This window comes from Pseudophryne corroboree, chromosome 7, assembly GCF_028390025.1.
Source record: "Pseudophryne corroboree isolate aPseCor3 chromosome 7, aPseCor3.hap2, whole genome shotgun sequence".
Classification (NCBI taxonomy): domain Eukaryota; kingdom Metazoa; phylum Chordata; class Amphibia; order Anura; family Myobatrachidae; genus Pseudophryne; species Pseudophryne corroboree.
Genome location: NC_086450.1, coordinates 232817928 through 232890016, shown reverse-complemented (window position 1 = coordinate 232890016; position 72089 = coordinate 232817928).

Sequence of the window (72089 nt, the reverse complement as noted above, 5' to 3'; positions counted from 1 at the left end):
ACGGCTGTAGCTACCTCTGTGTCGGCACTCGGCAGTCCATCCATAATTGTATACCACCTACCCGTGGTTTTTTTTTCTTTCTTCTTTATACATACTACATCTCATTATCATCCAGTCTATATTAGCAGCAGACACAGTACAGTACGGTAGTCCACGGCTGTAGCTACCTCTGTGTCAGCACTCGGCAGTCCGTCCATAATTGTATACCACCTACCCGTGGTTTTTTTTTCTTTCTTCTTTATACATACATACTACATCTCATTATCAACCAGTCTATATTAGCAGCAGACACAGTACAGTACGGTAGTCCACGGCTGTAGCTACCTCTGTGTCGGCACTCGGCAGTCCATCCATAATTGTTTACCACCTACCCGTGGTTTTTTTTTTTCTTTCTTCTTTATACATACTACATCTCATTATCATCCAGTCTATATTAGCAGCAGACACAGTACAGTACGGTAGTCCACGGCTGTAGCTACCTCTGTGTCGGCACTCGGCAGTCCGTCCATAATTGTATACCACCTACCCGTGGTTTTTTTTTCTTTCTTCTTTATACATACATACTACATCTCATTATCATCCAGTCTATATTAGCAGCAGACACAGTACAGTACGGTAGTCCACGGCTGTAGCTACCTCTGTGTCGGCACTCGGCAGTCCGTCCATAATTGTATACCACCTACCCGTGGTTTTTTTTTCTTTCTTCTTTATACATACATACTACATCTCATTATCAACCAGTCTATATTAGCAGCAGACACAGTACAGTACGGTAGTCCACGGCTGTAGCTACCTCTGTGTCAGCACTCGGCAGTCCATCCATAATTGTATACCACCTACCCGTGGTTTTTTTTTTTCTTTCTTCTTTATACATACTACATCTCAGTATCATCCAGTCTATATTAGCAGCAACAAGATAAAAGAACCAAAACGTGCGCAAAAGGAAGAGCCAAACTAAAAATATATTAATCTATTTTATTAAATAGTAATTGTAGTTATTAAAAAATATTCAATTCAAATATATATTCCTCGGAGTGACCACAGTAGGATATTACAAATAAATTTAAAATAAATAAAACAACATAATCATAAAATATATTACCAACTAGTTGTTCTCATATATGATTAATATTCTAAGGGATCAATAATGGATACAGATATATATAATCCTGAAGAACAATGGCTGGCCAGCCTTAATTAATACTTAATAAATTGTGCACAAATAGGATGTATCAAAAGATCGAATAGAAAAATGAAAGATTGTTGTCTAGAAGATATCATATAATTTGCATAGATGGTAAGAGCTCAGGATTCTTCCAACAACAGTCTAAAATAGTAATAGTTAGCCGTTATATATGTATCCAAAAGTCTCGTGAGGGAATTAACCTCATACGGCTGCTGATGTAATTGCTAAATGTTGGAGCTAATGAATAGACACCAGTCCCGTCTTTTAAACCAAAAACTAATGAAAGTCTCGGTAAAGCACCTAGCCTTAGGCAGCTGTTTAATGTGGGCAGCCAATGCCGTGATAATGCAGTCCCGCAACAAGATGATAAATGTGAACAAAAAATACTGGAACAAAGTCCCGAATGACTCAAATAGCACCTAGCCCAACGAGGCCATATATGTGGGTAGCTATAATGACGGGATAATGTATAAATGAATAAACCCCGTATCACTCGTAGCAGTCTCACCCGTGCCAGTGAATGCAATAGCCGTCCGTCCGGCCGGATGTTCACCGGACCTCCGCCGTTACCAATCCACAAGCCGTTCAGTGCTGCACTGCCTGGGTGCTCCTCCGACAGTGCAGCTGGGTAATCCTTTAGGCTGGGATGTTAAAGAGGAAAATAACTGTGGCGGTTATGGGCAGGTTAGGGCTGTTGGTGATGTCCGTTCGTCTCCCAATCGCAGAGAGATGGTGTATAACCGTGGATCACTCCAGAGCCGTTCAACCTAACGCGTTTCTCGACCGTAGGCACTGGTCGTTTCATCAGAGGAAGTATATTAGCAGCAGACACAGTACAGTACGGTAGTCCACGGCTGTAGCTCCTCTGTGTCGGCACTCGGCAGTCCATCCATAATTGTATACTAGTATCCATCCATCTCCATTGTTTACCTGAGGTGCCTTTTAGTTGTGCCTATTAAAATATGGAGAACAAAAATGTTGAGGTTCCAAAATTAGGGAAAGATCAAGATCCACTTCCACCTCGTGCTGAAGCTGCTGCCACTAGTCATGGCCGAGACGATGAAATGCCAGCAACGTCGTCTGCCAAGGCCGATGCCCAATGTCATAGTACAGAGCATGTCAAATCCAAAACACCAAATATCAGTAAAAAAAGGACTCCAAAACCTAAAATAAAATTGTCGGAGGAGAAGCGTAAACTTGCCAATATGCCATTTACCACACGGAGTGGCAAGGAACGGCTGAGGCCCTGGCCTATGTTCATGGCTAGTGGTTCAGCTTCACATGAGGATGGAAGCACTCAGCCTCTCGCTAGAAAAATGAAAAGACTCAAGCTGGAAAAAGCACAGCAAAGAACTGTGCGTTCTTCGAAATCCCAAATCCACAAGGAGAGTCCAATTGTGTCGGTTGCGATGCCTGACCTTCCCAACACTGGACGTGAAGAGCATGCGCCTTCCACCATTTGCACGCCCCCTGCAAGTGCTGGAAGGAGCACCCGCAGTCCAGTTCCTGATAGTCAGATTGAAGATGTCAGTGTTGAAGTACACCAGGATGAGGAGGATATGGGTGTTGCTGGCGCTGGGGAGGAAATTGACCAGGAGGATTCTGATGGTGAGGTGGTTTGTTTAAGTCAGGCACCCGGGGAGACACCTGTTGTCCGTGGGAGGAATATGGCCGTTGACATGCCTGGTGAAAATACCAAAAAAATCAGCTCTTCGGTGTGGAAGTATTTCACCAGAAATGCGGACAACATTTGTCAAGCCGTGTGTTCCCTTTGTCAAGCTGTAATAAGTAGGGGTAAGGACGTTAACCACCTCGGAACATCCTCCCTTATACGTCACCTGCAGCGCATTCATAATAAGTCAGTGACAAGTTCAAAAACTTTGGCCGACAGCGGAAGCAGTCCACTGACCAGTAAATCCCTTCCTCTTGTAACCAAGCTCACGCAAACCACCCCACCAACTCCCTCAGTGTCAATTTCCTCCTTCCCCAGGAATGCCAATAGTCCTGCAGGCCATGTCACTGGCAATTCTGATGATTCCTCTCCTGCCTGGGATTCCTCCGATGCATCCTTGCGTGTAACGCCTACTGCTGCTGGCGCTGCTGTTGTTGCTGCTGGGAGTCGATGGTCATCCCAGAGGGGAAGTCGTAAGCCCACTTGTACTACTTCCAGTAAGCAATTGACTGTTCAACAGTCCTTTGCGAGGAAGATGAAATATCACAGCAGTCATCCTGCTGCAAAGCGGATAACTGAGGCCTTGACAACTATGTTGGTGTTAGACGTGCGTCCGGTATCCGCCGTTAGTTCACAGGGAACTAGACAATTTATTGAGGCAGTGTGCCCCCGTTACCAAATACCATCTAGGTTCCACTTCTCTAGGCAGGTGATACCGAGAATGTACACGGACGTCAGAAAAAGACTCACCAGTGTCCTAAAAAATGCAGTTGTACCCAATGTCCACTTAACCACGGACATGTGGACAAGTGGAGCAGGGCAGGGTCAGGACTATATGACTGTGACAGCCCACTGGGTAGATGTATGGACTCCCGCCGCAAGAACAGCAGCGGCGGCACCAGTAGCAGCATCTCGCAAACGCCAACTCTTTCCTAGGCAGGCTACGCTTTGTATCACCGGTTTCCAGAATACGCACACAGCTGAAAACCTCTTACGGCAACTGAGGAAGATCATCGCGGAATGGCTTACCCCAATTGGACTCTCCTGTGGATTTGTGGCATCGGACAACGCCAGCAATATTGTGTGTGCATTAAATATGGGCAAATTCCAGCACGTCCCATGTTTTGCACATACCTTGAATTTGGTGGTGCAGAATTTTTTTAAAAACGACAGGGGCGTGCAAGAGATGCTGTCGGTGGCCAGAATAATTGCGGGACACTTTCGGCGTACAGGCACCACGTACAGAAGACTGGAGCACCACCAAAAACTACTGAACCTGCCCTGCCATCATCTGAAGCAAGAAGTGGTAACGAGGTGGAATTCAACCCTCTATATGCTTCAGAGGTTGGAGGAGCAGCAAAAGGCCATTCAAGCCTATACAATTGAGCACGATATAGGAGGTGGAATGCACCTGTCTCAAGCGCAGTGGAGAATGATTTCAACGTTGTGCAAGGTTCTGATGCCCTTTGAACTTGCCACACGTGAAGTCAGTTCAGACACTGCCAGCCTGAGTCAGGTCATTCCCCTCATCAGGCTTTTGCAGAAGAAGCTGGAGACATTGAAGGAGGAGCTAACACGGAGCGATTCCGCTAGGCATGTGGGACTTGTGGATGGAGCCCTTAATTCGCTTAACAAGGATTCACGGGTGGTCAATCTGTTGAAATCAGAGCACTACATTTTGGCCACCATGCTCGATCCTAGATTTAAAGCCTACCTTGGATCTCTCTTTCCGGCAGACACAAGTCTGCTGGGGTTGAAAGACCTGCTGGTGAGAAAATTGTCAAGTCAAGCGGAACGCGACCTGTCAACATCTCCTCCTTCACATTCTCCCGCAACTGGGGGTGTGAGGAAAAGGCTCAGAATTCCGAGCCCACCCGCTGGCGGTGATGCAGGGCAGTCTGGAGCGACTGCTGATGCTGACATCTGGTCCGGACTGAAGGACCTGACAATGATTACGGACATGTCGTCTACTGTCACTGCATATGATTCTCTCACCATTGAAAGAATGGTGGAGGATTATATGAGTGACCGCATCCAAGTAGGCACGTCACACAGTCCGTACTTATACTGGCAGGAAAAAGAGGCAATTTGGAGGCCCTTGCACAAACTGGCTTTATTCTACCTAAGTTGCCCTCCCACAAGTGTGTACTCCGAAAGAGTGTTTAGTGCCGCCGCTCACCTTGTCAGCAATCGGCGTACGAGGTTACATCCAGAAAATGTGGAGAAGATGATGTTCATTAAAATGAATTATAATCAATTCCTCCGCGGAGACATTGACCAGCAGCAATTGCCCCCACAAAGTACACAGGGAGCTGAGATGGTGGATTCCAGTGGGGACGAATTGATAATCTGTGAGGAGGGGGATGTACACGGTGATATATCGGAGGATGATGATGAGGTGGACATCTTGCCTCTGTAGAGCCAGTTTGTGCAAGGAGAGATTAATTGCTTCTTTTTTGGGGGGGGTCCAAACCAACCCGTCATATCAGTCACAGTCGTGTGGCAGACCCTGTCACTGAAATGATGGGTTGGTTAAAGTGTGCATGTCCTGTTTTGTTTATACAACATAAGGGTGGGTGGGAGGGCCCAAGGACAATTCCATCTTGCACCTCTTTTTTCTTTTATTTTTCTTTGCGTCATGTGCTGTTTGGGGAGGGTTTTTTGGAAGGGCCATCCTGCGTGACACTGCAGTGCCACTCCTAGATGGGCCCGGTGTTTGTGTCGGCCACTAGGGTCGCTTATCTTACTCACACAGTCAGCTACCTCATTGCGCCTCTTTTTTCTTTGCGTCATGTGCTGTTTGGGGAGGGTTTTTTGGAAGGGCCATCCTGCGTGACACTGCAGTGCCACTCCTAGATGGGCCCGGTGTTTGTGTCGGCCACTAGGGTCGCTTATCTTACTCACACAGTCAGCTACCTCATTGCGCCTCTTTTTTTCTTTGCGTCATGTGCTGTTTGGGGAGGGTTTTTTGGAAGGGCCATCCTGCGTGACACTGCAGTGCCACTCCTAGATGGGCCCGGTGTTTGTGTCGGCCACTAGGGTCGCTTATCTTACTCACACAGTCAGCTACCTCATTGCGCCTCTTTTTTTCTTTGCGTCATGTGCTGTTTGGGGAGGGTTTTTTGGAAGGGACATCCTGCGTGACACTGCAGTGCCACTCCTAGATGGGCCCGGTGTTTGTGTCGGCCACTAGGGTCGCTTATCTTACTCACACAGCTACCTCATTGCGCCTCTTTTTTTCTTTGCGTCATGTGCTGTTTGGGGAGGGTTTTTTGGAAGGGCCATCCTGCGTGACACTGCAGTGCCACTCCTAGATGGGCCCGGTGTTTGTGTCGGCCACTAGGGTCGCTTATCTTACTCACACAGTCAGCTACCTCATTGCGCCTCTTTTTTTCTTTGCGTCATGTGCTGTTTGGGGAGGGTTTTTTGGAAGGGACATCCTGCGTGACACTGCAGTGCCACTCCTAGATGGGCCCGGTGTTTGTGTTGGCCACTAGGGTCGCTAATCTTACTCACACAGCTACCTCATTGCGCCTCTTTTTTTCTTTGCGTCATGTGCTGTTTGGGGAGGGTTTTTTGGAAGGGACATCCTGCGTGACACTGCAGTGCCACTCCTAGATGGGCCCGGTGTTTGTGTCGGCCACTAGGGTCGCTTATCTTACTCACACAGCGACCTCGGTGCAAATTTTAGGACTAAAAATAATATTGTGAGGTGTGAGGTATTCAGAATAGACTGAAAATGAGTGGAAATTATGGGTTTTGAGGTTAATAATACTTTGGGATCAAAATGACCCCCAAATTCTATGATTTAAGCTGTTTTTTAGGGTTTTTTGAAAAAAACACCCGAATCCAAAACACACCCGAATCCGACAAAAAAAATTCGGTGGGGTTTTGCCAAAACGCGGTCGAACCCAAAACACGGCCGCGGAACCGAACCCAAAACCAAAACACAAAACCCGAAAAATTTCAGGCGCTCATCTCTAAAGCAGACATGATATAACTTGCAGTATCAGGTAACACAGTACAATTTGTCAGCAGCACAATACCTCTAGCCCAAACCCCTGCGCAGTGTAGTCGGCACCAGCAGAGATAAAGGAGAGATATGGTGACTAAATCACAGAGAAAAATACGTAATACAGTATATCTTTGTGAAAATCCTATATTAGATAAAACCTGACGCACCAAGCCCCCTCAGGTTATAGAATATAGGGATAGCAGATTGAGTGAAAGACACGAAATGGACACCACTCAGCTATCAAATGCACACACAAATAGTCACAGTCTATACAATACAGAGGTTATTACTAACAATAATACTGCACTGGACTAGCTTACACAGCTAAGTATATAACAATAGATATAACAGTACACAGTAAGAACTGGATGTATATCTCAGGGTAATTGTACCAGGAAACCCTGACTAAGGGGTATATTTACTAAGCTCCCGATTTTGACCGAGATGCCGTTTTTTCTTCAAAGTGTCATCTCGGTTAATCTCGGTCATTTACTAAACACTAATCACGGCAGTGATGAGGGCATTCGTAATTTTTTGCTAGTTCAGGTAAAAAATTACGAATGAATACACCATCGGTCAAATTACGCCTGTTTAGATATGAATCTCGGTCATTTACTAAGAAGTGCAAAGCAAAAAAACACAAAACACTGCCGTGAAAAATTACAACTCGTAAAAAAGTCCTAAAAAAAACAGACCTGCTTTTTTTTTCCGTGATTTGAGATGCATGCAGGGATCCATGAGATCCGTGCATGTATATCAGTGGGAAGGGGTGGGAAAGTGCTTATTTTTGCCAAAAAAATTGCGTGGGGTCCCCCCTCCTAAGCATAACCAGCCTCGGGCTCTTTGAGCCGATCCTGGTTGCAGAAATATGGGGGGAAAAATGACAGGGGTTCCCCCATATTTAAGCAACCAGCATCGGGCTCTGCGCCTGGTCCTGGTCCCAAAAATACGGGGGACAAAAAGAGTAGGGGTCCCCCGTATTTTTAAAACCAGCACCGGGCTCCACTAGCTGGACAGATAATGCCACAGCCGGGGGTCACTTTTATACAGTGCCCTGCGGCCGTGGCATCAAAAATCCAACTAGTCACCCCTGGCCGGGGTACCCTGGGGGAGTGGGGACCCCTTCAATCAAGGGGTCCCCCCCCCCCAGCCACCCAAGGGCCAGGGGTGAAGCCCGAGGCTGTCCCCCCCCATCCAATGGGCTGCGGATGGGGAGGCTGATAGCCATTTGTGATAATGAAAAGATATTGTTTTTAGTAGCAGTACTACAAGTCCCAGCAAGCCTCCCCCGCATGCTGGTACTTGGAGAACCACAAGTACCAGCATGCGGCGGAAAAACGGGCCCGCTGGTACCTGTAGTACTACCACTAAAAAAATACCCAAAAAAACACAAGACACACACACCGTGAAAGTATAATTTTATTACATACATACACACATACATACATACTTACCTTATGTTCTCACGCAGGTCGGTCCTCTTCTCCAGTAGAATCCAAGGGCTACCTGTTGAAGAAATTCTACTCACCAGATCCATGGGTCCAGGCTCCTCGGCAAATCCAGGGTTAATCCACGTACTTGAATAAATAAAAAAAAACGGTGTCCCGACCACGAACTGAAAGGGGACCCATGTTTGCACATGGGTCACCTTCCCACGAATGCCAGAAACCCACTTTGACTTCTGTCTAAGTGGGTTTCTTCAGCCAATCAGGGAGTGCCACGTTGTAGCACTCTCCTGATCAGCTGTGTGCTGCTGTCCTCACTGACAGGCGGCACACGGCAGTGTTACAATGTAGCGCCTATGCGCTCCATTGTAACCAATGCTGGGAACTTTCTGCTCAGCGGTGACGTCACTTCCAGCGCGCGTGGCCCGCCTCCCACTGACCGCGCCGGATCGCGATAAAGACCGGGTCCCGCAAGTGGGACCCACTTACCACCTCCCGAAGCACGGCCACGCGATCCCGGAGAGCCCCCGTCGTGTGTGCCTGACAAGAAGAAAACCGGAGCCTCCTGCTGTAGTTACCCGGCAACCAGGGCTCGGGAGTGTACAGCGCCGCTGGGGAGAGTCGGAGCTGCAGCCGTGAATGTCCACTGACATGTAACACTGCTGCTGCCCTTGAAGTCTTCACTTTTTTCCTCAGAAAAAAAGCTCTTCTTAGGGCTGCCTGGAGCAGCCCCTCTGTTAAGTGCCTGCTACTGCAGCACCAACTACAAAACTGAGATCCTGTGCAGGGAGGCGGGGTGATATACGAGGCGGCGCTATGCATTCTGGGAACAGTCAAAGCTTTGAGCCTGTTGGTGCCTCGGATCAAGATCCTACTCTACACCCCATTGTCCATTCCTTGTGGAGCCCAGTGTACCCCACAGCAGAAAGATAGTTTAACAGTAGGTAAAACACAAGAGGTGAGAGGTTACATTCTAAAGGGGAGGGGCATTCAGATAAGGGTGACACAGATGGGGTAGACAGTGAGTGTGGGACAGAGGGCTTAGGATGAGAGTTTTCTGGTTTGGTGGAGAAGTGGGTCTTGAGAGCCCGTTTGAAGTTTTGTGGAGATTCTGAGGGGAAAAGGTAGAGAATTCCAGAGAAAGAGAGCAACATGTGCAAATTCTTGGAGATAGAAGTGGGAGGAGGTAATCAGTAGGCAGGAGAGGCAGCACGCGTTAGCAGAGTGAAGAGGATGGGCAGGAGTGTAAAGGGAGATAAGGTCAGAGATGTAAATGGGAGAGGAGTGGGTGTGAGAAGCTTTAATTGGATTCTGAAGGGGGAGCTAGTGAACGGCTTGTAAGAGAGGGGAGGAGGAGTTTAGGGCCATAACTAGTGGTGTGCTAGTGGCAGGGGCGTTTCAACAATGGAGGGGGCCCGTGTGCACCTCCTTGTGTGCCCTCTTCTCTGTATGGCATGGAAGACTCCGGCATTGTGCCAGAGATCACTGCGCATACGCCGGTCTCTGGAAATATGGCGCCCGGCATGATCCGGAAACCAAGTGGGCAACCGCGCATGCGCGGTGGACATTTTGGCAGTGATATCCACCGCGATTGCAGTACCCGATGCTGGACTCTGGTAAGGTAAGCATTAAAATGAGTGCAGGGGCCCGTGTGCACCGCACACATTGCACCAATTGTAGAAATGCCAATGGCTAGTGGTGCCTGGCACACAGCGCATATGCACTGTGGGCACAGTACCACCAGCAGCACTTGCACGGCCACGCTCCCGCCGCTACCGTACTATCCCAAGATCCGGCTGCGGCTCACACAGGCAGCCAGCGCGCTGCAACATCCTGACCTGTACCTCCTACGTTCCTCCCAAGTCCCGACATCCTCTTGTCTGCCTGCTGCAGAAGAACAGAGCACGGGTGAAGGTTGGCAGGAGGAAGGAGCTTGGGGAGTATTTTTTGGAAGGGCCATCCTGCGTGACACTGCAGTGACACTCCTAGATGGGCCAGGTGTTTGTGTCGGCCACTAGGGTCGCTTAGCTTACTCACACAGCTACCTCATTGCGCCTCTTTTTTTTCTTCTTTGCGTCATGTGCTGTTTGGGGAGTATTTTTTGGAAGGGCCATCCTGCCTGACACTGCAGTGCCACTCCTAGATGGGCCAGGTGTTTGTGTCGGCCACTTGGGTCGCTTAGCTTAGCCATCCAGCGACCTCGGTGCAAATTTTAGCACTAAAAATAATATTGTGAGGTGTGAGGTGTTCAGAATAGACTGAAAATGAGTGGAAATTATGGTTATTGAGGTTAATAATACTATGGGATCAAAATGACCCCCAAATTCTATGATGTAAGCTGTTTTTTAGGGTTTTTTGAAAAAAACACCCGAATCCAAAACACACCCGAATCCGACAAAAAAAATTCGGTGAGGTTTTGCCAAAACGCGTTCGAACCCAAAACACGGCCACGGAACTGAACCCAAAACCAAAACACAAAACCCGAAAAATTTCAGGTGCACATCCCTAATATATACTGGTGGTCAGCAAAATTCTGCACTGTCCTCCTACTATACACTGTGCACAACTAAAATGCAGCACAGGTATGGATGGATAGTATACTTGACAACACAGAGGTAGAGCAATGGACTACTGTACCGTACTTCTATATATTATATACTGGTGGTCAGCAAACTGTGCAAAACTGAAATGCACCACAGTTATGGATGGATAGTATACTTGACGACACAGAGGTAGGTAGAGCAGTGGCCTACTGTACCGTACTGCTATATATTATATACTGGTGGTCAGCAAACTGTGCAAAACTGAAATGCACCACAGGTATGGATGGATAGTATACTTGACGACACAGAGGTAGGTAGAGCAGTGGCCTACTGTACCGTACTCCTATATATTATATACTTGTGGTCAGCAAAATTATGCACTGTACTCCTACTATATATACTACAATGCAGCACAGATATGGAGCGTTTTTCAGGCAGAGAACGTATAATACTGGTGGTCACTGGTCAGCAAAACTCTGCACTGTACTCCTCCTATATAATACTGCTGGTCCCCAGTCCCCACAATAAAGCAGTGTGAGCACAGATATATGCAGCGGAGCGTTTTTCAGGCAGAGAACGTATTATACTGGTGGTCACTGGTCAGCAAAACTCTGCACTGTACTCCTCCTATATAATACTGCTTGTCCCCAGTCCCCACAATAAAGCAGTGTGAGCACAGATATATGCAGCACACTGAGCACAGATATGGAGCGTTTTTCAGGCAGAGAACGTATAAAACTGGTGGTCACTGGTCAGCAAAACTCTGCACTGTACTCCTCCTATATAATACTGCTGGTCCCCAGTCCCCACAATAAAGCAGTGTGAGCACAGATATATGCAGCACACTGAGCACAGATATGGAGCGTTTTTCAGGCAGAGAACGTATAATACTGGTGATCACTGGTCAGCAAAACTCTGCACTGTACTCCTCCTATAATACTGCTGGTCCCCAGAATAAAGATATTTGCAGCCCTTTGAAAGTTCTGAAACAAAGTGAGAGGACGCCAGCCACGTCCTCTCACTATCATTTCCAATGCACAAGTGAAAAATGGCGGCGACGCGCGGCTCCTTATATAGAATCCGAATCTCGCGAGAATCCAACAGCGGGATGATGATGTTCGGGCGCGCTCGGGTTAACCGAGCAATACTGGAGTATCCGAGTATGCCTCAGACCCGTCTAAAATGGGTGAAGTTCGGGGGGGTTCGGATTCCGAGGAACCGAACCCGCTCATCACTAAGAAAAACTCCCTTCCCCTGCTGTTTTACCCCTCTCTTGGTCTCTGTGGCATATAGCTGTGATTTAGTAGCCTCACTGTAGATTCCCAGGGATCCCCGTATCACTTATAGCATGTCACATATGGGCTAAGGGTGGTATAGCATGTCACGTATGGGCTAAGGGTGTAGAAGCCAGTGACACCAACCCCAGTAATGCCACTGCTCACAATATATTGTGTTGTGGTGAGCAGGGCCTATACCAGATGGGACTGTGGAAAGGGGAGGAGTCAAGACTGGAAAGGGGAGGAGTCAGGACAAGATAGGGGGAGGGGAAAGGATTAATTGTTAAGCCACTCTCCTGAAAAAAAAAAGGGCTAGATCCACCTCTGGGTGCAATGTGTAAAAGGAAAGCGTGCTCTATCTGGTGCAGTGTGTAAAAGGGAACTCTACCTGGTGCAGTGTGTAAAAGGAAAGGGAGCTCTCCCTTGTGCAATGTGTAAAAAAGGGGCTATACCTGGTGCAGTGTGTAAAAGGGGGCTCTACCTGGTGCAATGTGTAAAAGGAAAGGGGGCTGTACCAGGTGCAATGTGTAAAAGGTGCTCTGCCTGGGGCAGAGTGTAAAAGGGGGCTCTACCTGGTGCAGTGTGTAAAAGGGGCTCCACCTGGTTTAGGGCTAGAGGAGATAGTAGTGTATATCTTCTTATGATTATATAAAGATATAACAGCACCTGATTATTTACAGCAGCAAACTATAGTGATTTTGTTCTTGTTGAAGCAAAACATTTAGGGGCCTATTTATTAAGCCCCTTCACCCCCCAAAACACGATACGGAAACAGCAGTTATTGCATGATTTTAGTATCACTGCTATTTAACAAAAGCTGAACACACTGGGAGCCGATGTATCACCATCTGCATCTGAGGATGCAGATGTGAGGTAATAAAATTGACCCACAGATGTATCAATAATCACATGCAGAGACTGAGCTTGCGAGCCTGCGATGACACTCCGCAGGCAGCACTATCGAGTGTGTGCTGCACATGTGCCGACGACGACATCACCGCCGCTACCACTGCTGCCAGCACCCACCGCCCCATCGCGATGACCCCCCCCCCCCTCGTGCCACGACCCCCACTGACCACTGATCATACTCACCAGCGGCGATCTGTGCGTGCTGCCGGTCCTTGGGGCTACCTGCTACTGTGACATCCGGTGCTGTAAAGTGAGCTGCCACTTTGCCGCCTCACTTTTCTGCACCGGGGGGCACAGCGGCAGCAGGAAGCCCCGATGACCGTACGCCCGCACAGGAGCACCGATCACCGGAGCCTGGGTAAGTATTTATTTATTTACTATTTTTTACATCACACAAACAGAGCTGATCACACTGACAGCGCCACAGTTGAAGCAGGTGTATTTATCACAGGGCTCACTGCAGTGTTTTTTGACAAATGTTGTTTTATTAAATTTGGACATATCGCATTTCCCATTATACACAGGGGAAATGAGATATGGTTACTAAAACGAAAACTGCTCCAAAACACCTTTAATACATTCAGGTCAAACAAAAATAATGTGAAAAGAATGTGAAAACTCTTTTTCACGTTATTTTAGTTTAAAAAAAAATGTTACTAAGTATGCCCCTAGAGATCAGAAATATCTTGCATTCAGTTAAGTAATGCAGGTTACTTTTTTTTTTATGGGAAGTGTGGTCTTCTCCAAGTTATTGCACTATAAAAAGCAAGATAAGACCATCAATAGATGGTGTTAACTATTATAACCTACAGGCTACTTTTAAAAAAAGATTTTGGCTAGTGACCGTCAGGTCCCCCCCAGCAGCCTAAACTTGCTGTACTCCGTTTATTGGATGGAGGTGGGCAGTTTGGGAGGTTGTCTATGTTGACTGTGAAAGAGTTACGTAGCTACACCTCCTTCTGCATCTAAACAGAAACCTAAGATTTATTTTTGTAGAACAAAATAATTTTAATTACACTGGGAGAGGCTCATTTAGAAATCATCCCATGGTTTGCCAATCGATGGTGGCTTTTTTTCTCGCTGGAAAATTAACTGTTTCAACCACCTCTGGTTTGAGGAAAATCCAGCTTCTTTACTTACTGTACTTTCAATTAGACCGATTTTACATATACCAAAGCTTTTCTGGGCCATTTTGATGAAAGTCGTTAGACTTCGTCAGGGGTGTGGACACCTTCGTCTAATAATGAAACCGGTTGGGCATGGCCTGTGGACTGAAGCTGACAGGCGTCATAGTCTGTGTCCATGGAGAGCGGCGATCTAAGGCCAGGAAACGCTTTAATGCACTGCAGACAAGCGTTCTGCTAGCGAGAGACCTGGAGCCTGAGCCCCTGCTGCTACCAGCCGTACAGCGTTTACACTCTGAGCCATATGGAGGTATCGCAGGAGGAGCGTGAGGCTGATGATTTCTTTCTTAGATGTATGTGAACCTTTTACTTTGTCATTAAATCATTGATAATTTTATACTCACCTGGTGCGCCCCTCACTTTCTGTCTTTTACATGTGTCCGATGAACCTGTGGTAAGGTTCAAACCAGAGGAGGCACTAAACATCTATATTAAGAACAAAGAACTTGCTTTGGAAGCTATAATAAGGACCTGAGTGGACTTTGCGCAACATATTTCTTTGTATATATATATATATATATATATATATACACACTGCTCAAAAAAATAAAGGGAACACTTAAACAACACAATGTAACTCCAAGTCAATCACACTTCTGTGAAATCACACTGTCCACTTAGGAAGCAACACTGATTGACAATCAATTTCACATGCTGTTGTGCAAATGGTATAGACAACAGGTGGAAATTATAGGCAATTAGCAAGACACCCCCAATAAAGGAATTGTTCTGCAGGTGGTGACCACAGACCACTTCTCAGCTCCTATGCTTTCTGGCTGATGTTTTGGTCACTTTTGAAAGCTGGCGGTGCTTTCACTCTAGTGGTAGCATGAGACGGAGTCTACAACCCACACAAGTGGCTCAGGTAGTGCAGCTCATCCAGGATGGCACATCAATGCGAGCTGTGGCAAGAAGGTTTGCTGTGTCTGTCAGCGTAGTGTCCAGAGCATGGAGGCGTTACCAGGAGACAGGCAGGTACATCAGGAGACGTGGAGGGGGCAGTAGGAGGGCAACAACCCAGCAGCAGGACCGTTACCTCCGCCTTTGTGCAAGGAGGAACAGGAGGAGCACTGCCAGAGCCCTGCAAAATGACCTCCAGCAAGCCACAAATGTGCATGTTTCTACTCAAACAATCAGAAACAGACTCCATGGCCAAAATTTACTAATATTCGTGTTTTAGCCGTTTTTAAGGGTGTTTGAACTCGAATTGTATCGGGTGCATTTTACTGCAACTTTTTGAATCCTGATACGGTCAGTTACTAAGCTGCCGAGTTTTCGACATTCGTTTTTTCCGATGTCGATGTGATTCGTAATGTCAGGCAGTGTTTTACGGGAGTGATGAGTAAAACACTGCCTGACAAAACACAAGGAATCCCGGCCGGATCCGTGAGATCCATGCAGGGCTTCATTGTGCACCTTTTTTAAAAAAAAAAAAGTGTTAAAAATCAAGAAAAAAATTGCGTGGGGTCCCCCCTCCTAAGCACAACCAGCCTCTGGCTCTTTCAGCCGGTCCTGGTTGCAAAAAATATGGGGGGGAAATTGACAGGGGTTCCCCCATATTTTAACAACCAGCACCGGGCTCTGCGCCTGGTCCTGGTGCCAAAAATACGGGGGACAAAAAGCGTAGGGGTCCCCTGTATTTCTGGAACCAGCACCGGGCTCCACTAGTCAGAGAGATAATGCCACAGCCGGGGGACACTTTTATATAGGTCCCTGCGGCCCTGGCATTAAATCACTAACTAGTCACCCCTGGCCGGGGTACCCTGGAGGAGAGGGAACCCCTTAAATCAAGGGGACCCCCCCCTCCAGCCACCCAAGGGCCAGGGGTGAAGCCCGAGGCTGTCCCTTCCATACAAGGGCTGCGGATGGGGGGCTGATAGCCTTGTGAAAAAAATAGAATATTGTTTTATGTAGCAGTACTACAAGTCCCAGCAAGCTTCCCCCGCAAACTGGTACTTGGAGAACCACAAGTACCAGCATGCGGTGGAAAAACGGTCCCGCTGGTACCTGTAGTACTACTACAAAAAAATACCCAAATAAAAACAGAACTCACACACCTTGAAAGTACAACTTTATTACATACATGCACACCTACATTCACACATACTTACCTATGTTCACACGAGGGTCGGTCCACTTCTCCAAGTAGAATCCATGAGCTCCTGAGCTGTCAGTCAGGCTGCGCACGGCAGAGATACAATGTTGCGCCTATGCGCTCCATTGTATCCAATGGTGGGAACTTTGCGGTCAGCGGTGAGGTTACTTTCGGTCAACCGCTGACCGCAAAGTTCCCACCATTGGATACAATGGAGCGCATAGGCGCAACATTGTATCTCTGCCGTGCGCAGCCTGACTGACAGCTCAGGAGCACACAGCCAATCAGGAGAGTGCCACGACGTGGCGCTCCCTGATTGGCTGAAGGGACTCTCTGTGACAGGAGTCACGGGGGGTCCCGGCAGTCGGGGAAAGGGGTCCCATGTGTAAACATGGGACCCCTTTCAGTGCGTGGTTTGGGTTTTTCGGTTTGTTTTTTTGCCAAGTACGTGGATTACAAGCTCAGAAGAGGACAGATCTACACTGGATTTTTGTGAGTATAATTTTAATTTCAGGTACCCCATGGATTCTACCTGGAGAAGTGGAACGACCCTCGTGTGAACATAGGTAAGTATGTGTGAATGTAGGTGTGCATGTATGTAATAAAGTTGTACTTTCAAGGTGTGTGAGTTCTGTTTTTATTTGGGTATTTTTTTGTAGTAGTACTACAGGTACCAGCGGGCCTGTTTTTCCACTGCATGCTGGTACTTGTGGTTCTCCAAGTACCAGCTTGCGGGGGAGGCTTGCTGGGACTTGTAGTACTGCTACAAAAACAATATTCTATTTTTTTCACAAGGCTATCAGCCCCCCATCCGCAGCCCTTGGATGTGCGGGACAGCCTCGGGCTTCACCCCTGGCCCTTGGGTGGCTGGAGGGGGGGGGGGCTTGATTTAAGGGGTTCCCACTCCTCCAGGGTACCCCGGCCAGGGGTGACTAGTTAGTGATTTAATGCCAGGGCCGCAGGGACCTATATAAAAGTGTCCCCCGGCTGTGGCATTATCTCTCTGACTAGTGGAGACCGGTGCTGGTTCCAAAAATACGGGGGACCCCTACGCTTTTTGTCCCCCATATTTTTGGCACCAGGACCAGGCGCAGAGCCCGGTGCTGGTTGTTAAAATATGGGGGAACCCCTGTCAATTTTTTCCCCATATTTTTGCAACCAGGACCGGCTCAAAGAGCCCGAGGCTGGTTATGCTTAGGAGGGGGGACCCCACGCAAAAAAAATTCCCAGTTTTTACATTAAACAGACCCTTTCCCATAGATAACCATGCACAGATCTCACTGATCCGTGCATGGTTATCCAAACTCGACTGGAAAAAGCAGGTCTATTTTTTTGCTGCTTTTTTTAACGATTCGCAAAAAAATACACCCGCACTTGAGCACTCAGAGACTAACACCCAAATACAAATGAATAGTGAATGAATACCCGTGTTGTAGGAAATAACAGCCGCGTTTAACCGATGGTCTATTCATTCGTATTTGTGTACTTTGCCGTTCAAACCATTACGAATGTCCCAAACACTGCCGAGATTTGTGCTTAGTGAATTCCCGTGTTGGGACTTAGAAAAAAAAAAAACACAAATCGGCCAAACTCGGATTTTTAGTAAAGACTGGCCCATGAGGGTGGTATGAGGGCCCGACATCCACAGGTGGGGGTTGTGCTTACAGTCCAACACAGTGCAGGACGTTTGGCATTTGCCAGAGAACACCAAGATTGGCAAATTCGCCACTGGCACCCTGTGCTCTTCACAGATTAATGCAGGTTCTCACTGAGCAGATGTGACAGAGTCTGGAGACGCCAAGGAGAACGTTCTGCTGCCTGCAACATCCTCCAGCATGACCGGTTTGGCAGTGGGTCAGTAATGGTGTGGGGTGGCATTTCTTTGGGGGGCCGCACAGCCCTCCATGTGCTCACCAGAGGTAGCCTGACTACCATTAGGTACTGAGATGAGATCCTCAGACCCCTTGTGAGACCATATGCTGGTGCGGTTGGCCCTGGGTTCCTCCTAATGCAAGACAATGCTAGACCTCATGTGGCTGGAGTGTGTCAGCAGTTCCTGCAAGACGAAGGCATTGATGCTATGGACTGGCCCGCCCGTTCCCCAGACCTGAATCCAATTGAGCACATCTGGGACATCATGTCTCGCTCCATCCACCAACGCCACATTGCACCACAGACTGTCCAGGAGTTGGCAGATGCTTTAGTCCAGGTCTGGGAGGAGATCCCTGAGGAGACCATCCGCCACCTCATCAGGAGCATGCCCAGGCATTGTAGGGAGGTCATACAGGCACGTGGAGGCCACAGACACTACTGAGCCTCATTTTGACTTGTTTTAAGGACATTATATCAAAGTTGGATCAGCCTGTAGTGTGTTTTTCCATTTTAATTTTGAGTGTGACTCCAAATCCAGACCTCCATGGGTTAATAAATTTGATTTCCATTGATCATTTTTGTGTGATTTTGTTGTCAGCACATTCAACTATGTAAAGAACAAAGTATTTAATAAGAATATTTCATTCATTCAGATATAGAATGTGTTATTTTAGTGTTCCCTTTATTTTTTTGAGCAGTGTGTATATATATATATATATATATAGTGACAAGGATCACAAACACGGGGACTCAGATGAACACTTTCGGTGTTTATTTTGAACAGCAAGTCACCACATAGCAAGTTAAATCCATATGCAGTTGGTATTACAGGCAGTAATACAGGCACTCTCAGCATGGCAGACTCTTGATAGGCTCCAGTGGTACCTAGTCTAACCCACACAACTCGACCTATCACTTGGGTAGCTATTCCACCGTCAAGAGCAAGGTGACTCTGCCCTGGAAACCCTTATATCAGGAAATCCCAGGTGCTGCTGATCACACACCTTGGATTCTGCTACTGCTTCCAAAACCTGGTCTGGATCCTCCACATTACTTTCACATAGAACAATGCTGTCTCTGTCACACTCCTCCCCCCTTAGCTTCAACCACCCTGGTGAAGCTACACTATTTTCAGGCGAGCTCTCTTCCTCGCCCACCCCTACCTGTGTCATCCGCCCAGGTACACAGCCTTCCACTGCCTTCCATAGGTCACCCACCTCGCCTTCTTCCTCCTCCCCTAGCTTCACCATAGGGTTGCTTGAAGGAACAGGACCTACAAACCTCCTGGAAAGGGCATCGGCATTGAGGTGCTGTTTCCCCGGACAATGCCTCACCTCAAACTTAAATGGCTGCAAAGCCAAAATCCAATGGGTCACACCAGGGGCTGCCTGGCAACTTTCAGCCTGGGGGGCAGACTCAAGCAAGCGGACCATTTTTTCTCGGGGAATCTGCAGTCATGTGGCCATGGAACACCTAAATTGCACTGGCCTGGAGGGCAGATGGCACCCTGCCCCCCTGCCCAGCCAGCCCCTGGGTCACACGAGCATTCACCTCTTTGTATGCATCCACTGTAATGGTGCATGGTCTGTGACCAACAAAAATTCTCGTCCCAATAAATAATACCTTAATGACTCAACTGCCCATTTAATGGCCAAGCACTCCTGCTCTACAGTTGAGTACCTGCGCTCCCTGGGCAATAATCTACGGCTGAGGTAGAGGATGGGCTTCTCCTCTCCATCTACCTCTTGGGATAGGACTGCTCCTAATCCTATCCCAGAGGCATCCGTTTGTAACACAAATTTCTTTTTAAAGTCAGGAGCTTGCAAGACATGCTCAGTACACAAAGCTCATCTTAAATCCTTCCAAGCAGTTTCCACTGGTTCAGACCACGTTATCTTGTCTGGGAATTGTTTTTTAAGACATTCAGCGAAATCTCGAATGAACCTGCGAAAATGTCCGATCAAACTGTGAAATGTCCTAAGTTGTGATTTACATCTAGGTCTAGACCAGGTGAGGATTGCTTCTACCTTACTAGGCTGAGGTTTAACCTATCCTCTGCCCACAATGTACCCCAAATACTTGGCCTTAATCATACCAATGGCACATTTCTCAGGGTTGGCGGTAAACCCGTGTGCCCGTAGAGACTGTAAAACGGCTTCTACCTTTGGTAGGTGTGACTCCCAGTTAGAGCTGAAAATAACAATGTCATCTAAACATGCAGTTGCATATTCCCTGTGGGGCCGCAGCAACTTATTCATAGCTCTCTGAAAGGTTGCTGGGGCACCATGTAAACCAAATGGGAGCATTTTATATTTGAATAAGCCTTCTGGGGTAGAGAAGGCTGTTTTTGCCTTAGCAGCTTCTGTTAACGGAATCTGCCAATAACCTTTTGTCAAATCAAGTGTAGTGAGATATTGACTATTGGCTAAATTTTCTACCAACTCATCAACCCGGGGCATAGGGTAAGAATCAAACTGGGACACTTGATTTAATTTACGGAAGTCATTGCAGAACCGTAAGGCACCTGAAGGCTTCGGTACTAGGACAATTGGATTATTCCACTCACTGGTGGATTCCTCTATAACCCCTAGGCATAACATCTCTTCCACCTCCTGCTTTACCGCTTTGCTTCGGGTATGCGATATGGCCTCTGTTTAATGGCCACCCTGGGTGGAGTCACATCATCATGTTGGATGATCTGTGTCTTTCCCGGAATGGCAGAAAACACATCTTGGTAGCGTTTCACCAAGTTCACCTCTTCCCGTTTCTGTTCAGGTGTAAGCGTGACTTCAATGGGTACCTGACATTCTGAAATCTTTTTAGCTACCAAAGTGGGCTGATTGGCAATTTCCTTCCAGGGTTTTAACAGGTTTACATGGTAGACTTGTACCTCCCTCCTTCTACCCTCCTGTCGGACCCTGTAATTGACCGGTCCCACTGTCTCAATGATCTCACAAGGGCCCCACCATTGTGCATACATCTTGCTTTCTGTGGTGGGCATCAGCACTAACACTTTGTCTCCCGGATTAAAGGACCGGTTGACTGAGGTGACGTCATACCTCTGTTTCTGACGTTGTTGGGCCCTTTCCATGTGTTCATTCAGCAGTGGCGCAATCTGCCATAGTCGGCCGTATAACTGGGCCACAAACTGAATGACGTTAGGGTCCTGGCATGGTTGTTCTTCCCACCCTTCTTTTAAGAGATCTAGAATTCCTCTTGGCTATTTACCATAGAGGAGCTCAAAGGTACTAAACACTGTAGAGGATTGGGGTACCTCTCTGACCACAAACCAAGTAAGGCTGGAGCAGATCCCAATCTCGTTTTTCTTGTGACACTGCCCTCTTAAATCATTTGCTTAAGGGTTTTATTAAATCTTTCCACCAGGCCATCTGTCTGCGGGTGGTACACCAAGGTGGCAATCCTGTTTACGTTTAGCAACCGACATAAATCTTTCATGAGTTTAGACATGAAAGGTGTACCTTGGTCCGTTAAGACCTCTTTTGGTATTCCTAAGCAGGTATACAGATGTAGCCACCTTTATCTTGACTGGCTGAGGCGTTTGTCCCGATCGAGCATACGCAGCGTACCAGGGCGTAGGGAGGCGCGCCTAGTCACAGAGAGGCGTACCTAATCGCACGGAGGCAGACAGAGCGTTTGGCGTTACCTTTACGTGTAATACCTGCGATCATCCACCAGATGTCGCCTTTTACAATCACCACTGCGCATGCGTGTGGTCTCCCGTAAAATACAATACTGAAATATATAATAAGGACTACTTTACTAAGCGTCTCATTACGCTGCATACAGTAAATACTCATTACGCTGCATTATTTAATACAGTAAATACTCATTATGCTGCATTATTTAATACAGTATATACGGTACAGACGCAAATAGTACAGCATACAGTATATGATCCATCTACAGTACTTTATGAATATGTGAGCGTCCAAGTCCCGCAGACAAAACAACATAAAACCAGTAGTGTACACTGTCGCAAATGGACGTGTTAGAAGTTCACTATTGCCTCTTGAGATTAGGAATTTTGTACAGTATGTTAGCGTCCTAATCCCATAGCCATTACAGCATAATCAAAACCAATGGATTTATTCATCTATCTGCGGCGAAGTGGTGAAGTGTTCCGCTTCCTATACTCAGAGTCCCGAGTTCGATTTCTAAAGTACGAATGCATGTTAGTTTTTTCCAGACACTTTATTATTTTTTTATTCACATAAACCAGGGCAAAGCTGCAGGAGCGGTTCTGTTAAGGTTCTATGCACCGTACAGTACACATACAATTCTGTAGCAGGGCAGACTCAATTGAAATGGCTACCACCTATGACTCCTTGCTCCACGGAGGCCCTAGGCTACGGAGCAAGTAACAGTCCAGATTTTGCAGGCTATGGGGCAATGCTGAAGGAGCGTCACAATCCCCTAGCTAAAATACACAGGGGCGATAGGACTAAGCGAGGTATATGCACATAACGATACACTGCAAAGTTCCCCATGGTTTTAATTATGCCTTTTCTTTGAACATAGTATTTTCGACTGCCTCGCCCTACACCCATCCCACTTTCCCCTTCCCCCCTGGGAGCCTGCAATGTACATGCAGTAGACAGGGAGGGAGTTCCGATCAGGTTACAAGACGTGCAACAGTATACTACTGTATGTAGGAAAATCCTCCGCCCACTCTGATTTATGTGAAACCTGTGTGCACCCTTCCATTGAATGTATAACAAAGAAAAAAAATAATAATAAAGTGAATGTTACAGGAACACATTAAAAAAAGGTTGGCACTTCCTTCCCATTGGTGTTGGTTTATGCCTTAGGGGACTCGGACGCAAATACTTGTATTTGAAAAGCACGTATTTTCCACTGCCTCTCCCTACCCCCATTGCCCTTCCCCCCTGGGAGCCTGCACAGGTCATGCAGTGGACAGGGAGGGAGTTCAGGTCAGGTACAATACACAAATGCCGACAATCTACAGTACTGTGTTGCTCAGTTAGTTGCGTCGGAATACACTAATTTATACTCATTACCGCTGTGTATTTGTATATAGCGGAATGAATCGCTGCTGCAGATTTACTTTGATTTATGTGAAACCTGTGTGCACCCTTTCATTGAATGTATAACAAAGAAAAACAATAATAAAGTGAATGTTACGGGAACATATAAAAAAAAAAGGTTGGCACTTTGGGACTCAAAGCTGGGACTCTCAGTGTGGGACGTAAGAGCCTTCATCGCTAGGTTGGTATGGAAGAGGAGACAATTAGCTACCAGAGGGTACCAACTCCAAGTTTCTGTGACCCCCACAAGGCTCATGGCAAGCGTCGGAACCCATGGTGGGTCTGAATTAACGGGCCCATTATAGTCTATGGGAAAATGAGTCCACTTTGCGTACTGATATCTCTGGTTCTGGGTGTCCCAGAGACTCGGGACTGGTACCATTTAAAAGAGGAGACTCTTGGCTTTCAGGTCAGACCAACGACTAGTTTATGTGACACTGGAAAGGGAAACAGTAAGCAACCGTGTATCGGGTCCCCTCCAGTTGTCCGCCTAGCTTGCACAGGATGCAGGGTTTCTGGCTAGATAGGAAATACTGTACAGAAATGCTAAGCATGGTAATTTGACATCCAGGAACATAGGGAGGAGTTTATCTCTCTCCATTATACTTAGAAAAATTACACTTGCCACTGTACGTTACAAGCTGTTCGTGCTAATTAGTACAATAGTAGAACATACTGTACAGAGATACTAAGTACAGTGATTTGGCATCCACAAACTTAGGGAGGAGCTTTAATCTCTCTCCATTGTAATCTTTCTAAGCATAATGGAGAGAGATAAAAGCTCCTCCCTAAATTCCTGGATGCTAAATTGCCATCCAGAGTATCGCTGTACTCTATGTTCTACTAGTGTACTAATTAGCACGAACAGCTTGTAACATACAGTGGCAAGTTTAATATTTCTATGTATAATGGAGAGAGATAAAAGCTCCTCAGTAAGTTCCAGGATGCCACATCACTGTACTTAGTATCTCTGTACAGTATTTTCTGTTAGGGTACTAATTAGCTGTTCGTGCTAATTAGTACCCTAATAGAACATACTGTACAGAGATACTAAGGACGGTGATTTGGTATCCAGGAACTTACTGAGGAGCTTTTATCTCTCTCCATTATACACAGAAAGATTAAACTTGCCGCTGTATGTTACAAGCTGTTCGTGCTAATTAGTACCCTAATAGAACATACTGTACAGAGATACTACAGACAGTGATTTGGCATCCAGGAACTTAGGGAGGAGCTTTTATCTCTCTCCAATATACTTAGAAAGATTACAGCGGGGAGAGATAAAAGCTCCTCCCTAAGGTTCCTGGATGCCAAATCACTGTCTGTAGTATCTCTGTACAGTATGTTCTACTAGTGTACTAATTAGCACGAGCAGCTTGTAACGTACAGTGCAGTTTTGATCTTTCTATGTATAATGTAGAGAGATAAAAGCTCCTCCCTCAGTTCCTGGTTGCCAAATCACCATCCTTAGGTTCTCTGTATAGTATTTTCTATTAGGGTACTAATTAGCACGAACAGCTAATTAGTACCCTAATAGAAAATACTGTACATAGATACTAAGTACAGTGATGTGGCATCCAGGAACTTACTGAGGAGCTTTTATCTCTCTCCATTATACATAGAAAGATTAATCTTGCCACTGTACGTTACAAGCTGTTCGTGCTAATTAGTACACTAGTAGAACATACTGTACAGAGATACTACATACAGTGATTTGGCATCCAGGAACCTTAGGGAGGAGCTTTTATCTCTCTCCATTATGCTTAGAAAGATTACAATGGAGAGAGAATAAAGCTCCTCCCTAAGTTCGTGGATGCCAAATCACTGTACTTAGTATCTCTGTACAGTATGTTCTACTAGTGTACTAATTAGCACGAACAGCTTGTAACGTACAGTGGCAAGTTTAATCTTTCTATGTATAATATAGAGAGATAAAAGCTCCTCCCTAGGTTCCTGGTTGCCAAATCACCGTCCTTAGTATCTCTGTATAGTATTTTCTATTAGGGTACTAATTAGCACGAACAGCTAATTAGTACCCTAATAGAAAATACTGTACAGAGATACTAAGTATAGTGATGTGGCATCCAGGAACTTACTGAGGAGCTTTTATCTCTCTCCATTATACATAGAAAGATTAATCTTGCCACTGTACGTTACAAGCTGTTCGTGCTATTTAGTACACTAGTAGAACATAGAGTACAGCGATACTCTGGACAGCAATTTGGCATCCAGGAATTTAGGGAGGAGCTTTTATCTCTCTCCATTATACTTAGATAGATTACAATGGAGAGATTAAAGCTCCTCCCTAAATTCGTGGATGCCAAATCACTGTACTTAGTATCTCTGTACAGTATGTTCTACTAGTGTACTAATTAGCACGAACAGCTTGTAACGTACAGTGGCAAGTTTAATCTTTCTATGTATAATATAGAGAGATAAAAGCTCCTCCCTAAGTTCCTGGTTGCCAAATCACCATCCTTAGTATCTTTGCATAGTATTTCCTATTAGGGTACTAATTAGCACAAACAGCTTGTAACGTACACTGGCAATTTTAATCTTACTATGTATAATATAGAGAGATAAAAGCTCCTCCCTAAGTTCCTGGTTGCCAAATCACCATCCTTAGTATCTCTGCATAGTATTTTCTATTAGGGTACTAATTAGCACAAACAGCTAATTGGTACCCTAATAGAGCATACTGTACAGAGATACTAAGTATGGTGATTTTGTATCCAGGAACTTATTGAGGAGCTTTTATCTCTCTCCATTATACATAGAAAGATTAAACTTGCCGCTGTACGTTACAAGCTGTTCGTGCTAATTAGTACCCTAATAGAACATACTGTACAGAGATACGAAGTATGGTGATTTGGCATCCAGTTAAAAGCTGTTTGTGCTAATTAGTATACTAGTAGAACATACTGTACAGAGATACGAAGAATGGTGATTTGGCATCTGGGAACTTCCAGAGAAGCTTTTATCTTTCTCCATTTTACATAGAAAGATTAAACTTGCCGCTGTACTTTACAAGCTGTCCGTGCTAATTAGTACCCTAATTGAAAATACTATACAGAGATACTAAAGACGGTTATTTGGCACCCAGGAATTTAGGGAGGAGCTTTTATCTCTCTCCATTATACTTAGAAAGATTACAATGGAGAGAGATAAAAGCTCCTCCCTAAGTTCGTGGATGCCAAATCACTGTCCTTAGTATCTCTGTACAGTATGTTCTACTAGTGTACTAATTAGCACAAACAGCTTGTAACGTACAGTGGCAAGTGGAATTTTTCTAAGTATAATGGAGTGAGATAAAAACTCCTCCCTATGTTCCTGGATGTCAAATTACCATGCTTAGCATTTCTGTACAGTATTTCCTATCTAGCCTGAAACCCTGTATCCTGTGCAAGCTAGGCGGACAACTGGAGGGGACCCGAAACACGGTTGCTTCCCGTTTCCTTTTCCAGTGTCACATAAACTAGTGGTTGGTCTGCCCCGAAAGCCAAGAGTCTCCTCTTTTGTATGGTACCAGTCCTGAGTCTCTGGGACACCCAGAACCAGAGATATCAGTACGCAAAGTGGACCCATTTTCCCATAGACTATAATGGGACCGTTAATTCAGACCCACCATAGGTTCCGACGCTTGCCATGAGCCTTGTGGGGGTCACAGAAACTTGGGGTTGGTACCCTCCAGTAGCTAATTGTCTCCCCTTCCATACCAACCTAGTGATGAAGGCTCCCACCTCCCATGCTGAGAGTCACAAAGTGCCAACCTTTTTTTTTCTATGTTCCCGTGACATTCACTTTATTTTTTTTTTCTTTGTTATACATTCAATGAAAGGGTGCACACAGGTTTCACATAAATCAAAGTAAATCTGCAGCAGCGATTCATTCCACTATATACAAATACACAGCGGTAATGAGTATAAATTAGTGTATTCCAACGCAACTAACTGAGCAACACAGTACTGTAGATCGTCAGCATTTGTGTATTGTACCTGACCTGAACTCCCTCCCTGTCCACTGCATGACCTGTGCAGGCTCCCAGGGGGGAAGGGCGATGGGGGTAGGGAGAGGCGGTGGAAAACACTGTGCTTTTGAAATACAAGTATTAACGTCCGAGTCTCCTAAGGCATAAACCAACACCAATGGGAAGGAAGTGCCAACCTTTTTTTAATGTGTTCCTGTAACATTCACTTTATTATTATTATTTTTCTTTGTTATACATTCAATGGAAGGGTGCACACAGGTTTCACATAAATCAGAGTGGGCGGTGGATTTTCCTACATACAGTAGTATACTGTTGCACATGTCTTGTAACCTGATCGGAACTCCCTCCCTGTCTACTGCATGTACTTTGCAGGCTCCCAGGGGGGGAAGGGGAAAGTGGGATGGGGGTAGGGTGAGGCAGTGGAAAATACCGTGTTCAAAGAAAAGGCATAATCAAAACCATGGGGAACTTTGCGGTGTATCGTTATGCGCAAAGACCTCACTTATCCCTATCACCCCTGTGTATTTTAGCTAGGGGATTCTGACGCTCCTTCAGCATTGCCCCGTGACCTACCAAATCTGTGCTGTTACTTGCTCCATAGCCGAGGGCCTCCATTGGGCGAGGAGACACAGGCGGTAGCCATTTCAATTGAGTCTGCCCTGCTATAGAATTGTATGTATACCATATGGTGCATAGACCCTAAACAGTACAACTGCTCCTGCAGCTTTGCCCTAGTTTACGTGAATAACTCCCTCCCTGTCTACTGCATGACCTGTGCAGGATCCCAGGGGGGAAGGGCGATGGGCAAGCGGGAGGCGGTGGAAAATACTGTGCTTTTGAAATGCAAGTACTGTATGAGTCTGAGTCCCCAGTAGCCTCCTGCTAGCATATTGCCCTTCCCCCCTGGGAGCCTGCACAGATCATGCAGTAGACAGGGAGGGAATTCAGGTCATGTGCAATACACAAACGCCGAATATCTACTGTATAGTACTGTTTTGCTCACAGTAGCGTCAGAATACACTCATTTCTACTCATTCCCGCTGTTTAGTTGCATTTAGCGTAAAGAATCGCTCCTGCAGATGTACTCTGATGTATATGTAACTTGTGTGCACCATTCCATTGACTGTCTTACAATGTAGATAAAATAATACAGTGTATTATTACAATAAAAAAAAAAAAAGAAGGCACATCACGTCTCGAACCCTGGACCCCCAGCATGGGAGGTGGGAGCCTTCACCCCTAGCCCACGACGCCTCATGAGAGACTCACAATTTCATGTGTGAAAGTACTGCAAACAGCGCCCGGCCCCCACCCCATTGGTGTTGGTTTATGCCTTAGAGGACTCGGACGCTCGCATTTGTAAAGCACGGTATTTTCCACCGCCTCCTGCTAGCCTATTGCCCTTCCCCCCTGGGAGCCTGCACAGATCATGCAGTAGACAGGGAGGGAATTCAGGTCATGTGCAATACACAAACGCCGAATATCTACTGTATAGTACTGTTTTGCTCACTTAGTAGCGTCAGAATACACTCATTTCTACTCATTGCCGTTGTGCAGTTGCATTTAGCGTAAAGAATCGCTCCTGCAGATGTACTTTGATTTATGTGAAACCTGTGTGCATCCTTCCATTGGATGTATTAGAGAGAAAAAATTTTTTTTTTTAAATGAATGTCACGGGAACACATAAAAAAAATGGTTGGCATTTCCTTCCCATTGGTGTTGGTTTACAGTATGCCGTAGTGGACTCGGACGCTCATGTAATTGCATTTCAAAGGCACAGTACAGTATTTCCCATCGTCTCCCCCTACCCCCATCGCCCTTCCCCCCTGGGAGCCTGCACAGGGAGGGAATTCAGGTCATGTGCAATACACAAACGCTGAAGATCTACAGTACTGTTTTGCTCAGTTAGTAGCGTCAGAATACCCTCATTTCATTCCCGCTGTTTAGTTGCATTTAGCGTAAAGAATCGCTCCTGCAGATGTACTCTGATTTATATGTAACTTGTGTGCACCTTTACATTGACTGTCTTACAATGTAGATAAAATAATACAGTGTATTATTACAATAAAAAAAAAAAAAAGAAGGCACATCACGTCTCGAACCCTGGACCCCCAGCGTGGGAGGTGGGAGCCTTCACCCCTAGCCCACGACGCCTCATGAGAGACTCCCAATTTCATGTGTGAAAGTACTGCAAACAGCGCCCGGCCCCCACCCCATTGGTGTTGGTTTATGCCTTAGAGGACTCGGACGCTCGCATTTGTAAAGCACGGTATTTTCCACCGCCTCCTGCTAGCTACTGTAGCCCTCCATTCCCAGACGCTCATGTATTTTAAAAGCACGGTGTTTATACATTGTCCTGTACATTCTTCCTTTTACACAATTACTGTAGTTGCGTCTCCATACACATACAGTACTCCATACTTTTTCCACCGCCTCCCGTTACGCCTACAGTATTGCCAGAGCTGTAGATCAATCCGCCGCTATACTGTACGATCAAAAGTACTGGATTAGTGGAGCATTAGCCACACAGTGGTGGAGATGTGTAATGCATGATGACTATCTAGATCGCCTCAACGCGCCTACCAGTGATTAAACTCAGCTATCGCCTTAGCGTGACTAAACGCCCGTCTCGGCGGAGAAACAGTCAAAATAAAGGTGGCTACATCTGTACATGGTTAGTAGCTCTCTGGCAATAGTGCCAGTTTTCATATTGTGCAGGGGTATAGCATCTGGGTACCTGGTGGCATAATCAACTACCACCAATATGTATTGGTGTCCTCAAGCAGATTTTTCCACTGGCCCTATCAGATCCATACCAATCCGCTCAAAAGGTACAGAAATGATAGGGAGGGGTACCAATTGAGCTCTAAACTCTGGCTGAGGGGCTGTCCTCTGGCAGACTGGGCATTCCTGACAATACCTCTTAACGGAAGCATAGATGCCGGGCCAAAAGAACCTTAACTGGATGCTAGAGATGAGCGGGTTCGGTTCCTCTGAATCCGAACCCGCCCGAACTTCATGTTTTTTTTCACGGGTCCGAGCGACTCGGATCTTCCCGCCTTGCTCGGTTAACCCGAGCGCGCCCGAACGTCATCATCCCGCTGTCGGATTCTCGCGAGGCTCGGATTCTATCGCGAGACTCGGATTCTATATAAGGAGCCGCGCGTCGCCGCCATTTTCACACGTGCATTGAGAGTCATAGGGAGAGGACGTGGCTGGCGTCCTCTCCGTTTAGAGAAGAGAGAGACACAGTAGAGACGAGAGAGACACAGTAGTAGTAATTTTGGGGAGCATTATTAGGAGGAGTACTACTATACTACTATACTACTTGCTGAAGTGATATAGATTAGATAGTGTGACTGTAAGTGTATTGTATTATCTGACTTGTGGGGGAGACACTGACAGTGGGGAGCAGTTAGAGTCTGAGAGCAGGACTCAGGAGTACATATAACGTACAGTGCACACTTTTGCTGTCAGAGTCAGTGCCACACTGCCATTGTTGTGACCACACTGACCACCAGTATAATAATATATTTTGTGATTGTCTGCTTAGGACTCGGAGTACTAGTTGCAAGTTGCAACGTGAGTGACCTGACCACCAGTTTAATAATCAATCACCACCAGTTTAATATATATATATATATATATATATATAATTGTATATAATATATATATATATATATAATATTGTATACCACCTACCCGTGGTTTTTTTTTTTTTCATTCTTCTTTATACATACTACTATAGTAGCTTACTGTAGCAGTCTGCGGTGCTGCTGACCTGACAGTGTCCAGCAGGTCCGTCATCAGTCATTACATAATAAATATATATAGTACCTGTCCGGCTGCAGTACTAGTGATATTATATTAATTTCATCTCATTATCAATAATTTATCATCCAGTCTAGACTCTATATTAGCAGCAGACACAGTACGTTAGTCCACGGCTGTAGCTACCTCTGTGTCGGCACTCGGCAGTCCATCCATAATTGTATACCACCTACCCGTGTTTTTTTTTTTTCTTTCTTCTTTGTACATACTACTATAGTATAGTAGCTTACTGTAGCAGTCTGCGGTGCTGCTGAGCTGACAGTGTCCAGCAGGTCCGTCATCAGTCATCATTACCTAATAAATATATTATCTACCTGTCCGGCTGCAGTACTAGTGATATTATATATACATACATATATATATTGATTTCATATCATTATCATCCAGTCTATATTAGCAGCAGACACAGTACGTTAGTCCACGGCTGTAGCTACCTCTGTGTCGGCACTCGGCAGTCCATCCATAATTGTATACCACCTACCCGTGGTTTTTTTTTTTTCTTTCTTCTTTGTACATACTACTATAGAGTATAGTAGCTTACTGTAGCAGTCTGCGGTGCTGCTGAGCTGACAGTGTCCAGCAGGTCCGTCATCAGTCATCATTACCTAATAAATATATTATCTACCTGTCCGGCTGCAGTACTAGTGATATTATATATACATACATATATATATTGATTTCATCTCATTATCATCCAGTCTATATTAGCAGCAGACACAGTACGGTAGTCCACGGCTGTAGCTACCTCTGTGTCGGCACTCGGCAGTCCATCCATAATTGTATACCACCTACCCGTGGTTTTTTTTTTCTTTCTTCTTTGTACATACTACTATAGTATAGTAGCTTACTGTAGCAGTCTGCGGTGCTGCTGAGCTGACAGTGTCCAGCAGGTCCGTCATCAGTCATCATTACCTAATAAATATATTATCTACCTGTCCGGCTGCAGTACTAGTGATATTATATATACATACATATATATATTGATTTCATCTCATTATCATCCAGTCTATATTAGCAGCAGACACAGTACGGTAGTCCACGGCTGTAGCTACCTCTGTGTCGGCACTCGGCAGTCCATCCATAATTGTATACCACCTACCCGTGGGTTTTTTTTTTTCTTTCTTCTTTGTACATACTACTATAGTATAGTAGCTTACTGTAGCAGTCTGCGGTGCTGCTGAGCTGACAGTGTCCAGCAGGTCCGTCATCAGTCATCATTACCTAATAAATATATTATCTACCTGTCCGGCTGCAGTACTAGTGATATTATATATACATACATATATATATTGATTTCATATCATTATCATCCAGTCTATATTAGCAGCAGACACAGTACGGTAGTCCACGGCTGTAGCTACCTCTGTGTCGGCACTCGGCAGTCCATCCATAATTGTATACCACCTACCCGTGGTTTTTTTTTTCTTTCTTCTTTGTACATACTACTATATTATAGTAGCTTACTGTAGCAGTCTGCGGTGCTGCTGAGCTGACAGTGTCCAGCAGGTCCGTCATCAGTCATCATTACCTAATAAATATATTATCTACCTGTCCGGCTGCAGTACTAGTGATATTATATATACATACATATATATATTGATTTCATATCATTATCATCCAGTCTATATTAGCAGCAGACACAGTACGGTAGTCCACGGCTGTAGCTACCTCTGTGTCGGCACTCGGCAGTCCATCCATAATTGTATACCACCTACCCGTGTTTTTTTTTTTTCTTTCTTCTTTGTACATACTACTATAGTATAGTAGCTTACTGTAGCAGTCTGCGGTGCTGCTGAGCTGACAGTGTCCAGCAGGTCCGTCATCAGTCATCATTACCTAATAAATATATTATCTACCTGTCCGGCTGCAGTACTAGTGATATTATATATACATACATATATATATTGATTTCATATCTTTATCATCCAGTCTATATTAGCAGCAGACACAGTACGGTAGTCCACGGCTGTAGCTACCTCTGTGTCGGCACTCGGCAGTCCATCCATAATTGTATACCACCTACCCGTGTTTTTTTTTTTTCTTTCTTCTTTGTACATACTACTATAGTATAGTAGCTTACTGTAGCAGTCTGCGGTGCTGCTGAGCTGACAGTGTCCAGCAGGTCCGTCATCAGTCATCATTACCTAATAAATATATTATCTACCTGTCCGGCTGCAGTACTAGTGATATTATATATACATACATATATATATTGATTTCATATCATTATCATCCAGTCTATATTAGCAGCAGACACAGTACGGTAGTCCACGGCTGTAGCTACCTCTGTGTCGGCACTTGGCAGTCCATCCATAAGTATACTAGTATCCATCCATCTCCATTGTTTACCTGAGGTGCCTTTTAGTTGTGCCTATTAAAATATGGAGAACAAAAATGTTGAGGTTCCAAAATTAGGGAAAGATCAAGATCCACTTCCACCTCGTGCTGAAGCTGCTGCCACTAGTCATGGCCGAGACAATGAAATGCCAGCAACGTCGTCTGCCAAGGCCGATGCCCAATGTCATAGTACAGAGCATGTCAAATCCAAAACACCAAATATCAGTAAAAAAAGGACTCCAAAACCTAAAATAAAATTGTCGGAGGAGAAGCGTAAACTTGCCAATATGCCATTTACCACACGGAGTGGCAAGGAACGGCTGAGGCCCTGGCCTATGTTCATGGCTAGTGGTTCAGCTTCACATGAGGATGGAAGCACTCAGCCTCTCGCTAGAAAAATGAAAAGACTCAAGCTGGCAAAAGCAGTAGCACCGCAAAGAACTGTGCGTTCTTCGAAATCCCAAATCCACAAGGAGAGTCCGACTCCAATTGTGTCGGTTGCGATGCCTGACCTTCCCAACACTGGACGTGAAGAGCATGCGCCTTCCACCATTTGCACGCCCCCTGCAAGTGCTGGAAGGAGCACCCGCAGTCCAGTTCCTGATAGTCAGATTGAAGATGTCAGTGTTGAAGTACACCAGGATGAGGAGGATATGGGTGTTGCTGGCGCTGGGGAGAAAATTGACCAGGAGGATTCTGATGGTGAGGTGGTTTGTTTAAGTCAGGCACCCGGGGAGACACCTGTTGTCCGTGGGAGGAATATGGCCACTGACATGCCTGGTGAAAATACCAAAAAAATCAGCTCTTCGGTGTGGAAGTATTTCAACAGAAATGCGGACAACAGGTGTCAAGCCGTGTGTTGCCTTTGTCAAGCTGTAATAAGTAGGGGTAAGGACGTTAACCACCTCGGAACATCCTCCCTTATACGTCACCTGCAGCGCATTCATAATAAGTCAGTGACAAGTTCAAAAACTTTGGGTGACAGCGGAAGCAGTCCACTGACCAGTAAATACCTTCCTCTTGTAACCAAGCTCACGCAAACCACCCCACCAACTCCCTCAGTGTCAATTTCCTCCTTACCCAGGAATGCCAATAGTCCTGCAGGCCATGTCACTGGCAATTCTGACGATTCCTCTCCTGCCTGGGATTCCTCCGATGCATCCTTGCGTGTAACGCCTACTGCTGCTGGCGCTGCTGTTGTTGCTGCTGGGAGTCGATGGTCATCCCAGAGGGGAAGTCGTAAGACCACTTTTACTACTTCCACCAAGCAATTGACTGTCCAACAGTCCTTTGCGAGGAAGATGAAATATCACAGCAGTCATCCTACTGCAAAGCGGATAACTGAGGCCTTGGCATCCTGGGTGGTGAGAAACGTGGTTCCGGTATCCATCATTACTGCAGAGCCAACTAGAGACTTGTTGGAGGTACTGTGTCCCCGGTACCAAATACCATCTAGGTTCCATTTCTCTAGGCAGGCGATACCGAAAATGTACACAGACCTCAGAAAAAGAGTCACCAGTGTCCTAAAAAATGCAGCTGTACCCAATGTCCACTTAACCACGGACATGTGGACAAGTGGAGCAGGGCAGGGTCAGGACTATATGACTGTGACAGCCCACTGGGTAGATGTATGGACTCCCGCCGCAAGAACAGCAGCGGCGGCACCAGTAGCAGCATCTCGCAAACGCCAACTCTTTCCTAGGCAGGCTACGCTTTGTATCACCGGTTTCCAGAATACGCACACAGCTGAAAACCTCTTACGGCAACTGAGCAAGATCATCGCGGAATGGCTTACCCCAATTGGACTCTCCTGTGGATTTGTGGCATCGGACAACGCCAGCAATATTGTGTGTGCATTAAATATGGGCAAATTCCAGCACGTCCCATGTTTTGCACATACCTTGAATTTGGTGGTGCAGAATTATTTAAAAAATGACAGGGGCGTGCAAGAGATGCTGTCGGTGGCCAGAAGAATTGCGGGACACTTTCGGCGTACAGGCACCACGTACAGAAGACTGGAGCACCACCAAAAACTACTGAACCTGCCCTGCCATCATCTGAAGCAAGAAGTGGTAACGAGGTGGAATTCAACCCTCTATATGCTTCAGAGGTTGGAGGAGCAGCAAAAGGCCATTCAAGCCTATACAATTGAGCACGATATAGGAGGTGGAATGCACCTGTCTCAAGCGCAGTGGAGAATGATTTCAACGTTGTGCAAGGTTCTGATGCCCTTTGAACTTGCCACACGTGAAGTCAGTTCAGACACTGCCAGCCTGAGTCAGGTCATTCCCCTCATCAGGCTTTTGCAGAAGAAGCTGGAGACATTGAAGGAGGAGCTAACACGGAGCGATTCCGCTAGGCATGTGGGACTTGTGGATGGAGCCCTTAATTCGCTTAACAAGGATTCACGGGTGGTCAATCTGTTGAAATCAGAGCACTACATTTTGGCCACCGTGCTCGATCCTAGATTTAAAGCCTACCTTGGATCTCTCTTTCCGGCAGACACAAGTCTGCTGGGGTTGAAAGACCTGCTGGTGAGAAAATTGTCAAGTCAAGCGGAACGCGACCTGTCAACATCTCCTCCTTCACATTCTCCCACAACTGGGGGTGCGAGGAAAAGGCTCAGAATTCCGAGCCCACCCGCTGGCGGTGTTGCAGGGCAGTCTGGAGCGACTGCTGATGCTGACATCTGGTCCGGACTGAAGGACCTGACAACGATTACGGACATGTCGTCTACTGTCACTGCATATGATTCTCTCAACATTGAAAGAATGGTGGAGGATTATATGAGTGACCGCATCCAAGTAGGCACGTCACACAGTCCGTACTTATACTGGCAGGAAAAAGAGGCAATTTGGAGGCCCTTGCACAAACTGGCTTTATTCTACCTAAGTTGCCCTCCCACAAGTGTGTACTCCGAAAGAGTGTTTAGTGCCGCCGCTCACCTTGTCAGCAATCGGCGTATGAGGTTACATCCAGAAAATGTGGAGAAGATGATGTTCATTAAAATGAATTATAATCAATTCCTCCGTGGAGACATTGACCAGCAGCAATTGCCCCCACAAAGTACACAGGGAGCTGAGATGGTGGATTCCAGTGGGGACGAATTGATAATCTGTGAGGAGGGGGATGTACACGGTGATATATCGGAGGATGATGATGAGGTGGACATCTTGCCTCTGTAGAGCCAGTTTGTGCAAGGAGAGATTAATTGCTTCTTTTTTGGTGGGGGTCCAAACCAACCCGTCATTTCAGTCACAGTCGTGTGGCAGACCCTGTCACTGAAATGATGGGTTGGTTAAAGTGTGCATGTCCTGTTTATACAACATAAGGGTGGGTGGGAGGGCCCAAGGACAATTCCATCTTGCACCTCTTTTTTCTTTAATTTTTCTTTGCGTCATGTGCTGTTTGTGGAATGTTTTTTGGAAGGGCCATCCTGCGTGACACTGCAGTGCCACTCCTAGATGGGCCCGGTGTTTGTGTCGGCCACTAGGGTCGCTTATCTTACTCACACAGCTACCTCATTGCGCCTCTTTTTTTCTTTGCGTCATGTGCTGTTTGGGGAGGGTTTTTTGGAAGGGCCATCCTGCGTGACACTGCAGTGCCACTCCTAGATGGGCCCGGTGTTTGTGTCGGCCACTAGGGTCGCTTATCTTACTCACACAGCTACCTCATTGCGCCTCTTTTTTTCTTTGCGTCATGTGCTGTTTGGGGAGGGTTTTTTGGAAGGGCCATCCTGCGTGACACTGCAGTGCCACTCCTAGATGGGCCCGGTGTTTGTGTCGGCCACTAGGGTCGCTTATCTTACTCACACAGCTACCTCATTGCGCCTCTTTTTTTCTTTGCGTCATGTGCTGTTTGGGGAGGGTTTTTTGGAAGGGCCATCCTGCGTGACACTGCAGTGCCACTCCTAGATGGGCCCGGTGTTTGTGTCGGCCACTAGGGTCGCTTATCTTACTCACACAGCTACCTCATTGCGCCTCTTTTTTTCTTTGCGTCATGTGCTGTTTGGGGAGGGTTTTTTGGAAGGACCATCCTGCGTGACACTGCAGTGCCACTCCTAGATGGGCCCGGTGTTTGTGTCGGCCACTAGGGTCGCTTATCTTACTCACACAGCTACCTCATTGCGCCTCTTTTTTTCTTTGCGTCATGTGCTGTTTGGGGAGGGTTTTTTGGAAGGGCCATCCTGCGTGACACTGCAGTGCCACTCCTAGATGGGCCCGGTGTTTGTGTCGGCCACTAGGGTCGCTTATCTTACTCACACAGCTACCTCATTGCGCCTCTTTTTTTCTTTGCGTCATGTGCTGTTTGGGGAGGGTTTTTTGGAAGGGCCATCCTGCGTGACACTGCAGTGCCACTCCTAGATGGGCCCGGTGTTTGTGTCGGCCACTAGGGTCGCTTATCTTACTCACACAGCTACCTCATTGCGCCTCTTTTTTTCTTTGCGTCATGTGCTGTTTGGGGAGGGTTTTTTGGAAGGGCCATCCTGCGTGACACTGCAGTGCCACTCCTAGATGGGCCCGGTGTTTGTGTCGGCCACTAGGGTCGCTTATCTTACTCACACAGCTACCTCATTGCGCCTCTTTTTTTCTTTGCGTCATGTGCTGTTTGGGGAGGGTTTTTTGGAAGGACCATCCTGCGTGACACTGCAGTGCCACTCCTAGATGGGCCCGGTGTTTGTGTCGGCCACTAGGGTCGCTTAGCTTACTCACACAGCTACCTCATTGCGCCTCTTTTTTTCTTTGCGTCATGTGCTGTTTGGGGAGGGTTTTTTGGAAGGGACATCCTGCGTGACACTGCAGTGCCACTCCTAGATGGGCCCGGTGTTTGTGTCGGCCACTAGGGTCGCTTATCTTACTCACACAGCTACCTCATTGCGCCTCTTTTTTTCTTTGCGTCATGTGCTGTTTGGGGAGGGTTTTTTGGAAGGGACATCCTGCGTGACACTGCAGTGCCACTCCTAGATGGGCCCGGTGTTTGTGTCGGCCACTAGGGTCGCTTATCTTACTCACACAGCTACCTCATTGCGCCTCTTTTTTTCTTTGCGTCATGTGCTGTTTGGGGAGGGTTTTTTGGAAGGGACATCCTGCGTGACACTGCAGTGCCACTCCTAGATGGGCCCGGTGTTTGTGTCGGCCACTAGGGTCGCTTATCTTACTCACACAGCTACCTCATTGCGCCTCTTTTTTTCTTTGCGTCATGTGCTGTTTGGGGAGGGTTTTTTGGAAGGACCATCCTGCGTAACACTGCAGTGCCACTCCTAGATGGGCCCGGTGTTTGTGTCGGCCACTAGGGTCGCTTAGCTTACTCACACAGCTACCTCATTGCGCCTCTTTTTTTCTTTGCGTCATGTGCTGTTTGGGGAGGGTTTTTTGGAAGGGACATCCTGCGTGACACTGCAGTGCCACTCCTAGATGGGCCCGGTGTTTGTGTCGGCCACTAGGGTCGCTTATCTTACTCACACAGCTACCTCATTGCGCCTCTTTTTTTCTTTGCGTCATGTGCTGTTTGGGGAGAGTTTTTTGGAAGGGACATCCTGCGTGACACTGCAGTGCCACTCCTAGATGGGCCCGGTGTTTGTGTCGGCCACTAGGGTCGCTTATCTTACTCACACAGCTACCTCATTGCGCCTCTTTTTTTCTTTGCGTCATGTGCTGTTTGGGGAGGGTTTTTTGGAAGGGACATCCTGCGTGACACTGCAGTGCCACTCCTAGATGGGCCAGGTGTTTGTGTCGGCCACTAGGGTCGCTTATCTTACTCACACAGCTACCTCATTGCGCCTCTTTTTTTCTTTGCGTCATGTGCTGTTTGGGGAGGGTTTTTTGGAAGGGACATCCTGCGTGACACTGCAGTGCCACTCCTAGATGGGCCCGGTGTTTGTGTCGGCCACTAGGGTCGCTTAGCTTAGTCATCCAGCGACCTAGGTGCAAATTTTAGGACTAAAAATAATATTGTGAGGTGTGAGGTATTCAGAATAGACTGAAAATGAGTGTAAATTATGGTTTTTGAGGTTAATAATACTTTGGGATCAAAATGACCCCCAAATTCTATGATTTAAGCTGTTTTTTAGTGTTTTTTAAAAAAAAACACCCGAATCCAAAACACACCCGAATCCGACAAAAAAAATTCGGTAAGGTTTTGCCAAAACGCGGTCGAACCCAAAACACGGCCGCGGAACCGAACCCAAAACCAAAACACAAAACCCGAAAAATTTCCGGCGCTCATCTCTACTGGATGCGTTGGAGTGTTTTCTCCTCCCCTAGATGGCCACCCCACAAATGCGTATGGGCAGCTTCTAACACCAACTGCTCCAGTTTTCGGGGAACCAAGAGCTGATCTACCTTTTTCCCTTGTAAAGTAGCAACATGATATAGCAAATCAGTTTTCAAAACAAAATGTGGTACACCCTCTGATGGTAAAGCATCAACTACCCTGCCGTTAAGTACTTTAACAGTCTCAAAGGCGTGTACCAAATTGCTGTCATCGCGTTGATCTCTCCCAAAGTCATGCAGTGATATCTTCTCACCAACTGGATTCCAATGGGCCTCGGACTCAGTCTATTGGGGTGGTTTGGGACCGGCAGCCTCTCTCCCGGATGTTAAACTTTGGTAGTCTTTGGTCTCTGGCTTCTGAGTTGTTTCGGTGGTTGACAGTTTGTTGGTAGCATGCCAGGTAACCAGCTCCTGCAGCAATGGAAAGTCCCGGCCCAAGTTCAGCGGATACGAGGGTCTGGAGGTCACCGCCGCTACCACCTTTAAGAGGTACGTAGACACGTGGGCACTCCTCCACATCGCCTATGGCCACACCACCCTGAACACGCCCAGTCTTGTCTGATCTTGGAAGCTAAGCAGGGTCAGGCCTAGTTAGTACTTGGATGGGAATACAAGGTGCTGTAGGCTTATCAAACAGTCCATGATGACACCCGCCTGTTGGGCTGGCTATTTAACACATAACAGCAAACAGTCTGCCTATAATGCTATGGCCCTTTAAGGCTGCCACTTGCACTGCATAACCAAAGAGGAAGAAAAGAAAAGGGAACACTTGCAGTTTAAACACCGGTATGCTTACCAACAGTTTCTGCTGTATACCGCGTCCTTGCTCGCATTCTCCACCACTTGTGACAAGGATCACGAACACGGGGACTCAGATGAACACTTTCTGTGTTTATTTTGAACAGCAGGTCACCACATAGCAAGTTAAATCCATATGCAGTCGGTATTACAGGCAGTAGCATACAGGCACTCTCAGCATGGCAGACTCTTGATAGGTTCCAGTGGTCCCTAGTAGAGATGAGCGGGTTCGGTTCCTCGGAATCCGAACCCGCCCGAACTTCATGTTTTTTTACACGGGTCCGAGCGACTCGGATCTTCCCGCCTTGCTCGGTTAACCCGAGCGCGCCCGAACGTCATCATCACGCTGTCGGATTCTCGCGAGGCTCGGATTCTATCGCGAGACTCGGATTCTATATAAGGAGCCGCGCGTCGCCGCCATTTTTCACACGTGCATTGAGATTCATAGGGAGAGGACGTGGCTGGCGTCCTCTCCGTTTATAGAGATTCGAGAAGAGAGTGAGACAGAGAGAGACACAGTAGTAATTTGGGGAGCATTAGGAGGAGTACTACTACTACTAGTACTTGCTGAAGTGATAGAGAGAGATAGTGTGACTGTATTATCTGACTTGTGGGGGAGACACTGACAGTGGGGAGCAGTTAGAGTCTGAGAGCAGGACTCAGGACTCAGGAGTACATATAACGTACAGTGCACACTTTTGCTGCCAGAGTGCCAGCCACACTGCCATTGTTTGTGACCACACTGACCACCAGTATAATATATATTGTGATTGTCTGCTTAGGACTCAGGAGTACTACTTGCAAGTTGCTGATAGTGTGACCAGTGACCTGACCACCAGTTTAATAATCACCACCAGTTTATGAGTTTAATATATATATATATATATATATAATTGTATATAATATATATATAATATTGTATACCACCTAGCACCTACCCGTGTTTTTTTTTTTTTTTCTTTCTTCTTTATACATACTACTATAGTAGCTTACTGTAGCAGTCTGCGGTGCTGCTGAGCTGACAGTGTCCAGCAGGTCCGTCATCAGTCATTACATAATAAATATATAATATATACCTGTCCGGCTGCAGTACTAGTGATATTATATATACATATATATTGATTTCATCTCATTATCATCCAGTCTATATTATCAGCAGACACAGTACGTTAGTCCACGGCTGTAGCTACCTCTGTGTCGGCACTCGGCAGTCCATCCATAATTGTATACCACCTACCCGTGGTTGTTTTTTTTTTTTTTCTTCTTTATACATACTACTATAGTAGCTTACTGTAGCAGTCTGCGGTGCTGCTGAGCTGACAGTGTCCAGCAGGTCCGTCATCAGTCATTACATAATAAATATATAATATATACCTGTCCGGCTGCAGTACTAGTGATATTATATATACATATATATTGATTTCATCTCATTATCATCCAGTCTATATTATCAGCAGACACAGTACGTTAGTCCACGGCTGTAGCTACCTCTGTGTCGGCACTCGGCAGTCCATCCATAATTGTATACCACCTACCCGTGGTTGTTGTTTTTTTTCTTTCTTCTTTATACATACTACTATAGTAGCTTACTGTAGCTGTCTGCGGTGCTGCTGAGCTGACAGTGTCCATCAGGTCCGTCATCAGTCATTACATAATAAATATATAATATATACCTGTCCGGCTGCAGTACTAGTGATATTATATATACATATATATTGATTTCATCTCATTATCATCCAGTCTATATTATCAGCAGACACAGTACGGTAGTCCACGGCTGTAGCTACCTCTGTGTCGGCACTCGGCAGTCCATCCATAATTGTATACCACCTACCCGTGGTTGTTGTTTTTTTCTTTCTTCTTTATACATACTACTATAGTAGCTTACTGTAGCAGTCTGCGGTGCTGCTGAGCTGACAGTGTCCAGCAGGTCCGTCATCAGTCATTACATAATAAATATATAATATATACCTGTCCGGCTGCAGTACTAGTGATATTATATATACATATATATTGATTTCATCTCATTATCATCCAGTCTATATTAGCAGCAGACACAGTACGGTAGTCCACGGCTGTAGCTACCTCTGTGTCGGCACTCGGCAGTCCATCCATAATTGTATACCACCTACCCGTGGTTGTTGTTTTTTTCTTTCTTCTTTATACATACTACTATAGTAGCTTACTGTAGCAGTCTGCGGTGCTGCTGAGCTGACAGTGTCCAGCAGGTCCGTCATCAGTCATTACATAATAAATATATAATATATACCTGTCCAGCTGCAGTACTAGTGATATTATATATACATATATATTGATTTCATCTCATTATCATCCAGTCTATATTATCAGCAGACACAGTACGGTAGTCCACGGCTGTAGCTACCTCTGTGTCGGCACTCGGCAGTCCATCCATAATTGTATACCACCTACCCGTGGTTGTTTTTTTTTTCTTTCTTCTTTATACATACTACTATAGTAGCTTACTGTAGCAGTCTGCGGTGCTGCTGAGCTGACAGTGTCCAGCAGGTCCGTCATCAGTCATTACATAATAAATATATAATATATACCTGTCCGGCTGCAGTACTAGTGATATTATATATACATATATATTGATTTCATCTCATTATCATCCAGTCTATATTATCAGCAGACACAGTACGGTAGTCCACGGCTGTAGCTACCTCTGTGTCGGCACTCGGCAGTCCATCCATAATTGTATACCACCTACCCGTGGTTGTTTTTTTTTTTCTTTCTTCTTTATACATACTACTATAGTAGCTTACTGTAGCAGTCTGCGGTGCTGCTGAGCTGACAGTGTCCAGCAGGTCCGTCATCAGTCATTACATAATAAATATATAATATATACCTGTCCGGCTGCAGTACTAGTGATATTATATATACATATATATTGATTTCATCTCATTATCATCCAGTCTATATTATCAGCAGACACAGTACGGTAGTCCACGTCTGTAGCTACCTCTGTGTCGGCACTCGGCAGTCCATCCATAAGTATACTAGTATCCATCCATCTCCATTGTTTACCTGAGGTGCCTTTTAGTTGTGCCTATTAAAATATGGAGAACAAAAATGTTGAGGTTCCAAAATTAGGGAAAGATCAAGATCCACTTCCACCTCGTGCTGAAGCTGCTGCCACTAGTCATGGCCGAGACGATGAAATGCCAGCAACGTCGTCTGCCAAGGCCGATGCCCAATGTCATAGTACAGAGCATGTAAAATCCAAAACACCAAATATCAGTAAAAAAAGGACTCCAAAACCTAAAATAAAATTGTCGGAGGAGAAGCGTAAACTTGCAAATATGCCATTTACCACACGGAGTGGCAAGGAACGGCTGAGGCCCTGGCCTATGTTCATGGCTAGTGGTTCAGCTTCACATGAGGATGGAAGCACTCAGCCTCTCGCTAGAAAAATGAAAAGACTCAAGCTGGCAAAAGCACCGCAAAGAACTGTGCGTTCTTCGAAATCCCAAATCCACAAGGAGAGTCCAATTGTGTCGGTTGCGATGCCTGACCTTCCCAACACTGGACGTGAAGAGCATGCGCCTTCCACCATTTGCACGCCCCCTGCAAGTGCTGGAAGGAGCACCCGCAGTCCAGTTCCTGATAGTCAGATTGAAGATGTCAGTGTTGAAGTACACCAGGATGAGGAGGATATGGGTGTTGCTGGCGCTGGGGAGGAAATTGACCAGGAGGATTCTGATGGTGAGGTGGTTTGTTTAAGTCAGGCACCCGGGGAGACACCTGTTGTCCGTGGGAGGAATATGGCCATTGACATGCCTGGTGAAAATACCAAAAAAATCAGCTCTTCGGTGTGGAAGTATTTCAACAGAAATGCGGACAACAGGTGTCAAGCCGTGTGTTGCCTTTGTCAAGCTGTAATAAGTAGGGGTAAGGACGTTAACCACCTCAGAACATCCTCCCTTATACGTCACCTGCAGCGCATTCATAATAAGTCAGTGACAAGTTCAAAAACTTTGGGTGACAGCGGAAGCAGTCCACTGACCAGTAAATCCCTTCCTCTTGTAACCAAGCTCACGCAAACCACCCCACCAACTCCCTCAGTGTCAATTTCCTCCTTACCCAGGAATGCCAATAGTCCTGCAGGCCATGTCACTGGCAATTCTGACGAGTCCTCTCCTGCCTGGGATTCCTCCGATGCATCCTTGAGTGTAATGCCTACTGCTGCTGGCGCTGCTGTTGTTGCTGCTGGGAGTCGATCGTCATCCCAGAGGGGAAGTCGTAAGCCCACTTGTACTACTTCCAGTAAGCAATTGACTGTCCAACAGTCCTTTGCGAGGAAGATGAAATATCACAGCAGTCATCCTACTGCAAAGCGGATAACTGAGGCCTTGACAACTATGTTGGTGTTAGACGTGCGTCCGGTATCCGCCGTTAGTTCACAGGGAACTAGACAATTTATTGAGGCAGTGTGCCCCCGTTACCAAATACCATCTAGGTTCCACTTCTCTAGGCAGGCGATACTGAGAATGTACACGGACGTCAGAAAAAGACTCACCAGTGTCCTAAAAAATGCAGTTGTACCCAATGTCCACTTAACCACGGACATGTGGACAAGTGGAGCAGGGCAGGGTCAGGACTATATGACTGTGACAGCCCACTGGGTAGATGTATGGACTCCCGCCGCAAGAACAGCAGCGGCGGCACCAGTAGCAGCATCTCGCAAACGCCAACTCTTTCCTAGGCAGGCTACGCTTTGTATCACCGCTTTCCAGAATACGCACACAGCTGAAAACCTCTTACGGCAACTGAGGAAGATCATCGCGGAATGGCTTACCCCAATTGGACTCTCCTGTGGATTTGTGGCATCGGACAACGCCAGCAATATTGTGTGTGCATTAAATATGGGCAAATTCCAGCACGTCCCATGTTTTGCACATACCTTGAATTTGGTGGTGCAGAATTTTTTTAAAAACGACAGGGGTGTGCAAGAGATGCTGTCGGTGGCCAGAAGAATTGTGGGACACTTTCGGCGTACAGGCACCACGTACAGAAGACTGGAGCACCACCAAAAACAACTGAACCTGCCCTGCCATCATCTGAAGCAAGAAGTGGTAACGAGGTGGAATTCAACCCTCTATATGCTTCAGAGGTTGGAGGAGCAGCAAAAGGCCATTCAAGCCTATACAATTGAGCACGATATAGGAGGTGGAATGCACCTGTCTCAAGCGCAGTGGAGAATGATTTCAACGTTGTGCAAGGTTCTGATGCCCTTTGAACTTGCCACACGTGAAGTCAGTTCAGACACTGCCAGCCTGAGTCAGGTCATTCCCCTCATCAGGCTTTTGCAGAAGAAGCTGGAGATATTGAAGGAGGAGCTAACACAGAGCGATTCCGCTAGGCATGTGGGACTTGTGGATGGAGCCCTTAATTCGCTTAACAAGGATTCACGGGTGGTCAATCTGTTGAAATCAGAGCACTACATTTTGGCCACCATGCTCGATCCTAGATTTAAAGCCTACCTTGGATCTCTCTTTCCGGCAGACACAAGTCTGCTGGGGTTCAAAGACCTGCTGGTGAGAAAATTGTCAAGTCAAGCGGAACGCGACCTGTCAACATCTCCTCCTTCACATTCTCCCGCAACTGGGGGTGCGAGGAAAAGGCTCAGAATTCCGAGCCCACCCGCTGGCGGTGATGCAGGGCAGTCTGGAGCGACTGCTGATGCTGACATCTGGTCCGGACTGAAGGACCTGACAACGATTACGGACATGTCGTCTACTGTCACTGCATATGATTCTCTCACCATTGAAAGAATGGTGGAGGATTATATGAGTGACCGCATCCAAGTAGGCACGTCACACAGTCCGTACTTATACTGGCAGGAAAAAGAGGCAATTTGGAGGCCCTTGCACAAACTGGCTTTATTCTACCTAAGTTGCCCTCCCACAAGTGTGTACTCCGAAAGAGTGTTTAGTGCCGCCGCTCACCTTGTCAGCAATCGGCGTACGAGGTTACATCCAGAAAATGTGGAGAAGATGATGTTCATTAAAATGAATTATAATCAATTCCTCCGTGGAGACATTGACCAGCAGCAATTGCCTCCACAAAGTACACAGGGAGCTGAGATGGTGGATTCCAGTGGGGACGAATTGATAATCTATGAGGAGGGGGATGTACACGGTGATATATCGGAGGATGATGATGAGGTGGACATCTTGCCTCTGTAGAGCCAGTTTGTGCAAGGAGAGATTAATTGCTTCTTTTTAGGTGGGGGTCCAAACCAACCCGTCATTTCAGTCACAGTCGTGTGGCAGACCCTGTCACTGAAATGATGGGTTGGTTAAAGTGTGCATGTCCTGTTTATACAACATAAGGGTGGGTGGGAGGGCCCAAGGACAATTCCATCTTGCACCTCTTTTTTCTTTAATTTTTCTTTGCGTCATGTGCTGTTTGGGGAGTATTTTTTGGAAGGGCCATCCTGCGTGACACTGCAGTGCCACTCCTAGATGGGCCCGGTGTTTGTGTCGGCCACTAGGGTCGCTTATCTTACTCACACAGCTACCTCATTGCGCCTCTTTTTTTCTTTGCGTCATGTGCTGTTTGGGGAGGGTTTTTTGGAAGGGACATCCTGCGTGACACTGCAGTGCCACTCCTAGATGGGCCCGGTGTTTGTGTCGGCCACTAGGGTCGCTTATCTTACTCACACAGCTACCTCATTGCGCCTCTTTTTTTCTTTGCGTCATGTGCTGTTTGGGGAGGGTTTTTTGGAAGGGCCATCCTGCGTAACACTGCAGTGCCACTCCTAGATGGGCCAGGTGTTTGTGTCGGCCACTAGGGTCGCTTATCTTACTCACACAGCTACCTCATTGCGCCTCTTTTTTTCTTTGCGTCATGTGCTGTTTGGGGAGGGTTTTTTGGAAGGGACATCCTGCGTGACACTGCAGTGCCACTCCTAGATGGGCCCGGTGTTTGTGTCGGCCACTAGGGTCGCTTATCTTACTCACACAGCTACCTCATTGCGCCTCTTTTTTTCTTTGCGTCATGTGCTGTTTGGGGAGGGTTTTCTGGAAGGGACATCCTGCGTGACACTGCAGTGCCACTCCTAGATGGGCCCGGTGTTTGTGTCGGCCACTAGGGTCGCTTATCTTACTCACACAGCTACCTCATTGCGCCTCTTTTTTTCTTTGCGTCATGTGCTGTTTGGGGAGGGTTTTTTGGAAGGGACATCCTGCGTGACACTGCAGTGCCACTCCTAGATGGGCCCGGTGTTTGTGTCGGCCACTAGGGTCGCTTATCTTACTCACACAGCTACCTCATTGCGCCTCTTTTTTTCTTTGCGTCATGTGCTGTTTGGGGAGGGTTTTTTGGAAGGGCCATCCTGCGTGACACTGCAGTGCCACTCCTAGATGGGCCAGGTGTTTGTGTCGGCCACTAGGGTCGCTTATCTTACTCACACAGCTACCTCATTGCGCCTCTTTTTTTCTTTGCATCATGTGCTGTTTGGGGAGTGTTTTTTGGAAGGGCCATCCTGCGTGACACTGCAGTGCCACTCCTAGATGGGCCAGGTGTTTGTGTCGGCCACTAGGGTCGCTTAGCTTAGTCATCCAGCGACCTCGGTGCAAATTTTAGGACTAAAAATAATATTGTGAGGTGTGAGGTATTCAGAATAGACTGAAAATGAGTGGAAATTATGGTTTTTGAGGTTAATAATACTTTGGGATCAAAATGACCCCCAAATTCTATGATTTAAGCTGTTTTTTAGTGTTTTTTTTAAAAAACACCCGAATCCAAAACACACCCGAATCCGACAAAAAAAATTCGGTGAGGTTTTGCCAAAACGCGGTCGAACCCAAAACACGGCCGCGGAACCGAACCCAAAACCAAAACACAAAACCCGAAAAATTTCAAGTGCACATCTCTAGTCCCTAGTCTAACCCACACAACTCGGCCTATCACTTGGGTAGCAAGGTGACTCTGCCCTGGAAACCCTTATATCAGGAAATCCCAGGTGCTACTGATCACACACCTGGGATTCTGCTACTGCTTCCAAAACCTGGTCTGGATCCTCCACATTACTTTCACAGGGAAAAATGCTGTTTCTGCCACACACAAAAAAAATAAATATATATATATATATATATATATATATATATATATTTACACACAAGTACACACATATTAAGGTTAATTTTCATCAGGTGCCAATTAACTTACCAGTATATTCCTGGAGTGTGGGAGGAAACCGAAGTACCAGAGTAAACCCACACAAGTACAGGTAGAATATACAAACTGACAGAATACCGACAGCAGAATCCTGACGGTATGTACTGGGGTTACAGCCAGAGGCGGATTGGCCACAGGGTTTACAGGGAAGATTCCCGGTGGGCCGAAGCCTGTTTTGTTTGAGGACATGTGGTCCTTTTTATAGACATAATGAATAAGATGCAAAATAATTTGCATATATGAAAATTACTGCCACTTAGCCTGTGATTGCAGATGATCTAGTGTATGCTCTGTCTGCCTGCTTGGCTGACATATAAGATTGAGTGAATAGTGATTGGGATACGGATAGTGTAAGAAAACGTATCTTTCTAAAGAATTATATAGTTTCCTAAATTCTGAAGGTGTATCATATAATGTGCTCATAATATTTAATTTAATTTCTTTTTTAACTTCCCCCTTGATGCTGGACATGCCCACTATCTGGAAAGTCTTGGGGGGAGGGTGCTGCTGCCATGGCCCATGGCTAGACCTTACACCTCTGGTGCTGCCCATGTGGGGCCACTAGTACAAATTTTTCCAGTGCCGCTTTTTGTTCCCAATCCGCCCCTGATTACAGCTAGGTTAACTAAGGCTGTGAGGGCAATGGTTAGGGCTAGGCTACGGGCAGAGTGGGTAAAAATAGTTGCCTTTATCTATTAGTATTTTGACCATTTGGAGGACGCTGACGGCATTCTGTCAGTCAGGATAGTAATGCCGGGATTTCAATACCATCCCAATTAGTGCTACGGTGGGAATCAAACCCGGTACCTCAGTGTAGTACTAATCATTACACCATCCAAGCTGCCCAGAATAAAGGTATCCGCTCACATTTTTCTGCATTCAGAAATGACCCTCATGGAAACACAATCATGTTTCTTGTTAGTCTATATATATCTATGGGATATGTCTTTCTGCTAACAATAATCACTGAGGTTCCTTTTTTCATAGTAACAATCCTATTAAGCCCCACACACATACACCTTGTCAGGTCAGGCTTGAGATAGGGCTCCGACAAGCGGCTAACAGCTGGGGAGAAGATGATCGTAGAAAGATGTAAGCAAAGAGGTTAAATGTAATGCTTACTCATGAAACTGTAGAATACTCAGAGGCACGTGGAAGTTCAAATAACCTAGACTTTGTATTTATTTGATTATGGGAGACAATATATTGCAAAGGTTGAACGCGCAATAGGTTAAATACTGAAATAAGAAGCACATATTTGGTACTGGGTAAATGATTCTGATAATCTAGCCCTACATTCACAAATTATATTACAAGAATATCCAGGTGGCAAACCCTTACAAATGCTTCTTTGTGGAAATACCAAAATGTCCAAAGTTCCGTTAATAAAGCAAGCTATACTTATAGATCTGGATACCCCATTAGACAATAGGTACGGTCTTCCAGGAGTATGGGGGAAGTGGGGATTACTGTCTTCGGGCCATCTATATAATGGAGATGTATTCAAATCATTCCAACAACTCCTGCAAGACTATAACGTACCCTCCTCTTCTTTGTATCACTTTCAGCAATTGAGACATGCAAAAAATGCACAGTTCACTAATGCCCCTCCAACAAGTACTGACTCTCCGGTTAAGTCTTTACTACAAAATCGGGGGGAACAGGCATTTAGTATCTGTTATTTATATGGATATACTCCAGACTCATCACGCGGATCCAATCAGAGGAGTAAGTTCATACCAGATGCCCGGAGGCGAGATAGATGGTGGTACCTCCCTTCCCCCTGGTGGCAACAGCTTGCGCATACACCGTGCTACTGGGGGTTGGGTATATACGTGGAAATACAAATGCACAATCACAGGGCAACAAACAGAAAACAGAATATACACAGAGAAAGGTGGGTGGTGGGCAGAGGCGTAACTAGGGTTTTTGGAGTCCAGGGCAAGATTAATAATGGCGCCCAAAAAAAAAAAAAAAAAAAAAGAAAGTATGTGCACACGCCACCGGTGTCACTGTATAAAAAGATGTCAGGGTGTGAATGTATAGATGTAGGTGCAGTGGTCGAAGTGGAAAAGGGGGCGTGGTCACCCAAAAGGGGACTAGGACCCCTTAAACTATCTAGTACTGGTGCCCCTTTCATATTATAGCACACGGTATGAGCCGAAATTCACATTACCCCACACGGTATGAGCCGAAATTCACATTATAGCACACGGTATGAGCCGAAATTCACATTACAGAACACAGTATGAGCCAAAATTCACATTACTCCACATGGTATGAGCCGAAATTCACATTACCCCACACGGTATGAGCCGAAATTCACATTATAGCACACGGTATGAGCCGAAATTCACATTATAGCACACAGTATGAGCCGAAATTCACATTATAGCACACAGTATGAGCCAAAATTCACATAATAGCACACGGTATGAGCCGAAATTCACATTATAGCACACAGTATGAGACAAAATTCACATAATAGCACACGGTATGAGCCGAAATTCACATTATAGCACACGGTATGAGATGAAATTCACATTATAGCACACAGTATGAGCCGAAATTCACGTTACAGCACATGTTATGAGCCAAAATTCACATTATAGAGTGAGGGGATCCTACCCTTTTAATTAACAAGGCCTGTGGGGCACTGTGGTGAGGGGAGCCTATCCCCTTAATTGACTATTTGCAGAGTTTAGCAGCGGAAGGGTTGCAGCGGTTTCTCACCCCAAGCTGTGGTGCTTCTGCCACCTCCGACACTCCACATCTTCGGTGCCATAGCACCGCACCGGGGATGCACCCTTTTCAGTGTGGTCTGCTGCGCTCCGAAGGGGTTCTTCTCTCCTGCTGCAGGATCCCGATGTGTGCCGTCCTCCCCGCTGTTACTGCCACGGTAAGCATTAGTATCATTTACCGCAGAGGCCATTTACTGAAGAATACGTATTAAACCTCGGGAACTGAGATACCTTCTCACCGCACAGCTGTGTGGCCAAGCCGAACGGGAGAACAGCCAGCAGCAGCAGCAGCATGCCGGATATCAGCAGCCGAGGGTGTGGGCTGTACATACTTGAGGCAGCTGGATATTCAACAGTGCTGAGAGCCTCCGGAGACCGCACCCCCTGGAGCTGCAGTACACCGGCAGAGGACACCCATCCCCCGAACCCTGCGTAGCCCAAAGCCGGAGATCGGTAGCATGTTGAATGTGGAAGCAGAAGCCGCTTGTTGCTGGTCACATGCTGCCAGTCTCCGGCTTTGGGCTCCGCACGTGTCTTACAGCCCACACCCTCGGCTGCTGATATCCGGCATGCTGCCAAAGCTGCTGGCTTTCCACCCACCCAGCTCGGCCACCCAGCTGGATGGTGAGTGAGAAGGGCATCTCAGTGCCCGTGGTTTAATACATATCCCTCTTCGGTAAATGGCCTCTGTGGTAAATGGTACTAATGCTTACCGTGGCGGTAAGCATTAGTACATCCAGCCCACGCACACAGACTGCCCCACCCCCTTACTTACACACACACACACACACACACACACACACACACAGACACACACACACAGACTGGCCACCCCCAAACCCCACACACACCCACTCAGACTACACACACATTCTCATACTTTCCCCTCCCCCACACACACTGGACTGCAAAAATTGACACACACTCACACTGTCCCACACACACACACACACACACACACACAATTGACACACTCACACTGTCCCGCACCCCCCCCCCCCCGACAGTAAAGTTTAAACTGCTGTGGCCCGCTCACCTGCACCTCCAAGGCCGCGCACGCGCGCACCTCAGAGGTCGCGCACGCGATATGGAGACACTGTAGGGGGGGAGTAGGGGGAGGCTCCTAGCTTCTGCTGCCTGTACAGTGTGACAGACAGAGCAGCTGGGGGCCATGGAGACAGGGAGAGCACCACGGGTAGCGCCGGCGGATACCCTGTCGCATGGGGCGAGCGGGCCGTGCAGGTGCCGGTGGCGCCCCCCTCTGCTGGGGCTGCCACGGCGCCCAGGGCACGTGCCCTTCTCACCCCGTGCTAGATACGCCACTGGTGGTGGGGGGTAGGGCAGATACTGGGAATGGTCTGGGAAAGTTTTTATAACAGACTCTGCTGATAGTAATCCAATATGTAAAATTCAGGTACATAAAATAAATTGTTTCTTACATGATGAGAATGCACACTTGTGGCTCTGCAGTAGCCAAATGAACCCCTATGCTTAGTGTCGTTACTGTTCTGTAACAGCATCCGGAGTCCGCAGATGACTTTTGACCAGATGAAAATCATCTGGGTTATGTACCCTATACAATGGCGGAACTAGTGAGATATGGGCCCAAGTACAACAATATGCTTTGGCCCCTCCACACTGAACCCTAAGTTATAGAATGCGAGAGCAGAGTGCCTGAAAAGGGACACGAACTTGTGGTGAAGGGGGCATGGCCTTGCAGCACACAGAGTATCAGTATTATTTATTTACAATGCAAAATAGTCTTTCATAAAATCAGGTGAATCCTGACTTGACTGAAGACGACCTTGGATTGTACATGAATATACTACGCCATATAATACAGACAGCATCGGGGACCTCCATATACCACAGACAGCATCAGTGACCACAATATACCACAGACAGCATCAGTGTCCCCCATATACTACAGTCAGCATTTGTGGCCCTCAACACTATAGCTTTACCTTGGAGCATCAGGCCAAGCAAATCAAGGTGTACCAGTCACATAAGTTTTATCCATTTAACTATCTATCTATCTATCTATCTATCTATCTATCTATCTATCTATCTATCTATCTAAATATAATATAATATTATATAATAAAGTAGGGACAGTGGCACTCAGGGATTATCCCAAAAATTATAGGACCACCATCATTGTTTTGAGTTAATGCTCCATTATGCAGAGGGCAACAGAGTGAGTTAATTTACTTGCAGTATGTGCCAGATCTCTGCTTTATGACCCTGAAGAATATATATATAGAGAGAGAGAGAGAGAGAGAGAGAGAGAGAGAGAGGACACGGTACTCAGTCACATATACAGCAGCGGCCCCGATGCCCTCCTAAGTATGGTGTACAAATTCCAATGCGGCAGTCTGCACTTAAAGGTACAGTACAGAATCACACAGCAGTCACATAGGGGTATATTTACTAAGCTCCCGATTTTGACCGAGATGGTGTTTTTTCTTCAAAGTGTCATTTCGGGAATTTACTAAGCTCAAATCTCGGCAGTGATGAGTGCCAGAGCCGGCCCTAACCAATATGATGCCCTAGGCAAGATTTTGGCTGGTGCCCCCTAGCACCACCGCTGGTTCTGCCTCTGACCTTGCACCTCTTTCCCAGCACCATCACCCCTCACCCATAGCAGTCCTTGTACCCCCTATATTTTAAATAGGAACAGTTCGCACATTTGACGCACAGCCCAAAAAGGGGCATCTTCTTGCTGGGAAGGGGCATGGCCACACAATAGTAACCCCAATTCCAATTACGCCACACAGTACTGCAACTTTATTCACATTTTATCTTGCGATAGTGTCCATAATTCATATTACATCCCACAGTAGTATCACTTTACCTTATAAACGTTACTCCTTACAGTAGAGCCCCTTTTTCACATTACATCACACTGAATTGCTCATTACTCACATTACACCACACCTTATTGCTCTTTATTCACATTAGATGACACAGTAGTGCCCTTTCTATATGCAATGCCACATAGTAGAGCACCTTATACACATAATGCCACACATTAGTAATGCATTTATACATAATTTCACACAGTAATGCCCCTTACACATATGAGACACATTAATGTCCTTATAAACATAATGCACCTTACACATTATGACAAACTTTATTAATACCCTTTTACACATAATGTCCGTTACACATATGCCGCACATTATTAATGCCCTTATACACATAATGACTAGTGATGTGCACTGGAAATTTTTCGCGTTTTGTGTTTTGGTTTTGGGTTCGGTTCCGTGGCCGTGTTTTGGATTCGGATGCGTTTTGGCAAAACCTCACCGAATTTTTTTTGTCGGATTCGGGTGTGTTTTGGATTCGGGTGTTTTTTTCAAAAAACCCTAAAAAACAGCTTAAATCATAGAATTTGGGGGTCATTTTGATCCCATAGTATTATTAACCTCAATAACCATAATTTCCACTCATTTCCAGTCTATTCTGAACACCTCACAATATTATTTTTAGTCCTAAAATTTGCACCGAGGTCGCTGGATGGCTAAGCTAAGCGACACAAGTGGCCGACACAAACACCTGGCCCATCTAGGAGTGGCACTGCAGTGTCAGGCAGGATGGCCCTTCAAAAAAATAGTCCCCAAACAGCACATGATGCAAAGAAAAAAAGAGGCGCACCAAGGTGGCTGTGTGACTAAGCTAAGCGACACAAGTGGCCGACATAAACACCTGGCCCATCTAGGAGTGGCACTGCAGTGTCAGGCAGGATGGCCCTTCCAAAAAATTGTCCCCAAACAGCACATGATGCAAATAAAAAAAGAGGCGCACCAAGGTGGCTGTGTGACTAAGCTAAGCGACACAAGTGGCCGACACAAACACCTGGCCCATCTAGGAGTGGCACTGCAGTGTCAATCAAGACAGGATGACACTTCCAAAAAATTGTCCCCAAACAGCACATGATGCAAAGAAAAAAAGAGGCGCACCAAGGTGGCTGTGTGACTAAGCTAAGCGACACAAGTGGCCGACACAAACACCTGGCCCATCTAGGAGTGGCACTGCAGTGTCATTTAAGACAGGATGGCCCTTCCAAAAAATTGTCCCCAAACAGCACATGATGCAAAGAAAAAAAGAGGCGCACCAAGGTGGCTGTGTGACTAAGCTAAGCGACACAAGTGGCCGACACAAACACCTGGCCCATCTAGGAGTGGCACTGCAGTGTCAATCAAGACAGGATGGCCCTTCCAAAAAATTGTCCCCAAACAGCACATGATGCAAAGAAAAAAAGAGGCGCACCAAGGTGGCTGTGTGACTAAGCTAAGCGACACAAGTGGCCGACACAAACACCTGGCCCATCTAGGAGTGGCACTGCAGTGTCAATCAAGACAGGATGGCCATTCCAAAAAATTGTCCCCAAACAGCACATGATGCAAAGAAAAAAAGAGGCGCACCAAGGTGGCTGTGTGACTAAGCTAAGCGACACAAGTGGCCGACACAAACACCTAGCCCATCTAGGAGTGGCACTGCAGTGTCAGGCAGGATGGCACTTCAAAAAAATTGTCCCCAAACAGCACATGATGCAAAGAAAAATGAAAGAAAAAAGAGGTGCAAGATGGAATTGTCCTTGGGCCCTCCCACCCACCCTTATGTTGTATAAACAGGACATGCACACTTTAACGAACCCACCATTTCAGCGACAGGGTCTGCCACATGACTGTGACTGAAATGACTGGATGGTTTGGGCCCCCACCAAAAAAGAAGCAATCAATCTCTCCTTGCACAAACTGGCTCTACAGAGGCAAGATGTCCACCTCATCATCATCCTCCGATTCCTCACCCCTTTCACCGTGTACATCCCCCTCCTCACAGATTATTAATTCGTCCCCACTGGAATCCACCATCTCAGGTCCCTGTGTACTTTCTGGAGGCAATTGCTGGTGAATGTCTCCACGGAGGAATTGATTATAATTCATTTTGATGAACATCATCTTCTCCACATTTTCTGGAAGTAACCTCGTACGCCGATTGCTGACAAGGTGAGCGGCTGCACTAAACACTCTTTCGGAGTACACACTGGAGGGAGGGCAACTTAGGTAGAATAAAGCCAGTTTGTGCAAGGGCCTCCAAATTGCCTCTTTTTCCTGCCAGTATACGTACGGACTGTCTGACGTGCCTACTTGGATGCGGTCACTCATATAATCCTCCACCATTCTTCCCATGGTGAGAGAATCATATGCAGTGACAGTAGACGACATGTCAGTAATCATTGGCAGGTCCTTCAGTCCGGACCAGATGTCAGCACTCACTCCAGACTGCCCTGCATCACCGCCAGCGGGTGGGCTAGGAATTCTTAGCCTTTTCCTCGCACCCCCAGTTGCGGGAGAATGTGAAGGAGGAGATGTTGACAGGTCACGTTCCGCTTGACTTGACAATTTTCTCACCAGCAGGTCTTTGAACCTCTGCAGACTTGTGTCTGCTGGAAAGAGAGATACAACGTAGGTTTTAAATCTAGGATCGAGCACGGTGGCCAAAATGTAGTGCTCTGATTTCAACAGATTGACCACCCGTGAATCCTGGTTAAGCGAATTAAGGGCTCCATCCACAAGTCCCACATGCCTAGCGGAATCGCTCTGTTTTAGCTCCTCCTTCAATGTCTCCAGCTTCTACTGCAAAAGCCTGATGAGGGGAATGACCTGACTCAGGCTGGCAGTGTCTGAACTGACTTCACGTGTGGCAAGTTCAAAGGGTTGCAGAACCTTGCACAACGTTGAAATCATTCTCCACTGTGCTTGAGTCAGGTGCATTCCCCCTCCTTTGCCTATATTGTGGGCAGATGTATAGGCTTGAATGGCCTTTTGCTGCTCCTCCATCCTCTGAAGCATATAGAGGGTTGAATTCCACCTTGTTACCACCTCTTGCTTCAGATGATGGCAGGGCAGGTTCAGGAATGTTTGGTGGTGCTCCAGTCTTCTGTACGTGGTGCCTGAATGCCGAAAGTGGCCCGCAATTCTTCGGGCCACCGACAGCATCTCTTGCACGCCCCTGTCGTTTTTTAAATAATTCTGCACCACCAAATTCAATGTATGTGCAAAACATGGGACGTGCTGGAATTTGCCCACATGTAATGCACGCACAATATTGCTGGCGTTGTCCGATGTCACAAATCCCCAGGAGAGTCCAATTGGGGTAAGCCATTCTGCGATGATCTTCCTCAGTTGCCGTAAGAGGTTGTCAGCTGTGTGCCTCTTATGGAAAGCGGTGATACAAAGCGTAGCCTGCCTAGGAACGAGTTGGCGTTTGCGAGATGCTGCTACTGGTGCCGCCGCTGCTGTTCTTGCTGCGGGAGGCAATACATCTACCCAGTGGGCTGTCACAGTTATATAGTCCTGAGTCTGCCCTGCTCCACTTGTCCACATGTCCATGGTTAAGTGGACATTGGGTACAACTGCATTTTTTAGGACACTGGTGAGTCTTTTTCTGAGGTCTGTGTACATTTTCGGTATCGCCTGCCTAGAGAAATGGAACCTAGATGGTATTTGGTACCGGGGACACAGTACCTCAATCAAGTCTATAGTTGCCTCTGAATTAACGATGGATACCGGAACCACGTTTCTCACCACCCAGGCTGCCAAGGCCTGAGTTATCTGCTTTGCAGCAGGATGACTGCTGTGATATTTCATCTTCCTCGCAATGGACCGTTGGACAGTCAATTGCTTACTGGAAGTAGTACAAGTGGTCTTCCGACTTCCCCTCTGGGATGACGATCGACTCCCAGCAGCAACAACAGCAGCGCCAGCAGCAGTAGGCATTACACTCAAGGATGCATCCGAGGAATCCCAGGCAGTAGAGGACTCGTCAGACTTGACAGTGACATGGCCTGCAGGACTATTGGCTTTCCTGGGTAAGGAGGAAATTGACACTGAGGGAGTTGGTGGTGTGGTTTACAGGAGCATGGTTACAAGAGGAAGGGATTTAGTGGTCAGTGGACTGCTTCCGCTGTCACCCAAAGTTTTTGAACTTGTCACTGACTTATGATGAATGCGCTGCAGGTGACGTATAAGGGAGGATGTTCCGAGGTGGTTAACGTCCTTACCCCTACTTATTACAGCTTGACAAAGGCAACACGCAGCTTGACACCTGTTGTCCGCATTTGTGTTGAAATAATTCCACACCGAAGAGCTGATTTTTTTTGTATTTTGACCAGGCATGTCAATGGCCATATTCCTCCCACGGACAACAGGTGTCTCCCCGGGTGCCTGACTTAAACAAACCACCTCACCATCAGAATCCTCCTTGTCAATTTCCTCCCCAGCGCCAGCAACACCCATATCCTCATCCTGGTGTACTTCAACAGTGACATCTTCAATTTGACTATCAGGAACTGGACTGCGGGTGCTCCTTCCAGCACTTGCAGGGGGCGTGCAAATGGTGGAAGGCGCAAGCTCTTCCCGTCCAGTGTTGGGAAGGTCAGGCATCGCAACCGACACAATTGGACTCTCCTTGGGGATTTGTGATTTTGAAGAACGCACAGTTCTTTGCTGTGCTTTTGCCAGCTTAAGTCTTTTCTTTTTTCTAGCGAGAGGATGAGTGCTTCCATCCTTATGTGAAGCTGAACCACTAGCCATGAACATAGGCCAGGGCCTCAGCCGTTCCTTGCCACTCCGTGTGGTAAATGGCATATTGGCAAGTTTACGCTTCTCCTCAGACGCTTTTAATTTTGATTTTTGGGTCATTTTACTGAACTTTTGTGTTTTGGATTTTACACGCTCTCTACTATGACATTGGGCATCGGCCTTGGCAGACGACGTTGATGGCATTTCATCATCTCGGCCATGACTAGTGGCAGCAGCTTCAGCACGAGGTGCAAGTGGATCTTGATCTTTCCCTTTAACCTCCACATTTTTGTTCTCCATTTTTTAATGTGTGGAATTATATGCCAGTATCAATAGCAATGGCCTACTACTATATTTACTGCGCAAAACTAAAATGCACCACAGGTATAGAATGTAGATGGATAGTATACTTAATGGATGACGAGTGACAACACAGAGGTAGGTACAGCAGTGGCCTACCGTACTGCTATAAGTATATATATAGTATACTAGTGGACACTGTCAGCAAACTGCAAAACTGTCTAAAATGCACCACAGGTATAGAATGTAGATGGATAGTATACTTAATGGATGACGAGTGACGACACAGAGGTAGGTACAGCAGTGGCCTACCGTACTGCTATAAGTATATATATAATAAACTGGTGGACACCGTCAGCAAACTGCAAAACTGTCTAAAATGCACCACAGGTATAGAATGTAGATGGATAGTATACTTAATGGATGACGAGTGATGACACAGAGGTAGGTACAGCAGTGGCCTACCGTACTGCTATAAGTATATATATAATAAACTGGTGGACACCGTCAGCAAACTGCAAAACTGTCTAAAATGCACCACAGGTATAGAATGTAGATGGATAGTATACTTAATGGATGACGAGTGACGACACAGAGGTAGGTACAGCAGTGGCCTACCGTACTGCTATAAGTATATATATATAATAAACTGGTGGACACCGTCAGCAAACTGCAAAACTGTCTAAAATGCACCACAGGTATAGAATGTAGATGGATAGTATACTTAATGGATGACGAGTGACGACACAGAGGTAGGTACAGCAGTGGCATACCGTACTGCTATAAGTATATTATATAGTATACTGGTGGACACTGTCAGCAAACTGCAAAACTGTCTAAAATGCACCACAGGTATAGAATGTAGATGGATAGTATACTTAATGGATGACGAGTGACGACACAGAGGTAGGTACAGCAGGGGCCTACCGTACTGCTATAAGTATATATATAATAAACTGGTGGACACTGTCAGCAAACTGCAAAACTGTCTAAAATGCACCACAGGTATAGAATGTAGATGGATAGTATACTTAATGGATGACGAGTGACGACACAGAGGTAGGTACAGCAGTGGCCTACCGTACTGCTATAAGTATATATATAATAAACTGGTGGACACTGTCAGCAAACTGCAAAACTATCTAAAATGCACCACAGGTATAGAATGTAGATGGATAGTATACTTAATGGATGACGAGTGACGACACAGAGGTAGGTACAGCAGTGGCCTACCGTACTGCTATAAGTATATATATAGTATACTGGTGGACACTGTCAGCAAACTGCAAAACTGTCTAAAATGCACCACAGGTATAGAATGTAGATGGATAGTATACTTAATGGATGACGAGTGACGACACAGAGGTAGGTACAGCAGTGGCCTACCGTACTGCTATAAGTATATATATAGTATACTGGTGGACACTGTCAGCAAACTGCAAAACTGTCTAAAATGCACCACAGGTATAGAATGTAGATGGATAGTATACTTAATGGATGACGAGTGATGACACAGAGGTAGGTACAGCAGTGGCCTACCGTACTGCTATTAGTATATATATAGTATACTGGTGGACACTGTCAGCAAACTGCAAAACTGTCTAAAATGCACCACAGGTATAGAATGTAGATGGATAGTATACTTAATGGATGACGAGTGACGACACAGAGGTAGGTACAGCAGTGGCCTACCGTACTGCTATAAGTATATATATATAGTATACTGGTGGACACTGTCAGCAAACTGCAAAACTGTCTAAAATGCACCACAGGTATAGAATGTAGATGGATAGTATACTTAATGGATGACGAGTGACGACACAGAGGTAGGTACAGCAGTGGCCTACCGTACTGCTATAAGTATATATATAATAAACTGGTGGACACTGTCAGCAAACTGCAAAACTGTCTAAAATGCACCACAGGTATAGAATGTAGATGGATAGTATACTTAATGGATGATGAGTGACGACACAGAGGTAGGTACAGCAGTGGCTTACCGTACTGCTATAAGTATATTATATAGTATACTGGTGGACACCGTCAGCAAACTGCAAAACTGTCTAAAATGCACCACAGGTATAGAATGTAGATGGATAGTATACTTAATGGATGACGAGTGACGACACAGAGATAGGTACAGCAGTGGCCTACCGTACTGCTATAAGTATATATATAATAAACTGGTGGACACTGTCTGCAAACTGCAAAACTGTCTAAAATGCACCACAGGTACAGAATGTAGATGGATAGTATACTTAATGGATGACGAGTGACGACACAGAGGTAGGTACAGCAGTGGCCTACCGTACTGCTATAAGTATATATACAGGTTGAGTATCCCATATCCAAATATTCCGATATACGGAATATTCCGAAATACTGACTTTTTTGAGTGAGGGTGAGATAGTGAAACCTTTGTTTTCTGATGCCTCAATGTACACAAACTTTGTTTAATACACAAAGTTATTAAAAATATTGTATTAAATGACCTTCAGGCTGTGTGTATAAGGTGTATATGAAACATAAATGAATTGTGTGAATGTACACACACTTTGTTTAATGTACAATATTATAAAAAATATTGGCTAAAATTACCTTCAGGCTGTGTGTATAAGGTGTATATGAAACATAAATGCACTCTGTACTTAGATTTAGGTCCCATCACCATAATATCTCATTATGGTATGCAATTATTCCAAAATACGGAAAAATCCGATATCCAAAATACCTCTGGTCCCAAGCATTTTGGATAAGGGATACTCAACCTGTATAATAAACTGGTGGACACTGTCAGCAAACTGCAAAACTGTCTAAAATGCACCACAGGTATAGAATGTAGATGGATAGTATACTTAATGGATGACGAGTGACGACACAGAGGTAGGTACAGCAGTGGCCTACCGTACTGCTATAAGTATATATATAATAAACTGGTGGACACTGTCAGCAAACTGCAAAACTGTCTAAAATGCACCACAGGTATAGAATGTAGATGGATAGTATACTTAATGGATGACGAGTGACGACACAGAGGTAGGTACAGCAGTGGCCTACCGTACTGCTATAAGTATATATATAGTATACTGGTGGACACTGTCAGCAAACTGCAAAACTGTCTAAAATGCACCACAGGTATAGAATGTAGATGGATAGTATACTTAATGGATGACGAGTGACGACACAGAGGTAGGTACAGCAGTGGCCTACCGTACTGCTATATATAGTATACTGGTGGACACTGTCAGCAAACTGCAAAACTAAAATGCACCACAGGTATAGAATGTAGATGGATAGTATACTTAATGGATGACGACACAGAGGTAGGTACAGCAGTGCACTCTGCACTGTACTCCTCCTATATAATATTAATTATACTGGTGGTCCCCAGTCCCCACAATAAAGCAGCACACTGAGCACAGATATGGAGTGTTTTTCTTCAGGCAGACAACGTATACTGGTGGTCACTGTCAGCAAAACTCTGCACTGTACTCCTGCTATAGCTGCTCCCCAGTCCCCACAATTAAGCAGTGTGAGCAGTGAGCACTCAGCACAGATATATTATGCAGCACACTGAGCACAGATATGGTATGGAGCGTTTTTTTCAGGCAGAGAACGGATAAAAACTGGTGGTCACTTATCAGCAAAACTCTGCACTGTACTCCTCCTAACAGCTGCTCCCCAATCCTCCCCACAATTAAGCAAAAGCAATAAACCAATCAACTTCTAGTTCTACAATAAACGGAGAGGACGCCAGCCACGTCCTCTCCCTATCATCTCCAATGCACGAGTGAGAAAATGGCGGCGACGTGCGGCTGCTTATATAGAATCCGAATCTCGCGAGAATCCGACAGCGGGATGATGACGTTCGGGCGCGCTCGGGTTAGCCGAGCAAGGCGGGAAGGTTCTTCTGACCTGCCTCGGACCCGTGTAAACAAGGTGAAGTTCGGCTCATCACTAATAATGACACACATAGTGCCCCCTACACATTTGCTGCACATAATTAGTGGCCATATACACATAATGACACACATACAGTAGTACCCTGTTACTCATATGCTGCACATTATTAATGCCCTTATACACATAATGACACACATAGTGGCCCTTTACACATATGTTGCACATTATTAATGCATTTTTACATGACACACATAATGCTCCTTACACATATTCCGAACACTACTGCACAACCAACCCACTCACATGCACACAGCACTCACACTTCCACTAACACTGTGACCTCTGCCTCTGCTTGGATACAGATGTGTTCTCACAAATCTTGCATCAATGCTAACGTCGGGCACTTTTTTTAATGAAAATGCATCTTATTTGCATTGCTATGTGGCTAGGATGCACAAGCAGCTTCTGCTGATTAAACTGATATGCATCATGCCTATATACTGTGTGAGAATGTGGCTGTATCTGCATATGAAATGCTACACACAGAATATAGGCATGCCGCATATCATTTTAATCAGCAGAAGCTGCTGATGCCCCTAGGCATATCAAATGCCCTAGGCAATTGCCTAGTTTGCCTATGCCTATGGCCGACTCTGATGAGGGCATTCGTATTTTTTTGGAAGTCAAAGAAAAAAAATACGAATGAATACACCATCAGTCAAATACGACTGTTTTTTTTATATAACTCGGTAATATACTAAAAAGTGTATTTCACAAACACTGCCGGCAATAGCCAAACACTGCCGTGAAAAAATACAAATCGTAAAAAAAAGCAGTTTCAAAACAGACCTGCTTTTTTTACCGTGTTCTGATAGGCATTAGGCATGCATGGATCCATGAGATCCGTGCATGGTTATCAGTGGGAAGGGTTGGAAAATAGTGTAAAAGTTGTAAAAAAAAATGCGTGGGGTCCCCCCTCCTAAGCAAAACCAGCCTCTGGCTCTTTGAGCCAGTCCTGGTTGAAAATATGCGGGGAAAAATTACTGGGGTTCCCCCATATTTAAACAACCAGCACCGGGCTCTGCGCCTGGTCCTGGTGCAAAAAATACGGGGGACAAAAAGCGTAGGGGTCCCCCGTATTTTTGAAACCAGCACCGGGCTCCACTAGTCAGAGAGATAATGCCACAGCTGGGGGACACTTTTATATAGGTCCCTGCGGCCCTGGCATTAAATCACTAACTAGTCACCCCTGGCCGGGGTACCCTGGAGGAGTGGGAACCCCTTAAAGCAAGGGGTCCCCCCCTCCAGCCACCCAAGGGCCAGGGGTGAAGCCCGAGGCTGTCCCCCCCATCCATGGGCTGCGGATGGGGGGCTGATAGCCAAGTGTAAAATAAAAGAATATTGTTTTTTGCACAAGAACTACAAGTCCCTGCAAGCCTCCCCCGCAAGCTGGTACTTGGAGAACCACAAGTACCAGCATGCGGGGGTTAAACGGGCCCGCAGGTACCTATAGTTCTTCTGCAAAGAAAATACCCAAATAAAAACAGTACACACACACCTTGAAAGTACAACTTTATTACATACATTCCGACACACACATACTTACCTATGTTCAGCTGCCGACTCGGCCCACGTCTCTACGTCGATTCCAGGGTACCTGAAAATAAAATTATACTCACCTACATCCAGTGTGTCCTGTTCTTTTTTTATAATCCACGTACTTGGCAAAAAAACAAACCGCATACCCGATCCACGCACTGAAAGGGGACCCATGTTTACACATGGGACCCCTTTCCCCGTCTGCAGGGACCCCCCCTGACTCCTATCAAAGAGGGTCCCTTCAGCCAATCATGGAGCGCAACGTCGTGGCACCCTCCTGATTGGCTGTGACCTCCTGTAGTGTCAGTGAGGCTGTGCAGTGAAGATTCAATGTAGCGCCTATGCGCTCCATTGTATCCAATGGTGGGAACTTTGCGGTCAGCGGTTGACCGAAAGTAACCTCACCGCTGACCGCAAAGTTCCCACCATTGGATACAATGGAGCACATAGGCGCTACATTGTATCTCTGCCGTGTGCTGCCTGACAGACACTACAGGAGCACACAGCCAATCAAGAGAGTGCCACGACGTGGCGCTCCCTGATTGGCTGAAGGGACCCTCTTTGACAGGAGTCAGGGGGGGTCCTGGCAGTTGGGGAAAGGGGTCCCATGTGTCAACATGGGACCCCTTTCAGTGCGTGGTCGGGTTTCCGTTTTTTTGTTTTGCCAAGTACGTGGATTATACAAAGAAAACAAGAAACCCTGGATTATGTGAGTATAATTTTTGCACAGGTACCCCAAGGATTCTACATGGAGAAGAGGACTGAGCCTCGTGGGAACATAGGTAAGTATGTATGTTTGGAGGTGTGCATGTATGTAATAAACTTATACTGTCACGGTGTGTGTGTCCTGTTTTTATTGGGGTATTTTTTTAGTAGTATTACTACAGGTACCAGCGGGCCCGGGTTTCCACCGCATGCTGGTACTTCTGGTTCTCCAAGTACCAGCTTGCAGGGGAGGCTTGCTGGGACTTGTAGTACTGCTACTAAAAACAATATTCACATTTTTTTCAAAAGGCTATCAGCCCCCCATCCGCCCCCCCCCCCTGGCCCTTGGGTGGCTGGAGGGGGGGGACCCCTTGATTTAAGGGGTTCCCACTCCTCCAGGGTACCCCGGCCAGGGGTGACTAGTTGGGTATGTAATGCCAGGGCCGCCGGGACCAGTATAAAAGTGTCCCCCGGCTGTGGCATTATGTACCTGGCTAGTGGAGCCCGGTGCTGGTTTCAAAAATACGGGGGACCCCCTACGCTTTTTGTCCCCTGTATTTTTGGAACCAGGACCAGGCGCAGAGCCCGGTGCTGGTTTATGAAATATGGGGGAACCCCTGTCATTTTTTTCCCCATATTTTGTGAACCAGGACCAACTCAAAGAGGGGGGGGACCCCACGCATTTTTTTTTTTTTTTGCTTTTTAACAAATTTTTTTTTTACGAAAGGTGCACAATGAAGCCCTGCACGGATCTCACAGATCCGGCCAAGATTCATTGTGTTAATGTTGGCAGTGTTTTACTATTCACTCCCGTAAAACACTGCCAAAAAATACGAATGACATCGACATCGGAAAACACGAAAATGCAGCATACGACAGCTTAGTAAATTAGTCGTAATAAATTCAAAAAGTTGCAAATTTACACTTTCGATGTCATTCGTGTTTGAACTTTAACCTCATTCTGAAAAATACGAATTTTAGTAAATATACCCCATAGTGTGTAATATGTATATATATATATATATATATATATATATATATATTGTGGCAGGAGAGGTACTTTCTCCACCTGTAAGCTATACACAGGGTCCTATAGGCTTCTTAGCCCAAGAAGCTGCTTTTTCAGCCAGCACCTGGGTGCTGGGTTTAAAGCAGAGTCTCTCCCATGAGTCAGGGCTCCTGAAGGCAGTTAGTTGTCCAGATGATAGGCCTGCTAGAGACAGTGGGATCCGGAGGGCTGGGCCACTAGTGTCAGGATGCCGGGACCTGAAGGGTTCCTTATTAAGTAAGGGGGAGTGAGGCAGGGCCTAACCCAGGGGCGGATCCAGAAGAAAATGAAAGGGGGGGCACCATGATAGGGGAACGGTAATAGTTATATTTACATGCACCTAAGGCACGCATGCTCCCAGATAAGGAGTGTGGTTCTCCTTTTGAAAAAAAAAAGAAGTGTCAGTGATCGCGCTGAGCCCAAAAAAAAGTGGGTCCCACGGACCCCTCACTTTTAAAAATTGGGGTCCTATCTGTCCTTTTCTGGGTCCCATCGGAATGAAGGTTCATATTAATCTTATTAATTATTCAAATATAAAAACAGACTTGATTTCGACACTACAAAAGTATTGCAAGGGGGAGGAGGGGGTGACAATGCTGCTGGGCTGTGTAAAATACAGGACACTCTGCCCCAGAGCTGTAACTAGACATTTCAGTGCCCTTTGGCAGAAAGTAAATTGGTGCTCCCTCTGCCGTACTTTAAACCAAGGACAGTGCGCGCCAAGGGCGCGCACCAAAAATGTAGGGGTGTGGCTTCATGGGGAAAGAGCATGGCCACATAACAGTACCAATTCACATTACACCACACAGGTAGAGCACGTTATATACACATTGCTCCAGGTAGAGCACGTTACACACATTGCACCAGTTAGAACACCCTATACACATTGCGCCAGGTAGAACACGTTATACACAATGCACCAGGTAGAGCACGTTATACACACTGCGCCAGGTAGAGCACGTTATACACACTGCGCCAGGTAGAGCACGTTACACACACTGCGCCAGGTAGAGCACGTTACACACACTTCACCAGGTTGAGCACATTACACAAACTGCGCCAGGTAGAGCACGTTACACACATTGCACCAAGTAGAACACGTTATACACACTGTGCCAGGTAGAGCACGTTATACACACTGCGCCAGGTAGAGCACGTTATACACACTGCGTCAGTTACAACACGTTATACACACTGCACCAGGTAGAGCACGCTATACAGATTGCGCCAGGTAGAACACGTTATACAGACAGAGCCAGGTAGAACACGTTATACAGATTGCGCCAGTTACAACACGTTATACACACTGCACCAGGTAGAGCATGCTCTACAGATTGCACCAGGTAGAGCACGTTATACACACTGCGCCAGGTAGAGCACGTTACACACACTGCGCCAGGTAGAGCACGTTACACACACTGCACCAGGTAGAGCACGTTATACACACTGCGCCAGGTAGAGCACGTTATACACACTGCGCCAGGTAGAGCACGTTACACACACAGCGCCAGGTAGAACACGTTATACAGATTGCGCCAGGTAGAGCACGTTATATAGATCGCGCCAGGTAGAACACGTTATATAGATTGCGCCAGGTAGAACACGTTATACACACTGCACCAGTTAGTGTTCTATACACATTGCGCCAGGTAGAGCATATTATACACGTTTTATATGGTACTAGGGAGTAGCGACAGAGGTAGCAGGGAGTATGGACAGAGAGAGGCACCAGGGAATAGGGACAGAGGTAGCAGGGAAAGAGAGAGGCACCAGGGAATAGGGACAGAGAGAGCAAGGAGTAGGGACAGAGGCACCAGGGGGTAGGGACAGAGGCACCAGGGAATAGGTACAAAGAGAGGCACCAGGGGGTAGGGACAGAGAGAAGCACCAGGGGGTAGGGACAAAGGTAGCAAGGAGTAGGGACAGAGGCACCAGGGGGTAGGGACGGAGCCGGCACCAGGGGGTAGGGACGGAGGCAGCAGGGGGTAGGGACGGAGGCGGCAGGGGGTAGGGACGGAGTCGGCAGAGGGTAGGGACGGAGGCAGCAGGGGGTAGGGACAGAGGCTCCAGGGGGTAGGGACAGAGGCACCAGGGGGTAAGGACAGAGGCACCAGGGGGTAAGGACAGAGGCACCAGGGGGTAGGGACAGAGGCACCAGGGGGTAGGGACAGAGGCACCAGTAGGTAGGGACGGGACGGAGGCACCAGGGGGTAAGGACAGAGGCACCAGGGGGTAGGGACAGAGGCACTAAGGGGGTAGGGACAGAGAGGCAGGAGAGAATGCAGCCAGAAACCCCACCAAATAACTCCCTCCAGGGACCAGGCCCCCACCGCTTACCATGGAAACTGTGAGCAGCAGCGCTGTCAGGCCGGGAGGTATAGTCCGATTCGCATGAGGCCACAACGCCGCCAGCATGGAGTCACAGGATGCGGCCAGGGGGGAGCGGAAAACGCGGAGGGGGCGGCCGCATGCTTGAGGAGGAAGAAGAGTGGAATCAGCGGGGAGAGCGGCGGCATCCAGCCGGGGGACCAGGGACCAAACTGCCCCCACCTCAGGTACAGCAGCGGAGTTCATTGTGGGGGGGAGAGCATGCGGAGCAGAGGAGGAGGGGAGGGCGGGAGATCACACTGTTCATGGTCTCCGCCTCTTCCAAGTTCCTCCCTCCGTTCCGTCCCTCCCACCGGACTGATTGACAGCGCAGGACAGGACAGCGCTGTGGCTCACAGCGCGCCCTGAGGGAGTCTAGACCCGGTGTTTTTTTATGTTTTGTGCCCAACGTCAATTCCTGGGTAACGATAGGGGGGGCACGGGCCCGAGTGCACACCCCCCCCTTCCTGGATCCGCCAATGGCCTAACCTCCCTGATAGTTTATACTAAAGACAGTGATCTTTGTTTTATGTATTTCTTTGTTTATGAGCTACCTGAATAAAAGGTATTTGTTGTTTTTGCACAAGCCTGGAGTCGGTCGTTGGTGGATTTTTGTAGCAGAGCACATTCTAGCAAGTCTCCTGTTACAATATATACTAGTGATGTGCACCGGAAATTTTTCGGGTTTTGGTTTTGGATTCGGATCCGCGGCCGTGTTTTGGATTCGGACGCGTTTTGGCAAAACCTCCCTGAAAATTTTTTGTCGGATTCGGCTGTGTTTTGGATTTGGGTGTTTTTGTACAAAAAAACCCTCAAAAACAGCATAAATCATAGAAATTGGGGGTCATTTTGATCCCATAGTATTATTAACCTCAATAACCATAATTTACACTCATTTTCAGTCTATTCTGAACACCTCACACCTCACAATATTATTTTTAGTCCTAAAATTTGCAACGAGGTCGCTGGATGGCTAAGCTAAGCGACACAAGTGGCCGACACAAACACCTGGCCCATCTAGGAGTGGCACTGCAGTGTCAGGCAGGATGGCACTTCAAAAAAATTGTCCCCAAACAGCACATGATGCAAAGAAAAAAAGAGGCGCACCAAGGTCACTGTGTGACTAAGCTAAGCGACACAAGTGGCCGACACAAACACCTGGCCCATCTAGGAGTGGCACTGCAGTGTCAGACAGGATGGCACTTCAAAAAAATCGTCCCCAAACAGCACATGATGCAAAGAAAAAAAGAGGCGCACCAAGGTCGCTGTGTGACTAAGCTAAGCGACACAAGTGGCCGACACAAACACCTGGCCCATCTAGGAGTGGCACTGCAGTGTCAGACAGGATGGCACTTCAAAAAATTGTCCCCAGACAGCACATGATGCAAAGAAAAAAAGAGGTGCACCAAGGTCGCTGTGTGACTAAGCTAAGCGACACAAGTGGCCGACACAAACACCTGGCCCAGCTAGGAGTGGCACTGCAGTGTCAGGCAGGATGGCACTTCAAAAAAATTGTCCCCAAACAGCACATGATGCAAAGAAAAAAAGAGGCGCACCAAGGTCGCTGTGTGACTAAGCTAAGCGACACAAGTGGCCGACACAAACACCTGGCCCATCTAGGAGTGGCACTGCAGTGTCAGGCAGGATGGCACTTCAAAATAATTGTCCCCAAACAGCACATGATGCAAAGAGAAATGAAAGAAAAAAGAGGTGCAAGATGGAATTGTCCTTGGGCCCTCCCACCCACCCTTATGTTGTATAAACAGGACATGCACACTTTAACGAACCCATCATTTCAGCGACAGGGTCTGCAACATGACTGTGACTGAAATGACTGGATGGTTTGGGCCCCCACCAAAAAAGAAGCAATCAATCTCTCCTTGCACAAACTGGCTCTACAGAGGCAAGATGTCCACCTCATCATCATCCTCCGATTCCTCACCCCTTTCACTGTGTACATCCCCCTCCTCACAGATTATTAATTCGTCCCCACTGGAATCCACCATCTCAGGTCCCTGTGTACTTTCTGGAGGCAATTGCTGGTGATTGTCTCCACGGAGGAATTGATTATAATTAATTTTGATGAACATCATCTTCTCCACATTTTCTGGAAGTTACCTCGTACGCCGATTGCTGACAAGGTGAGCGGCTGCACTAAACACTCTTTCGGAGTACACACTGGAGGGTGGGCAACTTAGGTAAAATAAAGCCAGTTTGTGCAAGGGCCTCCAAATTGCCTCTTTTTCCTGCCAGTATACGTACGGACTCTCTGACGTGCCTACTTGGATGCGGTCACTCATATAATCCTCCACCATCTTTCAATGGTGACAGAATCATATGCAGTGACAGTAAACGACATGTCAGTAATCGTTGCCAGGTCCTTCAGTCTGGACCAGATGTCAGCACTCGCTCCAGACTGCCCTGCATCACCGCCAGCGGGTGGGTTCGGAATTCTTAGCCTTTTCCTCGCACCCCCAGTTGCGGGAGAATGTGAAGGAGGAGCTGTTGACAGGTCACGTTCCGCTTGACTTGACAATTTTCTCACCAGCAGGTCTTTGAACCTCTGCAGACTTGTGTCTGCCGGAAAGAGAGATACAACGTAGGTTTTAAATCTATGATCGAGCACGGTGGCCAAAATGTAGTGCTCTGATTTCAACAGATTGACCACCCGTGAATCCTGGTTAAGCGAATTAAGGGCTCCATCCATAAGTCCCACATGCCTAGCGGAATAGCTCTGTTTTAGCTCCTCCTTCAATGTCTCCAGCTTCTTCTGCAAAAGCCTGATGAGGGGAAAGACCTGACTCAGGCTGGCAGTGTCTGAAATGACTTCACGTGTGGCAAGTTCAAAGGGTTGCAGAACCTTGCACAAAGTTGAAATCATTCTTCACTGCGCTTGAGTCAGGTGCATTCCCCCTCCTTTGCCTATATCATGGGCAGATGTATAGGCTTGAATGGCCTTTTGCTGCTCCTCCATCCTCTGAAGCATATAGAGGGTTGAATTCCACCTCGTTACCACCTCTTGCTTCAGATGATGGCAGGGCAGGTTCAGGACTGTTTGCTGGTGCTCCAGTCTTCGGCACGCGGTGGCTAAATGCCGAAAGTGGCCCGCAATTCTTCGGGCCACCGACAGCATCTCTTGCAC